The sequence below is a fragment of the Pipistrellus hanaki genome (genome assembly GCF_964339955.1).
Source record: "Pipistrellus hanaki genome assembly, chromosome: 7".
NCBI lineage: Eukaryota > Metazoa > Chordata > Mammalia > Chiroptera > Vespertilionidae > Pipistrellus > Pipistrellus hanaki.
The window spans coordinates 32476296-32548384 of NC_140509.1; the positions used below are offsets into that span (position 1 = coordinate 32476296).

The 72089-nt window shown below is 35.8% G+C and overlaps 1 pseudogene across 1 annotated transcript; it reads left to right on the top strand.

Moving 5' to 3' along the window:
• The first annotated feature begins 4357 nt into the window (after nt 1–4357).
• On the top strand, nt 4358–29189 carry LOC311625846 (eIF5-mimic protein 2-like; annotated as a pseudogene). The gene is made up of 2 exons: nt 4358–4515; nt 27939–29189. The product of its transcript is annotated as an eIF5-mimic protein 2-like (transcript).
• Nucleotides 29190–72089: the final 42900 nt, after the last annotated feature.

A 72089-nucleotide genomic window follows, 5' to 3' on the forward strand; every position in this document is an offset into this window, starting at 1 on the left:
AGAGATGGACTCCCTTAAAACGATCCTTGTGTGGGTATTCCTTAGAAAGATTAGGTATGGTAGGACTACATATAGCTCATGTTGAAGACTTTTAAATAAAATCATATTCTATACCTTTTCATCCTGAATACTAAAAGTTAGAAAGTGCATCTTGATAGATTGAGAGAAGGCCTATTTTATGTATCATTTTCAGAAAAGCTCTGAGTATTTTCATTTCCATCATGTTTTTTATGTGCTTTTATTTTTCTTATTGCCAGTTGGTAATTCTTTGTATCACCAAAATTTCTTTTTTTACACCTTATTCATGTAATGCCATGCAGAAGGCTGATAGATAAAGAAATACTACTTTTTCCTGCTCAACTATCTCCCAACATGTCTGCAGCTCTGACATGGTGCTTGCAGTGAACAGGCCCCTTTGTCAGGAAAGAGCATGACCTTCCTGTGTTACTATAGTAGTGGCTCAGCGGCATCACAGTCTACTCTTAGAGCTGAAATGTCTAGATTCCGAGTTTTAAAATTAAAGTCTGGTTGTTGTTGTTTTGTTTGTTTTAAAATTTAAGAATGATCCATTTAAGTGTGTAATGGAGCACTGACAGATTAGCTTAGGCTCTAATTGACAGGATAAACAATTACTCACATTTTTAGTGTTAAGTAAAGATCATCAAAACATTGTCAGTATCCCACGCATGTGTGTGAGTGTGTGTGATGGAGAGATAGACAACTTCCTTTTAACAATACCAACATGAAATTACTTTTGGTTGAACATTAGAGTACTATATATGTGGAAAGAAAATTTCATACTACTGCCATTTCCTGGAAGTGATGTAGCAATAAATGTAGGAGAAAGTAAAATTTTAAGTAAAGCTAGAAAAGAATATACCATTATACAGCTATCATCTTGAAATACCCAGAAATGAAGATGTAGATAGTAAACTACAAAGGTATGTTACAACTGTATCTTATATGTGATGAAGTAGAATAAGGAAATTGAATTTTTATCTCCCTAAAATGAGGAGATAAATAAGATTTTAAAAAAGACAATGTATTTACTCTTTTCCAAAGTACTATGCATTTGAGAATAATCTATTTTCTTTCCAGTAGAGAGCAGTCAAAGCCCATGATGCTCTCATGAAATCCATGCCTCAGAGCTACAGGCTCATGACTGTTAACACTGGATCATCTCATGCAGGTCCCAGCTGAGGAAGGGCCTTCTGGAACACTGGCCCAGTGTTCTTTCCATATACCACATTCTTTCTCTTTCTTGTCCTTCATATTAAGTAAATATTTACATATAGATTTATATGGAAGTTTATTTGGTCATGCATGAAGACATGTGTCAAGTTTGTGGTCAATTACCATGCTTTAAAAATTTATAGGAACATAAACCATGATATTGGAAGATGTTGTTACTATAGGGACAGACTCACAGCATGAGAGGAGGATAAGTTTAGAATTCTTGGAAAGAATACATTAAGGGCAAGCCTTATAATTACCAGCAGCTAATGTATGACATATTTATGGCAATATTAGTGAAATACAGGGATTTTTTGACTGGGAGACAAACTAAGAAAAAATCAAACTAAGAATAACCACGAGAAGATCAGGTGGTCTAAAGGAATATGCATGTGGGGTTCACCAAACTCAGTCTTTGTTGTCTTCTTCTTGCTTTTCCAGTGTGCCGGTGGAGATTAAAATATGGAGAGGTCCTATCTAGTTATACAGTTAGAAAGCACATCTTACCATTTCTCCCCTCAGATATCTACTTTGTTTGTTATTAAAAAAAATAAATAAAACACAAACCCTTTCCTTTGAGTCCAGATCTACTTTTCAGATGCAATGCATTTCCAGAAAACAGTTCTGCAGGAGAGCTGCCAAGAGGCAGCATCTTGAGAATGTACACACTGTCCTAGTCCCTGTTTAGTCTCATTGACAGACACCAATCTGCAACTGAGTAAATGTGACTGGGAATGAAGAATGAGGTAGGTGTATGAGGTAGTGGCAAAATGAAGAATTTTAGTATATGTACGTTTTGGGGCCCTGGAAAACGTGTTAATCTTTTCTCTTTATAAAATTAATGTGCACAAAGTCTAGATTCACAGAGTATGTTAAAATGTTGTCTTCAGTTATGTATCAATAGTGATTGTATACCAGTAAGGCATAGAGTTTAAGGCTGTGTTTTTCCAGTAGTAATGTGGTCACAAGACAGCTACATTCTTTGATTTGGTCATCCTTACAACCAAAGTCATGCACTTTAATTGGTAGACAAGATTTAAATGTGTAATTTGTGGCCATGAAGCAAACTGGAATTAACTATCCCACATGCGGTGAGCCTGAATGTCGGCCTGATCAGCGCGATTCTTGCCAGCTGAGCTAGTGTATCACAGGGGCCATTGTGAAGGATGATTTAATCACACTATTAACAACCTCTGTATTTGCCTTTAGTATGCATTCACTGAGGTTCAAAGTCTTGCTTACCAAGGAATCAATAATAAATTTAAATTTGGCTGTTAGGGTTTATTTAAAATATCATGATTCCTCAACAAATGGAATAAGGACATTTTTTTAAGTAAGTTGGAAGGTGTTTTTTTCACCTATTATAAAATTAACCAAAAATTTCATTTTCTTGGGCAGTATTTATGAATTTAAACAGTTACTTTTAGAGTTATAATTTAGTCATACTCTAAATTGATTCATAACCACATTGGCTTTATTTTAGAAACAACACAGAGATACAGGCCATCATGTCCCCTCTTCTTTACACTTAAATGAGACAATGTAAATATAGTGACAAGAACTTGAAATTTAGAGTTAGGAGATCTGGTTCTTATCCTAATCTTGTAATCAAAGACGTTTATGCTGTCAACACACCATGCTGTCCACTGCACAAATAAGAAACCATGGTTGGTACGTATAGAAATGGGGCAGATTGGGTCCTGAGTATCAGTGGCAACAAAGGGTGGCTTTGATCATCTTTAGTTTCCATCAACCCCTTAATTGCCATCAGCCCTTCAATCTCTTCTTTGATTTAGATAATGAATACTTCCCCCTGACTTTGTTTAAAACGCTATACACATGCCGTCTCAAAACAAGGCCTCTAGCCCTTCCTTCATATTATATAATTTCCCTAAGCCATTTCTATGGATAAATAATTCTGAAATAATAAAAATGATGGTAGAGTTCACTAGGCAAGGCCATATTCCAAACCTTAGTTGGGGGTTAGAGTTGAATTTGGGGGCAGTCAGCCCATCTCAGGAGAATGAATGTGTAGCTGGATGCGGGATGACACAGATCTAGGCCAGGTGTGGGCTCTGAGACAGATAAAAACTAGAGCCAAGAGGCATTTCAAGGAGGCGGGCCAGGCAGGATTTGGTACATATAAGAACACATGACACAGTGGGAGGAAAACATGAAAGATGATTGCACAGTTTCTGCTCTGTCAAGAGAATCATTTTGAGGCAGAGAAAGATGGATCTAACTATAGCCATGCTGATGCATGAGTGTCCCTATAGAATATAGGATGTTCTTCCGACATGGGTTGAAATGCAGATCAGTGATTCAACTGGAGACGTAGACTTAAGTGTAGATGATGGGTAAATCTTTATCTTTTATTACTATAGTTATAATTCTTTTTGCTCCTTTGACAACAGTGGGGGTTGGGATTTTTGCCATTACCTAGTTCAATCTATTGCAGTCTTTCAACAGTTAACAGTGCTTTCCATAATTTTGGTCCCCTCCACCTGACCTTGCACATGCCATACATGATTCAAGGAGGCATGCTTCTATCACTTTCAAGCAGGTTATGCTATTCTTTCTGTCCTCAGAAGTTCTTTTAAAGCTTCCTGGTAAGTCTGGCTGGCATTGAAAATTTGATGGGAATAAAATCCAAAAATACTAAACAAATCTCTTTTACACATTGTATTGGCAAAGCAACCAGATAAACGGGTTTTTAAGATTTTCCAAAAGCAATTTATGCTGCCATCCAGATGTGATTATATTTAATTTCTTCTGGGAGTCTATATTTTGCATTCAAGTGGTATGAGTAGTTTTGTTTATTTTTTCCAGCGAATATTTGATGAGTTTTACTATGTCCAGGAAGTCTTCTAAGAGGTAGGGAAATAATGGGGAATAAGATATATAAGACCCCAATTTGCATACCAAGCATGTAGACAGGCTAGGTACATGTGAACCAATACATGGGAGATGATTTCAGATAGAAGTAAGGCTATGAGGAGTATACAATGGGGTATCCTAATAGAAAGTTATATGGATGCTGGGTTTAACTTGGATTGGGTAGTCAATAGGAGGTGACTTTTACATTTAGAGCTGAAAGTCAAAGGTGTATTACCAATGTGAGGACATGGCATCAGCATTCAAGGGGAGTGAAGAGAAAGTGCCGAGATTCCAAGACAGAGACAAAGTTGGCTTTCCAGGGAACATCAAGAAGGACAATGTGGCTGAAATGTGGCAGGACAAGGAGAGAGGCAGGAGAAATGGCTGGAATATATCTGGAGACAGGTCAGGAGGGGCCCTGTGGACCATGGGAATCATTTGGATTTTATTCCCAGTGCAGTGGGCATTTATTCAGAAAAGTAGGATGTTGTGGCAATTCTAATTAATCACACTTTTTGTAGTAATACTGTTTTCTCCTCCCTCCCCCCAGCATGTATGTTTCTACATTTCCATTTTAATCAAAAGTTAAACTTGTTCTATTTTCTAGAATTTTTATGTTAGAGTATCCCAACATTCGGGTAATGATATACACATTCTAGTATATTAAGATATGCAGGAAATGTGATTGACCTATTGTCCTCAGAGTCAGGTTTTGTTGATCCAGGGAAATTGTAAGTGAGACAGTTCATCTTTGCCAAGCAGAGCAGTGCTGTTAAGACAGGGAGGTTGAGATAAACATTTTCATTGAATGGAGTATTGTTGACAATATCTCTCAAACATGCAGAGCCATAAAATGGATGTTTTTAAAACTATAATCTGATCCTGAATGTGAATTAAAACATTTTTTAAAGCTTGTTCTTGACACATAGGACTGTTTTAAATGTCAGGAAAATATAACTTCCATGTTTTAATTTGATCTCACTTCATTTGGATGGTTCCTAATGTGATTTGCATAAAATTATAACAATGTATATCCCTTTAAAAATAACAGCAATGACAACATAACACTCTGTCTTTGCAATGCTTTTTTTTTCCTTCTTTTATATTGGCTTGGAGCTGACATCTTACTATTGGGTCGGCAGCTAAGTAATTGCGGATTTTTTAAAGAAAATCAAAGACAATTTTTTCATGGAACTAAATAACTTTATTCTGTAATGTATTGCCCATTTTGATCAATGACCTTTTGCCATCTTTCAGGCAGCATCATAATCCCACGTTCAAAAAACTTCTGGTTTTTATTAGCAAAAAACTGAATCAGGTACGATTTGACATCATCATCATTATTGAAATTTTTACCATTCAAGGAGTTTTGTAAAGATCGAAACAAAAAGTAATCAGATGGTGCAAGGTCAGGACTATATGGTGGATGTGGCAAAACATCCCAACCAAGCTCCATTAATTTTTGCCGAGTGACCAAAGATGTGTGTGGCCTTGCATTGTCATGATGGAATACAACACCTTTTCGATTTGTCAATTCGGGCCACTTTTCTTCAACTGCATTGTTTAATTTCATTAGTTGTTCAATGTAGACATCAGAATTGATCGTTCGGTTGGGTGGTAAGAGTTCAAAGTAGACAATTCCTTTGTAATCCCACCAAACTGATAACAAAACCTTCTTTTGATGAATATCAGCTTTTGATGTTGTTTGAGTTGGTTCACCTGGCCTGCTCCGCGATCTTTTCCGCTTGATATTGTTGTAAACAACCCATTTTTCATCGCCAGTTATCAGTCGTTTTAAAGATGGATCATTTTCATTACGTTTCTTTAGCAAATCGCAGCTGCTAATGCGTTGCGTTAACTGTGATTCTTTCAGTTCGTGAGGAACCCATGTATCGAGTTTTTGAACATAGCCAAGTTGTTTTAAGTGATTTTCAATGCATGTATGTGATACATGAAGCTTCTCTGCAATCTCACGTGTTGTACTGTGACAGTCCGAATTGATTATTGCTTTGATTAGGGCGTCATCAACTTCAACTGGACGACCAGAGCGTCTTTCATCTTTGAGTGAAAAATCACCAGAACGAAATTTGGCAAACCAATTTTGACACTGCCGTTCTTTTAAGGCTTCGTCACCATAAACAGCACATAACTTTTTATGAGCTTGTGATGCGTTTTTCCCTTGCAGAAATAAAAAAGCAAAATATGACGAAAATGTTCCTTTTGATTTTCCATTTTTCAACGAACGCCAAACAAAAACTACAAAACTGATCAAAAAACTTTTTTTACTGATTAACAGCTGAATAGCCAACTATCAAATACAAAATGTGTTTTACATTTGTACTACGTCTGCAAACCTAAAAATTCAACTGAAGCCATATATGTGTGAAACCCGCAATTACTTAGTTGCCGACCCAATATTTGAATTTGGGGGATTATGCTTTTCATTGGGAAACAAACTGTGCTGAGGTCATGTTATCATTTGGAAGCATGGAGAGGATTTTGCATGTCCGTGACTATGATGAGGTATGTTGGGTTCCTGGATCTTGAGTAATCTGGCCAGTAGCCTCCCTGAGTGGGTAGGATGTTAGTGCACGCCATACTCTGAGCTCTAGTGAAACAAGAAGGGGCTCACATCATGGGGAGTGTATTTGTGGAGTGTTCTCTGCTTGAATTCTCAAAAGCCTAGGAGTGAAAAAAACGAAGGAAATAAACTATTTATTATGCTCTGTATTCCTTGTAATGATCTCAGAAGAGCTCTGAATAGAATCCTAAAGGTAGAGTACAGACAGATAAAAATCATGTCATAAACAATGTTTCCTAATATATATCTTCTAAGTTAGAGGTTTTCTTTCATACATGTTTGGTGTGGATGTGTATGCACACTCCTATATATTTATATTCATTTCTCATTATTCTTGGTTGTTATGTTCTATAAAATTGCCACATACACTGAATTAGTGAATACTGAACCATTGTTCCTAGGGGAAATCCAGGGCGAGGTTTCCATGAGCTTCTGCTTACATTTTTGTAAACTGATCAATGCATAACCTTATTTTATGTTTTACTGTTTATAGACCTTATTTATTTGTTATATGCCTTATATGTTATTGGTTTATTAACACTGAACTCAAGACCAATAGCAATTAAAACTCATGCCTTGATTAAAGTTTGCCCAACACATGTATTTTCTACACAACGCACATCAGTATCTTTGAACTTAGAAACATTAGATAGCTCCTCAGCACTATTCGTAGTATTTATTTTAAAAAGCGGAATCACAAAAAAAAAAAAAAAACAACAACACAAAATGCACAAAATGAGGTACCTAAATAGACTGTGGAAAAAGACACTTGTTACAGGAAGCTGAAACAGGAAGGCAGAGACAGTTGTCTTGTTCAACCCAACCCAGGCTTGGAATGGGCACATCAGGCAACTCACATATTTTGCCCCTCTGCTCATAGCTGCCGAGGATGCCCCAAATGCTGGCAGCATGGATTTTGCCATTACAAATAAATTTTGTAGAGGAGGTAGATTCACAAATACAGAGTCCTTAAAAGCCTAGGATTGACTGTATATACATATACACATATAATTTTTTTGCGATGGTATCCAATTTTTCCATTAGTGCTATGTGTGGCAAAATCTTATTGTTTTGGCACTTTCTCTGACTCATGTTCTAAGAGAAACACTGGTAATAATTGTTGTAAACACAGCATGAAGGATGCTCTTCAGTGAAAAGTGTGAAACAATCAGTAAAAGAATCCCTAGAAAGTATCAGTTTCTACCAGCAAATGATCAAAGTTTCCTAGCATGTTTTTTTCTTATAACCTGAGAGAGAAATTTAGAAATATCTCCAATAGATTTTTCTAGGAGGAAGTAGGAGCATATTGATTGTTGAATGCCCACCTATAATACTCAGAATGTAATGCAGCTGAAGACTTATTTTTTAAGTTGGTGGTTATTTTTTTCTCTTTAAGTTCAAACATGATCTCATCTTCTATAAATCAATAAAAGCTTAAGTTGGTCATTTTTTAAAAGCCCTGTAAAAGGAAATTGCATCATAATAGTAGTCTTCAGAAAAATAAGATCTGTTCATTCTTAATGTCAGCATTTAAACCACAAATTGAATATCAAGACCTTAAATTATTGTTTTTGTTTCATTGTAAAGTCATGAAAAACATTCAGAAGGATCCAAACCAAAAAAAAAATAGATAAATAAAAATAAATTTAGAAGACTGCAGACTCAATTGTTTTTACCAAACAACATATGAAAAAATGATCAGGAAGAAATAATTTGGTGGAAATGTAACTTTGACTTGTAAATTTGCAAATTAAAACCAAGGTATGCATAATAACAAGACATAATTCTCTTATGTTGGAAATAACCATCCTTTTGTAGGTCTTGAGCAGAAAGCTTGAACCTGAAACATGTCGTACTGAAAAGAATGCTAACTATTAGGGAGAGTGGATTCTAGGCCCAACTCGGCGACTGATGAGCAGTACGCACTTGTATCCAGAACATTTGGCTCCTTAGGTTTGGGCTTTCTCAGCAGTAAAATAGGGAGTTTTGACTGCATCATATTTACTATCTCTCTCAGTTCTCAAACTCTGTGAGGCTCCAGCACAAAACACTTAGAGGAGGCATTTGTTTATTTGAATCTAGACCATTACTTGAGAGTTTATTGTGAATACAATGGAGTAGCCTAGTAATTATTTAAAAACTATGACTATGGCAATCAGAAACCAGAGCATTTTTGAGAACTATAGCAATTCTTAAAAGCAGTTCTTTACCATTTTGCTTTTTGTATCTGTTTTTGTGCGAAGTGAATGTTGAGCATAGTCAGGCAGAGCAAATGAAACAAATTAGTAACATATTCTTCCAAGACTGATGTAAGAATTGTATTTGTGGGAAATTAGTAGTTTCTTATGACTATCAGGCTTTAAATAAATGTTACTTACCATTAAATCTTTCCACTTGGCTGATTAGTTTTCTTAAATTGTTAGCAATTGATTCATATTCAAATCACAGAGTATTATATTCTAAATATGACACTGTACATATAGCACCATAGATAAGACTAAAATCAACCAGACATGGACTTTATATTCTGGAAGGAGAGATATAACATATGTTTTCTTTTTACACGTGAGCACACATACACTTTAGTACCTTGTTCACTGATGCTCTTTTTATCACTACTCATGTCATCATTCTTGCTGTTGGCTACCTCCTTTCTGCTCTATCTGGTATGTTGGTCTCTCCATACCTGACTTCCTTCACTCCAGTGATTTTTTCTCTCTAACCACCTCAGCCACACACTCCCATGTTCTTTCCTGTGACTCTGAATCAATAATGACTATGTAAACTCCCAAATCTCTCTTTCAGGAATCTGAGTCTCTAGCCACTGCCTTTTATCCATCTGGCTGACTTAGTCTATTACTCCTAAAACCACAATTTCTCAACTTCTCCAGGAATCCTACCCCTTCGGCTCGCTCTCTCTCTCTCTCTCTCTCTCTCTCTCTCTCTTTTTTTTTTTTTTTTTTTTTTTACTACATAACATCCTATTTGTAGTTCCATTTCATCCTTACTCACATTGAAATACTTGATTCCATGATCTATCATGAAATCACTTTCTTGTAAACAGTTTTTCCCCTATTCCATTTTACTGTATTAACCCAGAAAAACCTCAGCCTTAGATTCAACTTGCAGGAGAAAATTACTCTTGTCAGTGGGCTCACATTAAATCAGTACCCACAAATCCTAGATGGTCTCCTGCACTAGCCAGCAGTTCTCCATTCTTTTACTGAATTCTCATTCCTACATTCTAAAAAGGTTATCTTACAACTTCTCTTCTTCATATCACTTTCATCCCTGACATCACCTCAGAGGACACATCACTGATAAGTTGTAAACACACTGACAAAACCCATCTCATCTCACCACCACATCTTCTGACTAAGCTTCGTCTATTCCAAGATACCTTGCTCCACCTTCTGTTAAGATAAGGAGTTTATGATACTACCTTAAGACAAATATCCTACCCTTGTTTACTCAAGAACGTTGCTCATGTCATTATTGTATCTCCCTCTCTTTTTCAATTTCAATTTCTCCCTCTATTGGATGGCTTTAAGAGGATATAAAAATGCCTCATATCTTTTATCTAAGAAAAAAAATAGTACTTATTTTAAATCCTCCCATCATCTCATATCTCCACGCTACACAGAAAATACTTTTCAAAAAGATTGGTTACTATTTTATTTCCCTTTCTTCTCTTCTTACTTGTTCTTTATTTTATTCCAGTCCTCAAAATCAGTCATTTTGAAGATATCCAATGGCTTCCATCTATCCTAGAAAATACACCAGATTTGCTCTGTCCTCTTTTTTTACTTGATTGTTTAGCAACGTTTGGCACAATGGGATAATCTCTCCTTGTTGAAACATTGTTTTGCCTTGACTGACACTAGTCTCCTGTGTTTCCTTCTTTTCCTCTTGCTCCTCTTCATTCTCCTAAGCTGATTTCTTGTTTTCAGTCAAAAGTGCCCATTGAGTTCAATTCTAAGCACTCTTCCTTTTCTTTGTCATGGAGAATTTTTGACCATTCATCAGAATCTCCAGGAGCATTTGTCTGAACACAGAGTGATGGCTCCCAGCCGGAGAGTTTCTGATTTCCTAGGTCTGGGTTGGGGCCCATTTATAACAAATTTCCACGTGATGGCTGATATTGCTGGGTCAGAGAACACTCTTTGAGAACCCCTGTTTTAGAGAACTAATTTGGAATCAACCTGACTTTCAATCATACTTTTGCCTTTTATTATCTGTGCAACACTGGGAACATTATTTAACCTCTGTGTTCCTTAATATGCTCATTTGTAAAATAAAGATAATACAGGTTGCTATCTCACCTTCTGAGAATTAAATAACTAGGGCTACAATATTTTTCTGAAATCCATTCTTTTTGCTTATACTCTTACCTCTCTCAAATTGATTTTCTGAAAGGAAGCAAGGCTGTACTTTAAAAAATATAAATTATATGAGAATCACACTTTATCTTACCATTCAATTATACCCAGAGTACAATGTGTGGGTTCATTCCCGATCATGGTCTCCTTGGTTCATCATGTCCTAACCTACTGGTCTTTTTCTGCTCTAGAAAAGCTTACTTTTTACTGAGTAACAAACTTCTCCAACATTGAGTGGCTTCAAACAACCATCTTATTTCTCACAAGCTTGTGAGTCGGAAATTCCAGTAGAGCTTGGCTGGGCGATTCTTTTGCTTCCATGATGTATTCAACTGGCTGCTGCCTGCAGAGGGGGCGTCAAAAATAGCTCCTTCCACTTGTCTGGAGCCCAGAGGACAAGCAGGGAAGGCCGCACCTAATTGGGCCTCTTTTAATCTGCGTCTATTTGAAGTCTCGGTGCTCTCCCTGTGTTCTCTGCAGGAGGGTTAATAGAGATTACATGTCTGCTAAGGGCTCTGAGATCCAGGTGGAAGCTGCCAGTTTGAGAGACTAGCCTGGAACTGGGACAGACTCACTTCTAGCACTCCTTTGGTCAAAGCAATTGCAAGCCTGCTCAGATTCTTGGGGAGGAAAATGAAATGTCACATTGTAATTTTAAAAAAGTGTCTTAAGAATTTGCTACCTTCTTTAATCCATCAGAGGAGTACTCCACGTATTAAGTACCTTTCACACTTAATTCTTTCTCCAGGAATTCTGCCACCAAATATTCCATGGCTGATTCCTTCAAACCTCAGCTCAGCCATCACCTCCTCATTTCAGAAAAGCTTTTCTGTCTGCCTTATCTAAGTGTACTTCCTCCCACCATCATTATGCACTCATCACCTGTTTTATTTTTTTCTGAAATTACCTTATTAGTGGCCGGCCGCCTCCCACTGGAATGTCAACTGCACGAGAGCAGAAACTATCTTTCTTGTAGGCACTATGATTCCAGAGCTCAGAATGGTGCTTGACACATAGAGTTTTTCCAATAAATATTTTATGAATGGGTGAATTAACTATGAGTATATAATTTGTTCATAGATATATAAAGAAAAATATATAATTATCATAAAACTAGTGTTGGTATTACTATCTGTATTTAAGTTTTCTGAGTATAAATATTTATGTATATAAAAACATTTTTCCCTGAATTGATACCCTTTTAATTATAAATAAAACTGACCTATCATGTGAGAAGATGGTATTTTTGTATAACATATGGTACCTTTTCAGTCATTGAATTTTTGAGATGCATTTATTTGAATGACATTTTACCTAGGATTACTTTTTGGATGGGGGATAAGAGATCTTTGGGGAAAATATACACTTTTACTCTCTTTCCAAAAACAATGTCACAAATTTTAAACTATGTTAAAATTTACATTAAGAGCCTAATAGGTCTTCAAATTTCTTCTTGCTGTGTTAAAGATAATATTAATGTCAGTAAAACAACAACAAATCCCATGGTCTTTTGTTGAAGTAAGTAATTCTTAAAAAGCAGTATAAATTAAATGAAAGAGATTGGAAAATAGTTTCATGTTTTTTTAATATAAACAAGCATTTGATGATTTCTGAGAAAATAAATTTAGATTTTATAAAACCAAAAATGTTTGGAAAACATTTTAAGGAGCTTAGTCCAACATGCATCTGATTTCACCTTTTCTTTAGTACATCCAACATTTTCAAGATTTTCTAAACAACCAAGTAATAATTTTGAGAGTAAATTTATAAATAGGATTTTTTTTTTTATGTTCAAGGCCAAGCATTGGTAAACAGAGGGATAAATCATTTTTTACTTTGTGATATAGCCAAAGTCATGGCAAAACACAAGCCTTTTGTAAGTTTTTCAATAAATAGATCAGGGTTTTTTGTTTTTGTTTTTTGAAAGAGACGGTTAATAGACATACAACAAACTTTCATTCCCACACCATTTCTTTTTTAACAGATGATAACATTTCAGAGTTGGAGGGAAACTAAGGCATCTTATTCTTTAATTTTCTGAATTCATAAAACATTCTCAGCAAATAGATATCTGGTTTTATTAGTTTGCTAGGGCTGCCATATAAACTACCACAGACAGGGTGGCTTCAACAATAGAAACTTATTTTCTCATTCTGGAGGCTAGCAGTTTGAGATCTAGGTATTGGCAGCATTGGTTTTTCTCTAAGGCTTCTCTTCATGGCTTATAGAAGGTCCTTGATGTTTGGAACTTATCTCAGGATATGTACAAATATGAGCAAATTAAAAACACACATACCACACAATGCAGATCCTTCTAGGTCACATGATCTTCTTTTATAGGTGTATGTTAGGTCTTCAAATGACATATTGAATCAGCCTGGATTGAAGTCATAGATATGTTCAGATTAATATTTTTAGAAATTGGATTAATCTCTATTTCTAATTTTGTGAGATAGTTAAGTAGTTCAATATTTAATGAATATTTGACTGTTTAATTTGCTTCTCACTTATTCCACTGTTCTCTTTAGCTCTTTAGTCTACTCATCCTCCCCTCTGTTTTCCCCTTTTTCACATCCTTTATAATTTGTCTTTCTTTAGTAAGTTACCTTGTTGTTTAAGTTTAGGTTTAACATTACTAGTAAATTCTTGTTTGACATTGAGTCCTCCTTTTGGTGAGTCTGAGACAGTTTTGAAACATGACACAAAACACTCCAAACACACACACACACACACACACAACAATAACAACAAAAGATGAGGCCATTAATATTTATTCAAGTATATGCTACATTTAATCAGGCAACAGCTTCTGTTGACATAATGAGAAAAGCCACCTGAGCTATGGTAAAATTTGAAAGATAATATCACCGTATTAGTTGGCTGAGGAAAAGATTGTATGATCTGAAACATTTTTAGATCTCTATTGGCAAAATGCTTTCGCAATTAGGAAGAAATAAATGAACTCATTCTTTCATCATTAATTTGTGAACTAGTGAAACTAAGAATGGTCTCATCTAGTGAAATCATAAGATCCAAATAGAAAACATCACTTTGATGGTGTACTATTCTTACATCCAAGGGAAGGAGAAAGAAAACTAATACTTTTTAGCACATAATATGAGCCATCCCTGAACTATGAAACTTCTAATACATTCATAATATTATATTTTTACAACTTTATTGTGATTAGCAGCCCATATTTCATGTTAAAATATTTCAAGTAACTTGCCTAACTCCCAGAAATAGCAAATGGTCAAGCTTCAGTCTCCCTTGTTCCAAAGCCAGACCTTGTTCCATAAAATTAGTTATCTCTAATTTACTCTATAAACAATAAATCTTTATTATTCTTGTGCATGACTACACAATTATCAGTGGATTGCCATAAACAGACAATTTTCATAAAAAATGAAGGACTGAGATTATTTTAATGAAGATATAACAATTTCTTGAGAACTATTTCTATAATATTCAGATATTAAAGCAACATTTATGATGGTATTAAAGTAGTTGTGTAAAATAATAGTAATTATTCAGGGGAAATGATCAATTTATATGAATATCATTTTATAAAAAGACAAACTGAAATTATTTTCTAAGCTGAATGAAACAATTTCTCTTAATACAGAAACTAACATGTCATGCCTATGTAGCATTTAACTAAATCAAGACTTTGATACAAGATGATTTATGCAAATGAAAGGATTCTGCATTGGCTACTGAAACTAGTTTATTCTTGTAAGAGATTTCTTGAGCCAAAGCTGGATTCCTTCTAAGTGCTGGGCCAGCCAGGTCTTCGTCTTTTCTGTTCTTGAGTTAATTGATATGATGTAATTGATATTTTATAATAGCTAAGATTATTTCCAAAACAGAGGAAAGAATTATGATCACTTTCTTATGAATCATGGTTATAACTTTCTCAACAGACTAGGGATTGGGAGATTTGAGTTTGTATACTAGACTTGTAACTACCTTCACAAATAAACATAAAATACATCTTCCCTGTATCTCAGTATTTTCATTTCTAAAATGGGCATATTTCTATAAGGAAAGGAATGCCTTCTGATCATTAAAACTGTTGAATGCTAAGTTGCTGAGGGAGCCATCTGTAATAAGTGCTTAGAGATGAAATATAGAGAGGGTAATTGGTGGGGAGAGGAATTTATTCATGGAAATAGGGGTTTCAATAAAAAGGGACTTGTACATTTCAAATAAATATTATATTTCTATGAAATTAAAACATTTGCAATTTTCAGCTGCTACCATCAGAACACTAAATAATTGGATAAGTTGGCTTAAAATTCATGGACAATATTATGGGGGATAGGAGGCAGATCGCCTGTAGAGGTCATTTTAGGAATAAAAAATCAGATGAAGAAACACCCCGATATCCTTTAACTCAACTTCACAGAAGGTCCAGGACCATCCTTGCTCTTCTCATTTTTTATCAAACTGAACCTTGACTGTGAGAGCTCCCCAGATCCAGTCTCAGAAAGAAGGGTGCCCCAGGGGCCCTGAAGGTCCCTCTGTAAGCACAAAGGCATGAAGTGCTTGAAGCATCAGAACCAGAAATTACTTGAATCTAATTTTCAGGTGTACAAGAGGCCAATGTAACACGAGCATTACAAGAAATGGAAAAAGTGAGATGTACTGCAGAGTTTTGGATGGACTTTAAGCATGTGATGGATGAATGGAGAAGGGCAGCCAAGGAGCTGTTAAGTGAGGACTGGAGCCCGAGCCAGAACCCTGGCAGCCAACAAGTGAAAGCATCAGCAGATTTTGAAAAGATTAAACAAATTACCATGAAAAGATGACGCTGGTGATAAGGTTTCGCTGATAACGGGTGACAAACTGGACTGCTCAGGTTCTGAATGTCTAAATGAAGAACAGGAAGAAGAACATTTGAAAATCGTTTAATGTTAGTACTTGTTTTTATTTTATACTGGTAGTTTTGTAATGAACAAAGACCTGACCATTTTTCTAAGGATGATTTTTCTTGGCTTTCTTGCCTACTAAATTAAAACAAAATTTTGCATGCAATTATGAGAACTCCGTGATCTGGCGGACTGTGCCCGGCCTTCCCAGTTCTCCATTATCTTCTGCACTACTGCCCCAGTCACTGCTCACTGGAAAGTCTTGTATTGTCCGCCGGTAGGCACTTCTTTGCTCAAAGAGTTTCCTCCATTTTCCGTGTCACGCTGGGTCTTTTTATTTATTTATTTATTTATTTATTTATTTATTTATTTATTTATTTATTTGGTCTAAATCCAAACTTGAGACTTCTTGCATAAACTTTTCCTTGATTCTTCCTCAAAGAAATTAGTTTACCTCCTTTGGCTTCTAATTACAGCATCTTAGAGAAACGATCCCGCCACATTTCCTGCTGACAGACGCTGTGCAGCTGTCAATCTTTTCAAACGGACGGGTACATTTTGCCTAAGGCACAACTTGCCTTGTTTATTTCTCCATTAAGCATGTCTGTCTGATTTTTGCTTCAATTGATGTGGAAGATTTTTGGTTTAGGAGATGACAACTTAAATTGGAAGAATAAGAAGTTATGGTTACTATTATGGCTTTGATTTGTCATGCTCTAATCACTGCATGTGGCAAAATATTAAGCACACATGGTGATATCAATGTTTCCAAACCTTTAGAAGACAGAATGGGGCACATGCATCTGCGTGTGATTTAAAAAATGTACCTTAGCCTTTTTCTTGACATTGTATACAATAAAAAGTGGCCACTTAAAGCATAAAAAGAGCTGGGCAACACAGATGGCCGGTGTTGTCCCTGTGTCCTTTCCGACCCTGACTCCATGAATTCGGGTCAGCTATTAATCTTTTTGAGATTCCGTTTCCTTAGCTGTGGAATAAAAATATTGCAGTAGCGATGATCACATTTATAACGCCATAATTTTATTATATTCTGTACTAATATCAATAGCAATTTAAGATTTATATTCATCCTTTTCGGTTTGCATTTATATTGTATATACACTCATGTCTATTGGGCACACTTGGTTACTGGGGTTTGGTGAGGAGGAGTGATGCCTGGACACGGGGAGAATGACAACCAGGTGCCACCTAATAGTCCATGGGAGAATAAATGTCATTGGCTGAGGGCTCTCCAGGCACTGGCTGAAAGAGACATTCGGGGTGCCCACGCTGGGTGAGAAGAAATGTCCTGGGCTGGCATCGAGGGAAGATTACGATTCTGTGTCTTAGCTCCTACTGCTATAAACACATACAATATATCAAGTGGCTTAAATAACACATTTACTTCTCCTGGAGCTGGAGGCTTTGAAGTCCAAGATCCAGGTGCTGGAATATTCAGTTCCTAGGGAGGACTGCTTTCAGGCGTGCAGACAGCCCCTTCTTCCTGTGTGCTCAGGTAGAGCAAAGAGAAAGAACTCTTATCTTTCCTCCTTGTAAGGCCACTAATCCATCATGGCGGTCCTACTCTTGTGACCTCATCTAAATCTAATAACCTCCCAAACTCCCCATTTCCAAATACCATCAATGGGGGAAGGGCTTTGACATACACAAGCATTCAGTCCATAATATTCTCTGATCACTTCCTTTGGATGATTCTGTCCTAGGGCCAGGGGGCAGGAGTTAAGACAAATAAAAATTAGGTTACTGAAGAAGGTTCATGAGAAGCAAAGAGCCCAGGGTGGAGATACTGCATCGTTAGTACAGACGGCAGTTAAGGACAGCTGCAGCAGGTAGATTCCCAGCAGGGTTAGCCCCTATAATATCGAAATTGGCTGCTTTAGGACAGTGACCAGTGAGTTTAAGGCCCAGTAGGAATGTGAGAGTTGACTCTAGTTCTGAGCCTCACCTTTTCTGTTTTGAGACAGAGACTCAGCAAGAAAGAGGCTCAGTTCTCCAATAATATGCAGCACCAGGGAGCAAAGCAAAGAGAAAAATCAGTTATTTTTGATCAACTTACTTGATTTTCTCTTGCTCAACTATCCATCTGTTCTAGTAGCACTTCAAGATGATTAATAACAAATCATTATAGGGATAATTTTAAGACTGCTTATAGCTTTAATTTTCTATATCTTTAAATACAAATATTCTATATAAAACTCTAATATGCAAATCAACTGAACAGCTGAACAACTGGTCGCTATGATGCACACTGACCACCAGGGGGCAGATGATCAATGCAGGAGCTGCCCCCCAGTGGTCAGTGTGCTCCCACAGGGGGAGCACTGCTCAGCCAGAAGAGGGACTCATGACTGGTGAGCACAACAGTGGTGGTGGGAGCCTCTCACACATCCATGGCAGCACTAAGGACCCCTCTGGGGATGTCCACCTGCTGGCTTAGGCCTGCTCCCCAGGGGGAGGGAAGCAGGCCTAAGTCGGCAGGTGAGAGGACACAGGCTGGGCTGAGGGACACACACACCCCTGTCCAGTGCATGAATGTTATGCACTAGGCCTCTAGTAATGTAATAGAAGAGAAGAGGAACAAGAAGGTAAAGGTTAGGCTTGTGTCAGTATAATTAAGGTTACTATAGCTATGAAATTTTGACTCTGCCAGAGGGACAGAGTAATGAAGGAGGTGAGTTAAAGGAAGACAGTACATAGAGAGTAGCCTTGTAAGTAGCTGATAGTTCTTCATTTCTATTTTCAGCAAAATGTACTTATTTAGAACATGAGTTTTAAAGAATTTTTTTTTTTTTTTTTTTAAAGAAAGCTATGATTTACATCTTGAAAAATAAAAAGACCTCACTTTGGAGGGGGGAAAAACTTATGCAATTCATTATGCCTATGGTGAGTATATTTCTAAAACTTAAAAAATAAATAAATAAGTAAACAGACCTCCAGGAAATTAAAGACTAAGGAAAGACTCACTTTCCCCCATAACAATTCAGTGTCATTGTATTTTTCTTCTTGGTCTCATGGTTGACTTGGTTTGTGACTTACCATTTGTTACAGTCTTTCCATGTCCTTCCTGGACACCCAGAGTTATAGTCAGCATGTGAAATGTTCTTTAAAGCCCACATTTTGCTTTTAAATATTACCTACTGGTTTCAGTTCCACAGAGTCAAATTTCAACTCAACTCTTTGGACTTCCAGGCCTGGAAACCTTTTAGCAAATCCTGTTTCTATTTCCATCTTCTGAAAAAGTTGTCTCTGCAGACAGAGGTTTGGCATCTGTATACCTCCCTCACGTATTATATATTACGTATGAAATGTCAAGAAATCTAAAATGCCACATAGATGGAAAACATAGGAGGTACGAAAATCCCTGGATATCTCCATTCAAATGTTCACTATTTCTCCATTCATGAAGTTAAAAATAGAAATTAGAACTTGAAATCAGATGTTTTACAGGGGGTTAGAACACATACATTTGAATGGCTAGTGAGTTCATTGTGGAAGTTCAGAAGCCATCTTGAAACCTGTGTTACAGCGTATTTTGAAGTATGTTTTCTAAGTGATCAGATTTTGTTTTTTGGTCATTCTAAGTCTCTTCCGATACAATGTGGTCCTATATTTTTGCCAGATTCAGTCAAAACTCAGTTTATTATTGCCATCTTGACTGTCTAGTGACTAAATGCTGGACACAAAACTCACAGGGTCCAAATCGATTCATGGTCGAATATGCATTTCAGTGTGTGATAAATTCTATTCAGTGTATTGTATAGTGAGTGTGGTTTGATGACCTGAAGGTGAGTCCTGAAAAAGCCAATCATGTCAATGATTGGAAATAGAAATAGTATTATTAATTATTTTAAAGGTTATATTCAAAATTTTAAAAAAGACATAATTCTATTTTCATTATTTTTTTAAGTTTTATTACTTATATTTTTCTTTGTCTTCACAATTCTTTCCCTGAGAAAGGATTTCAGGGTTACTATGAGTCTTACTGTAGGAGAAAGAAAGCAATGTACAGATGAGTAATTCAGTGTCTTTTTGTTTCCTTCTCCTCCAGTATATTACTTACCCAAGGGTATTTGAAATATTAAATTTCTACATCTTTGTCTGATTTATTATGGTTACTGTTCCATCCTCATCTTGCACCAACCATTCCTCAAACCCGACCACTGAGTTAGGGTCTTCAATCCTGGCTGTGCATTCCTAAGCCCTGGACAATGCAAACATCAGAGCCTTCTCCCCGACCCACTTCCATAATACAAACAGTCAAGACCAATTCTGATTTAACATCTTCTCTAGGGCCTATCAGTGTTAAAATCATTCTTACACTAGAGGATAGAAAATATGCTAAAAATCTTCATGTAGGCAAACAGCTTTTAAATACCCTTTTCTAGATAACATTTTATTCAACGAAATCATATATTTAGGTCTCTATAAAAACTGTAGGAGAAATTGGCCTAGAACTGATTTTCATGCCAGTTTCTACAATAAACTTATTTACAATAAGTAATATTTGAGTTTATTTTTTGACTTTGAAAAAAAATGTGTCCCAGTGTTTTATTGGAGTAGATTAACAAAGACATCCATTTATTTAAAATGGGAAAGAGAATATTCAATAGAAAGTATCACTATTACAGAATTGTCTGTAGAATATTTGAAATGAGGTATCTGTACTCTGGACAGGTGCATTGTGAAGATTAAGTTTTGTAGTTAATCTTTTGATAGTATTTGAGTTTAAGGCTCAGATTCAACACTTTGTAAGTGAACCGGGGTGAGCATTTAAAATTTCTAAGCCTATCTCCTCATCCTTAGTGAGCATTATATACTATTATTTTGGTGATTTAAATTTGTGCTTAACACATAGTAAGAACTTAGGTCAGCCATATAAAGCCATGATTCTCCTCTTTCTTTTGCCTTCTGAGCAGTTTTGTAACATAACTTTTCCAAGGTTAGTTAGGTATCTATCAGCAACACCCCCACTCCCGACCCCAAATCAGAATTTTTCAGGTTTTTCTAGATTGTAAAAACCATTTTATATTTCTTGTAATAGATATTCTCCCTTAAAAAAATCAAAAGAAAAAACCAAGCAATCATGGACGTATGCATTGAGGAAATCGGAGGTGACACAAAAGACTGAGTCAGCCAACTGCTATTTTTCCTAGAATTGACCCCAGATGTAAATAAAGATTCAGAGTTTCCATCAAAATAGTCCTTTAAATTTAGATGGTGAAACTGTATGCAAAATCACATCAGTTCTGTTGATTTCCTTTTCTATAAATCAAGATAAGAGTATTTCTGATTTTCTATACTTAATTTATTATCTACTAATGGCATTAAGAGACAATATTAATTTTTATTCCATTTTCACAATGATTCCCATTTTTAGATCAGTCCCGTAGTAATGGAATTATTGGCTGATGTAATAAATTGCTTAATCAATTTTATACAATTGTCTTTTATTTTCCATTGCAATATAAGTTAATAAAACAAAAAAGATGCTGCATTTAATACTTTGGCAAAAGTCACTGTCATTATACAGGTTTATATTTGTCTTAATCTTGTTTATAACATATGTATATTATTACAGTCTTCTTACTGAGAGTCTTATTTAATTCACAATCATCAAAGATGAAAAAGATCAAAATTTTAAAATACTTGCTTGATTATTTCTCTGGCTATAAATGTGTAATTTATTTTTGTCATCATTTTTAAATGAAAGCTATGTGTTTTCAATAATAATCACTATTTAAAAAGAATTATTTGGTTCTCATTCATGTATCATAACTTTTTATATTCTGTTAAAAAATTGACTATAGATATACCACTGAAATGATAATTAATTATATCAAACACTTTTAAGGCAAATTTCAATTTTAGATATGCTAAATGTGAAAAATATGTATTTTTAAAATGTGGGAAATATGGTGTATTTTTGCCCGAGGATTTTTAATAACTTTAAGTTGGCAAAACCTTTGGAAATTAAGTTTAATTTTTAACACAGATCTGAGGTGGACATGTATTAAAAAGTATCCTTGCTTTCTGTCTTGATATACCAAGTGAAAAATATAAAAGACTTTTCACAATTCTTTTATAACCACTTTTACTTCTTGATAAATAATGCACAGAGATTTTGCTGCCCCTCTTGTCCTCACCTCCAAGAATATAGTACATTCTCAGAGAAGCATATCTTTATTAGAAAAGGTTTTTGTTAGCTTTACTTTTGCATAATGAATGTTAAATTCTGAATATCACCTCAGACTCAAAGCTTTGTGAAGGTGTTGGTTGTGTTAAAAACTCCCTTGCCAGCCCCTGATGCTGTCCTGACAACAAGTATTTAATAAACAATAATTAATTAATGAATTTAAAAGGACTACTTGTTCTCTTTTGTAATGGTTCATACACATTTGTATTTTCAAAATCAGCATGAAAAGAGCATTAGAAAGAGAGCAGAAATGAGTGGAGATGGGGCAGTGATTTATAAGTCTTGTTTCTTCCAGTGACTTATGCCTTGACATGAATCTCCATTGTTATGTTTAATTCTCTTTAGGTATTGATGTTGTTTAGTATTTGAAGGCATGTTTTAGTTTCCATATGCTTTGCAAATATGTTCCCCTCATCTCATTCCTTTGGACTCTATATAAGAAAGCAATCTCTCAGCAAGTATAGAGATCTGAGTGTTGATGGTACCAGGAAGAACATAAATTAAAATGTGGTTTCTACAAGTTCCCTTCCCTCCAAATCCCTACATTAACAAGTCTTTATTTAAACCAAGTAACTGATATGGCTTCTGTCTCCTGACTGACCCAATGAATGGATTATATATGAACTACAATACTGGTGATAATTCCCACATCACAAAATTTTATTGAAATAATCACCAGGGAGTTCTTAGTTATTTATTTCTATGTTTATAAGAAAGTATTACAAATACATCAAGAAAATGAACAATTATAATGGTTAATTGCTTATTAAGATGTATATAGTGCTTATAATTCTTTTTTTTTTTTTTTTTTGTATCACTCTTCTGGGCCTGAAGAGGTAATTATTTTCCAAAGATGAAAATCATATAAGAAGAGCACAATACCCTCTGAATTAATCATTTTAAAGTGTTTTAAAAGTTTTTGCACATGTTTCTCCTAGCCTCCTCCAATTTAAATACTGTATACCTTGAGTAAAGTGATTTAATTCATTGATGTCTGTGCTTCCCGGGCCCCTGGGCATCGGGCAGATGTGCCCATCAGCAGAGAAGCAGCACATTTGCTGGGGAGTGCAAATTTCCTCTGGGCCCAAAATGTGAAGTGTTTTTTTTTTTTTTTCTCCCCCAAAGTAACATATTATAAATTTTATATACTTATATATTCTCATTTTAGTCATGGTTCATAAATAAATTTATCATTTTTAGGAATTGTAAGTTGCATAACATCTCCATGTTTGTTTGTTTTTCTCATCTGGGCATACATGATTTGATTATTATAGTCAAGATTGTGAAATATTACTATATTCATGGTATGAAAAACTAGTATGCAAATTTCTTTAAAATTTCACTGTATTCATTGTTTTGGAACATTTACCACATTACATGTAATTTTGGGGTGCTTAGGAAGAAAATGTTAAATCATATGTATCTTGCTTAGGAGATTATAAAAAGTTGAGACTATCTGTTCATTTGTACTGCATTATTTGAAGGTTGCTAAGTGATTATATTTGTTTTATTAGGGACATTTTGAGCAAACTTGAAGTTGTTAACTAAACACAGGAGAACATTTTTAAACTGCACAACTGTGAAAGAATGGGTGTTACTGGCTTACTAAGAATTTTCATTTGTAATATACTCAAAGTCTACACATAGAGTAAATTAAGTTTTGCCCCTCTCTGATACTTCTTAAGAAAGAGTAGTCAAAGCCAGAATTTGACAGCATTAGTCTTCTTGGCTGCTATACCAAGTTACCATGAAATTAATGGCTTTAAGCAACACAAATTTCTTCTTTAGGGTTCTGTAAGTCAGTGTCCATGGGTCTGACTGGACTAAAATTTAGATGTCAGCAGGCCTGTGCTCCTGTCTGGAGGCCCTCAGGCAGCATCCATGCCTCATCTGTTTTAGCTTCTAGCAGCTGCCTTCACTCCCTGCCTGTGAACTCCTTCCACTATCTTCAAAGCCAGAAACATTACATGTCTTCACACCCGACCTTTCCTAGAGTGTCAGATCTCTTTTTGGTCACATTAAAAAAAAGATTGTCTGCTTTAGAAAACTTGTGTGAATTGATTAGGCCTACTGGATTGTCTAGAATAATCTCTTTGTCTCAGTGACCTTAACCTTAATCTTATCTGTGACATTCCTTATGCCTGTAAGGTAATATATTTACATTACTGGGGATTAGGATGCAACTATCTTTGGAGGTTATTATTCTGCTTATCACCCATCTAACTGACTTAAAATAAAAATCCTCACCAAAGGATATGTTTATTGGTTTCTTTATAGAAAGAGGGGAAGGGAGAGAGAGAAACATGGATGTAAGATAGAAACATAGGTTGGTTGCCTTCCATACACAACCTGTTTGGGGATTGAAACCACCACGTAAGTATGTGCCCTGACCTTTCAGTGTATGGATGATGCTCCAACCAACTGAGCCACATTGCCAAGGGCTAACTGATTTTTTTATTTAGCTCCAATGCAATAGTGCCATGTCAAAAAGAACAGATGGCACATACTCAAATGTAGAGAGAACAAAGCATTTACTGTTTAACCTCTTTTTAATACTGTGATTCTGATCCAGGTAGGAATGGTTAAGGAGGTGGAGAGGAAAATGGTTCAGATTCACCTGAAAGACTTCTTAAAACTGCCAACATATTGTTGCCAATAACACAAAGAACTTGGCATAAAATGCTACCCCATTATCTCTTCTCTCTTTTTCCTATAGAATGCTGCATTCATGAGCTGCAGGGAAGCACAGGATTTGGTTGGAAAATCTGTTAGGAGAATTATCTGAAAAGTCTGAGGCCTCTTGACCTTGCAGAAGGTGGCAGCCCTGCCTTGACTTTTCCAAACAAATCTGACTCTCTAGTGTTTTACTGGAATCTCTATGTTTAGACTTCAAAACATCCTTGCTTAAAGGATGCATGTGTCTTCTCAAGGATGCTTACCCTGATGATAGTACCTAATAGTTAATGTTAGTTCAAGCTGTTGTTACAATAAAAGCCTCAGGAGTCAGGGGAACGGAGCTACTTGGTAGCTATAGCCAAGTAGTCCCTTAGCCTCTCTTTCACAGAAATATGTATCAGTGTAATCATTCATCTGTTTTTTAGGGTCTGCCAGTCAATCCCTGCAATGAGCCTCTTTTACTCATGGGGTTTTGTTATGCTCATCTGTTTGGGGAATAGAAAAAAAGGGTGAGGACCATTGCTTGAGTTCCTTGGTACTGTTAATTCAGCTTGATTTAGGAAGAATGAAAGAAATCTGACTTAACTAAGGATATAAAGCTTTATTAAGTGCAAGAAATGAATGAAGTGTTAATCTATTAATGTTGAGTGGACAGATGTGAACCTTGTGAAAATATTAACTACCAATTAGTATGTTTACTCTGTGCAAATATAGTTTTAGATGCTTTACATTTAAGCCTCATCACAATTCTATTAGCTATCAATAGATCCTATTATTATCCCCATTTTATTGTTAAGGAAACTGTGGCACAAACAGGGTAAATATCTTGCTCAAGCTTTCATAGCTAATGGATGGTAGAGGCCAGGGTTAGACCCATGCAGAGAGTTTCAGGAATCATGTAATTAAACACCGTGACATACTGAGGTTTGAGAGGAAATTAAGGTTCAATTACACTGTATCATTCCAATAATATGTGGCTCACTAAATTTACTGTACTTTAGATACATCATATTTTCTATGAAGCCAGGCCTTATTTGAATTCCTTTAGCATAAGTCATTACCATCCACAGGATCACTGATGTTATAAAATTATTACTAGTAGTTACTATTATCATTAAGAGAAAGAAAAAAACACACACAGAATTTTAAGTTAGAAAACTTTTGGACTCCACATTTTCAATCAAGAAAAGGACTCAAGTAAATTTCAATCGTTCATCTCATCTAGAAAAGACTGGCAAGCTTTAGCAACCAAAATTAGAGTCCTCCCGGAATTCATAACTTTGGCATTTTGAAGAAAATGCAAATTTTCTGCTGTTTTATCCCATTCCCTTTGGCAAAATGCAGCTTCCATTTTTTAAAATAATCATCTTTGCCAGCATTGCTTGCAAAGAGTATAAATGAATGGAAATGACACACAGACAACATTGTTCACATAACTGAAGTGACTGTGGGATAATCATAATGAATATTAACAAGTATATTTTTAAAAAAATTTGGACAACCGTCAAAACAGCCATATTTTTCAGTTTTATCCTTTTAGGACTTTAAATTTAAACCTAACTTCACAAAAATCTACAAATCAGTGACCAGAATTAGAAATAGTATACTAAATGGAATTTAGTACCATTAAACTATATGTATGTATATATATATATATATATATATATATATATATATATATATATATATGAGTTTTTAAAAACTTTTTATATGTACTATAAATGTAGTGAAATAACATGATTTTGGAAAGCAAATTAATTTAAAAATCTGATTTGTAAGTTGTAATTTTTATACCTTTTGTCCTAAAATATACATTACAGAATAGTTATTTTAACCATATGTATAATACAGTGGCATTAAATATATTCACAAATTTCTATAACCATCACCACTATCTATACCTAAATTTTTTTCATTATCCCCACAAAAAAAACTGCTGTAGCCTTTAAATAATAATTATTCTTTCCCTTTCTCACCAGTCCCTGGAATCTCTATTCTACTTTTTGTCTTTCTGAATTTGTATTATAGGTGCCTCATACAAATGGAATTATAGAATACTTGTCCTTTCGTGTGTGGCTTATTTCACTAAGCATAATGTTTCAAGGTCTATTCATATTCTGTATTCCAGTGTGTGTGTGTGTGTGTATGTGTGTGTGTGTGATTTTGTTTTTCCATTTTTTTCTGTTAATGGACACATGGATTTTTCCCACCTTTGGCTTTTGTAAACAATGTTGCTATTGGAGTTCTATTGATCTCAAGAAGAATATACTTGTCAAAAAAGGACTACTTGTAGTTAGTTGGGCTCGAATTCATAACCAGAGTCTAGAAGCCATTCTTGTTCCTCACACACACTGTATTTCAAGGAAAAGCCACATGCTGGGTGCTAAGCCTCCTACACTGTGTTCTTACCCTCTGAGTTGACGTTATAAGAGAATTCCTAGAATCAAAATTTGACCAGTGGGACTGAGTCATTTGCATCTTCACCAATCAATCAGAATGGCTTCATTCCAACCAATCAGGATGGTTCTATTTGGACCAATCAAACTGTAAGGATTTGAAATACTCATTTGCATAGAAGTAAACTCATCAGAACTTGGGGATGGGCACTCTTCTGTATATAACTGTCTTGGTGGAGTGAACTTTAGTTTCCATCAAAGACTGTGTTTTCCCAGGTGGGCCAGCAATATTGGCTGAAGCTGCACAGAGCAAAGCTGTCTCAAGGGAGTAAAGCACAGCTGTATCTCCAGACCAGAGCTGTAACACTGGAGCGGTAACACCTGGGCTGCCTCTCCTGAGCTGTTTTACAGATGTGCCGGTCTGCAGTCATGCTGAATCACAATTGACCTTTTTTGCACTGAATAGTGTCCCTCTTCACTGCACCCCAAACTGGGGACTCCGGTTGGCATTGAATTGGTGGTGACAACCTTTGATTCACAGTCCTTTCAATTTCTTAAGATTTATTGCTGGAGAGACTGCCCCAGTTGCCACATCTGAAATTTCTAGACCTTTTCTCTTCGCCTTAAACTTGGGTATCTTTTGTGAACAATTAAAAGCAGGGAAAGGCAACACTTTTTTTAAGGCCAGCATTTAAAAAAAAAAAAAAAAAGAAAGAAAGAAAGAAAGAAAGAAAGAAAGAAAGAAAGAAAGAAAAGAAAAGAGAGAGAGATGTTTGACCCTACTCAGTTTCAAAACTATTATTCAAGGCTTAAGTGAAACTGGGACTGATTTGGAAGCAGTAGCAAAGTTTCTTGGTGCTTCTGGGGAAAAACTTGATTGCAGCCCATATGCAGGAACACTCTTTGACCTTCTGCTGGCCTGGGAATTCTGGCAGATGACACAGTGCACTCAGATGTCTATGTGCTCACAGCATAGTGAGACCTAGAGGCCATGCAAGCATTCTCTTAGGTTTTGAACAAGTTAACCAGGTGCTACAAATACCTGGAGAAGGGTTTGAAGATGAAATAAAAAAAGCTGCTGTAGAGGGTTTTTTGGAGTCGAAGAGGAACAAGCTGGCTATGTTGAGTGTTTTTCTGGCGAATGGAACACTTAATGCTTCCATTCTTAATGGCCTTTATCATGACACTTTGGTTTAATAAGAGGTTTCAGCAGCTATTGCTGTAAAGCTGTTTAAGTCACAAATAAATGAAAAAGACATCAATGCAGTAGCCGCAAGTATTCGGAAAGTCAGCATGGGTAACAGACTGAGGGAACTTTTTCCTGTGAATAAACAAAGCCTCGAACATTTCACAGAGTCTTTCACCGAGGCAGGCTTAAAAGAACTTTCAGAGTATGTTCGGAATCAGCAAACCAGAGGAGCTCATAAAGGACTCCAAAAAGATCTTTAAGAACAGATGTCCTGTGGTGATTCATTTAAGGATATCATTTTGTATGTCAAGGAGGAGATGAAAAAAAGCAACAACAGCATCCCAGAACACGTTTGTCACTGGATGAACCTGGTCCAGTGTAATGAGCACCGTGGAATGCAACAAAAAAGAGGAGCTGGTAGCAGAGCAAGCCATCAAGCACTTGAAACAAACCAGCCCTCTCCTTGCTGCCTTCACTACTCAAGGTCAGGCTGAGCTGACTCAGTTCCTGAAACCTGGGAATATTGCTCTGATAACATTCATTCCATGAAAGCCTTCCAGAAAAACCAGAGTGCTGTTTTTTCGGCTGAAGTCCTGAGGGAGGAACCCGTTCTGAAGTGGTACAAAGATGCACATGTTGCAGAGGGGAAGAGTGTCTTCCTTGAACAAATGAAAAAGTTTGGGGAGTGGCTCAAAAATGCTGAAGGAGAATCTGAGTCTGAAGCTGAAGAGGGTGACTGACGTTGGAAACTACACCCTCAGTAAAGCAAACAAGAGTTGTAGATGAAAAGGCATGTCTCGTGTGTCCTGGTTCTTACATCTTCCTATCTCCCTAGATCAAGCATGATCGAGGGGCTTTCATGGCAAGTTTTTTTTTTTTTTTTAACTGTGTCTTTGGTTGCTGGAGATGTTGAGTTTCGTTTCTACAACCATGTTTTAAATACCTAGCTACAGGAGCTACAGATTTGAATCTAATGTTGCATTAGTCTTTTCAGTTACCGTCTACCTCCTGTATTTTCATATTTTGAGTTTTGTAGATTCTTTAATAGGCAATCACTTCATCTGCAAGGGTTGCTTGGAATCTTTTCAGGATTAATACACACAAATTTAAAACAACCCTTTCTTCAGTTTTCTCTGTAGTTAGTTGGGGGTACCATTTCATGCTCTTGTGTGAGGAAAAATATTCTTAAGAGTAGCAGTGTCAGGGTGGGAATTTCTTAGTTATTTTAGGTTATTTATTGGGTAATTGTTATCAGTTGCCAATGTCAGTTAAAAAAAGTGAACACAAAGGTATTTTTTTTAAATAAAGTAATTTGTAAATAAAAAATAAATTGCAAATTGATAAAAAGAACAAATGTTCAGGAAGGAACCGCACAGACCAATAATATAAGCCTAAAGTAATTGAATAAAAGAGACAAAGGCACAATTTTTTTATTACAGAAATTAACAAAAAGGCTCTGTTTGCTAATGATGAGAGAGCATGATATTCAATGTTAAATGTCATAGCCTTTGTTTCTTCTTCCTGTTCTGGTTTCAGTTGGTACAGCATGTAATCTGTAGGAAGTACAAACGCATTTGATTAAAATTAGGACTCTGCAAAATGTTTTCTCTTGAATATACATTTAAAAATAGCCAATCATTTAGGAAAGAGAAAGAAGGTCTTCAGGCAGAATTTACCTGCATTTGAATTTCCTACACAATTTCTTGGAACAAAATCCTAATTTTTAAATTATTTGTGATTGTTGCAAAAACAGTGAGTCTCTCTGAAGAAGAAAGTGGCAGAGTTGGCATGGCCAGCCAAGCCATCTGATTCCAGAGCCCAAGCATTTGATGCTGCCTCCAAATAATGTGAAGTGCTGTTTCCATGAATAGAAGAAAAACGAATATGAAAGTATTTTTAAAATGATGACGCACTACACAAAAGTTAGAGAACAAGATGATGACAGTTGTGGGCTCTACTAAATTTGAGGTGACTGTGATGGTCAGAGTCCTAAAAGGACATACAATCAAGGGGGTTTAATCTGGTCTGACATCAGACATTCAAACTGAGACCTGAAAGATCAGTATCAAGTAACCAGGTAAAGTGTGTGTGTGTGTGTGTGTGTGTGTATGTGATTTCTGACAAAGCAAATCACTTCAATTGCAAGTCACTGCTGTTAGGGGTAGTGGTAGATAGAGGCAAAGTGTGTATAAACTAGGAATATTTTTATTTACCCATATAATGATTTAGTTGATCCAAGATACTAGTACATAGTCTCTCTTTGTACTCAAACACTATTGGTTGTTTTTCATATTAGAGGTGAACAAGCTCAATGACTCTGGGTGCATGAATCTTGTTGCCTTTTTATTTCTAAACCAAGTACCTAAGACATTCTGCATGCCCTATAATCTACAAGTGTTTGGGGAACAAAATTACCAGTGAAATGGAATAGATAATGCATGAGTCTCAAAAAGGAAAAATGGATTTAGCTCATACCACTGAAAACTAGCTGAATGGTTTTGTTTGACCCCTTTTCCTGGATCTATACTTCTCAAATTGTGGTACTTATATCCCCCAGGAGAGTGTAATTCTATTCAGGACACAAAAAAGTTTAGAAAAATAAATTCTAAGTTTTCATTCATTTAAAATGTTACATTAACTTCATTCAGAAGTCCTATGAACACAAAAGGAGAATTAGAAGAATTCAGCTATTTCATATTAATCAATCTCACCTTTATTTGTAAATGACCAGGTAAATAATTTTTATGTTCAATGAGCAATTAGGAGATTTACTATTTTGTTAGTGGGGAACCTACTTATAGCTTTAGTCCAGCACTCAACTTGTTTACAATTATTACCATTGTCAACCCATCTACCGTTGCATTAATAAAAGATCACCCTTGCAGTATCAGAACTCCATATAAGGCTTTCCCATGAGAGCAGACAATAGCTATGAGTGTGAGTTCAGGGAGGAGTAAACAGCCACATTACTGAAAAACAAACTTGTTACTCAATGAGTCAGATTATTTTTTTACTTTGATTACATGAACATATTTTTTCCCCTACAAATTGATGCAATGTCTAGCCACAATTTTCCTCATCGGCATGTTTAAAGCATGCTTAAGGCTGGGAGTTTCCTGATGAGATAGATGTAAATAAAAATTCTGAGTACTTTCTGCATGTGATTTAGGGATGTTGTTCACTGATAGTTTAAAGATGTAGTTTTTATGAATTTATGGTTTCAATTGGGACTGTGTCTCAGTAGCTAAAAACAGGAAGTTTGTACATAACTTTGAAATCAGTGAAATATGCAACTTAGAAAAGGATTAACTGAATCATGGAGGTCTGTGGCAGGCATGGTATACTATGATGGTGAACTTCTCAGAGACAACTTGAGTTCTGGGCAACTCCAACCATAATTGAATTGGTAGTAAGCAACAAAAAATCAATGTAAAAGTATAAAGTATATGTGAATTTTTATTTGATTGTTTATTTTGTGTTATTATAGAGATGCAAGTATATATTAATTTTGGTTCCTTCCTTGAGGAAACATGAGTGATCATATATAAAACCATCATTCTTCAATTATTCCTAAATAACAAGCCATGCAAATTTGAAAGAAACTTAGCAAGAATTAAAGAAAAAAAGAGTAGTAGTGAGTAGTAAGAAATAATATTAAAAGTAAAATTGAATAAGAAAATAAAAATATTTAAACCTTCCTTTGAACTTATTTTAATACATAATTATCTTGGACGGTGAGATCAAGAAAGAATAAAGAAATTGCAAGGCCAGTGTTGTTCAGTGGTTGATTATCGACCCATGAACCAGGAGATGATGGTTCAATTCCCAGTCAGGGAATGCCGAGGTTGTGGGCTCCTTCCCCAGTAGGGGATGTGCAGGAGGTAGCCAATCAATGATTCTCTCTCATCATTGATGTTTCTATCTCTCTCTCCTTCTCCCTCTCTGAATTCAATAAAAATATATTTTAAAAATAAAGAAAAAATAAAGAAATTAGCAAAGCCATGAATTATAAATGTGAATAACTTTAATTTTGATCAATAATATATTTAATATATTTAAAAGGCATGATTAATACTACGTGGAATTAAATCTTTTGAGTATAAACCTTTAATTATTTTTATTAAAAATTATAGTACTCAACATAAAACTAAAAACAATACTGAGCAAAACTTACAAACAGATGAGCAATAAACAATGTTATTTTATCTTCATCTTCTAACTTAACTTTCTGAACTATATTCACTAATAGAAAGATACATCTGCAAATATATAATATACTACATCTGATAGATACACAGAACTATAATTTTTACTTAAGCAAATTAAATTACATGTAGTAGAGTTTAATAGATAAAAAAAGCACCAAAAGATCTGAAAAAATTTTAATATTTGTCCTGGTAAGATTTCTCTAATGTTAAGTAAAATAATAATAATATGTTGTTTATTTTAATTTTTCTTAAATAAACATTTAAATGAAAGTTGAAACCACACATAGAAAAGTAAACAACTCACAAGAGGACAGCTCAATGCATTTTTATACATGACCACATCCAGATCAACTCTTCCCAGAAAGATACACAATAAATGTCCAGTGTCTCAGATGACTCCCTTATGCTGCCTCATAGGAACACTCTCTTTTTTTCCAGAGGCAATATGATTTTCACTTCTTAATACCATTGAACCCAAACCAGAGGCTAGTTTTTCTTCGTAAGAGCTTTAACAATGAAATCATGTTGTATATACTTTTGTGTTTGATTTTTGTTTAACATCATTTTTGAGAAATGAAGCCATGTTACTAGAAGAGCATTGATTTTATTGGTCTATAACATTCCATTATATGAATATACCATATTTTTAAAAACTCCAGTCTTTCCTCTTATAAAAATTGCTACTATATATCTGCATATGTCTTTAGATAAACCCATTTCTGTGTTTCAGTTAAATATAGATGTTATATGTTTGTTATCCACTTGTTCACCTTTAGGAGAGTCTGCCAAATAGTTTCCCAAGGTGTCTGCGGTACCAATTTATACATCTGCCAGGAGTGTACAAATGTTCCATTGCTTCACATCATCATTGGTGCTTAAAGTTAATCTTTTTTACTTTAGGCCCTTTTGTAGATGTTTGATAAAATCCTATTATTGTAATAATTTACATTTAATGATTAAATTTATATTTAATGATTAGTAAATGTAATAATTTATATTTAATAATAAATGTAATAATTTACATTTAATTAATAATTTACATTTAATGTTTATTGGCCATTTTGATATTCTGTTTCATAAAGTTCCTATTCATGTCCCTTCCTCATTTTTGAAATTAGTTGTCTATGTTTTTCTTATTGGTTTGTAAAAAGTTTTAGATATTCTGTACATGAGGCCTGTCTTAGTTTGTTTGAGCTGCTATAACAAAAACATACACACTGAGAACCTTATAAACAACAGAAAGTTGTTTCTCACAGTTCTTGAAGCTGGGAGGGCCAAGATCACAGTACTAGAGTAGTTGTATGAAGACCGTCTTCCTAGGTCAATGCTCTACTACTGAGCCACACCAGCCAGGCCAATTGTGTTTTCTATGATCAGTTTTTAACAGAGATTAATTTTATTGTTTATCGACAAACCAATTTTATTTATTTTTTGTTTATTCTTTTTAATGTACATTTCTTTTCTATTTCATTAATTTTGGTTCTTATTTTTAAAGAAATAATTTTCTACCTTCTGCTTTCTTTGTGTTTAATTTGTTGCTTCTTTCTAAAATGTTAATATAAAAATTTAGATCCATTCAATTCACTCTTCTCTATGTCAAGGTTTACTATCTTATTAAAACCATGTAATGAGCCTTAATTTTATTATTTTGTTTTTAAGTCTAGGATTTACACATTGAATAATAATACATTAATATATTGATACTCGAGGCCTGATGCACAAAATTCCGTGCAAGAGTAGGTCTTCCTTCCCCTGGCTGCTGACACTGGCTTCCCTTTAGCACCTGGGACCTGGGCTGGCTTCCCCCCAGCTGCCTGCGGACACCTGGGACCTGGCTGGCTTCCCTCTGGCCTGAGCTTCATTAGGAAGAATGTCTGGAATGACATCTGGAAGACCTTTGGTCTAGTTAACATATTACCCTTTTATTATTAAAGACTAGAGGCCCGGTGCACGAATTCATGCACGGGTGGGGTCGGCTAGCCTGCCCCGATTGGGGTATTGGAGCCAATCTGAGGCAGGGCTAATCTGGGTCTGGGGGAGGGGTCGTGGGTGCTTGGTGGGCTGGCTCACCCCCTAGTTGAACTCCCAGTTGAGGGGATAATTTGCATATTAGCCTTTTGTTATGTAGGATATTCATATGTATAATCAATTCTTTCTTAAATTTTTTATTTTGTTTTCTATTTTCTTGAACATGGGATTACAACTCTTTTATAGATGTTGTCTGATAATTTTAATACCTACATCTTTTGTAAGGCTATTTCATTATTTTCTGATATATATATATATATATATATATATATATATATATATATATATTTATATATTAGTAATTTGCTCAAACCACCTAATGTTCCAAGTAATAGTATATTAAATGCCAAATAATGTGATTAAAAATTACAGAAATTATTTAAACTCTAGATAATGTTAATCCTCCAGAGTCCTTTATTTTGATTCTAGAAGGCAGCTAAGGAAAGAAAAAAATAATCTTAATCCAACCTGGTATTGAACTAATTTTAAAAGAAACCTAAGTCATTAAAAGGCATGGCTATTTCTACTTCACCATTGCTCCCATATTGCAGTTCTTTAGTTCTCAATTGTAATTCTGAAGGTTCTCCTTGGGAAGCCATAAACTTAATTTTGTTCCTTACATTTCTAGTAAACAACCTGAAACTCTTCTCAACATCTTAAACTCACAAAGGTGATTGGTAGCACTGAATATTGAACTCATTTCTGTACGTCTCTTCTTTCTAGGATGTTGCCACCTTAAGTTCTTATTGCCTAATGGTCTCTAATGTTGTCACACAAATTTTTTAAAACATAGGTAGTTTTCTAATCATTCTCAGAAGGAGGTTTGAAGGTAGAAGCAACTCTACCTAACATAAACAAAGGCAGTGTTTTATTTGAACACAATACCTGCAACTTTTCCTTTGTGGTATACCTTATTTTTAATTTTTTTCTCTATGAAAGACAAAAAGGAAAAATTAAAAGCAAACAGAGTGATGATATAGAGTATATAAAAAGGAATGGGACTAAAAAATTTTTCTTTATTGATTAAGGCATTACATGTGTGTCCTTATCCCTCCCATTGCCCCTTCTACCCCCCTACTCATGCCCTCACCCCCCTGGTGTCTGTGTCCATGGGTTAGACTTACATGCATGCATACAAGTTCTTTGGTTGATGCCTCATCCTCACCCCCACCCTCCCCTATCTTCCCTCTGAGGTTTGCCGGTCTCATCCATGCTCCTCTGTCTCTGGATCTGTTTTTGTCCATCAGCTTATGTTGTTCATGATATTCCATAAATAAATGAGATCATGTGATATTTATCTTTCTCTGACTGGCTTATTTCACTTAGCATAATGCTCTCCAGTTCCACCCATGCTGTTGCAAATAGTAATAATTCCTTCCTTTTTACAGTATTCCATTGTGTGGATGTACTACAGTTGTTTTATGGGTGTGTGTGTTGTTTTTTTCACTCACCTGCTGATGAGCACATAGGCTGTTTCCAGATCTTAGCTATGGTAAATTGTGCTGCTAGGAACATAGGGGTGCGTATATCCTTTCTGATTGGTGTTTCTAGTCTCTTGGGATATATTCCTAGAAGAGACTAAAAAGCCTTTAAACAATAAAAATAGATCAAAAGACTATCCATCAGTGTTCTAGTTACTATGGTTGCGTAACCAATTACCATAAAACTTAATGTTTTAAAAGAACCCTTTATTGTGCTCAGTCTGTGGGCTGGGAGTTTGAACTGTGCAGAGAGAAAATGGCTTGTTTCAGCTCCAAGATGTCTGGATAAGCTCGTATAAGACAGCTAGGGCTATTCCACAGCTGGGGACTGGTGTCATTTAGAGGTGTCTTCATGCATGTGTGAGTTGGATGATTCTGGCTGTTAACTGTAACCTCACTTGAGACTGTGGCCAGTGCATGTGGTCTCTCTTTATAGCCTATATTTTCTCAGGTGGCCTCAGGATACTTAGACTTCTTTATTAGTCACTCAGAGTTCAAAAGTGACTATCATTGAACAAGATACAATATATATAAAAGGCTAAGCAACCAGCCCACTGGCCAGCTGGCTGGTAGCTATGACGTGCAATGACCACCAGGGGGCAGATACTTAATGCAGGAGCTGCCAACTGTTAGCAACTTTGCAGAGTGCCCTTTTGCACTCCAGGATCCCTCCAGGGATGTCTGACTGCAGGTTTCAGCCCAATTCCCACAGGCCAGGCCAAGAGACCCATCTGCCAGAGGTATCCCACTCACTCTGCCAATGCCCTTTGAGCCCTGGCACTGACCTAGGTACGGCTGGCTGGGGAGGGATCATGGGAGGTTGGCTCCAGGGTGTGTCTGGCCCATCTCACCCAGTCACACCCTGCCAGCCACCTTCTAATCAATTTACTTTCAATGTGAATGAATCTGCTCTGGGCCTCTAGTAACTGCAATAACTAACGGGAGAGGGCAAAACCAATGTGAAACTAAGATTTTGGTAGCAATAAGTTGAGAGAGAGTTGTTCAGAGTTACATGTTCTTATTATTTATTAGGAGATAATTAATTTCACCAGTTAAAAAACAAAATTTAAATACAAAGTAAAATTTATTAGGGACATTATCTAAAAGTTAATGACATTAAAGGATACAGAAAGAAAGGGTAGAAAAGATAAACTAGGTAAATACTAGCCAAAAGAAAAGGTTTAGTTACTTTATTATTGGAAAAAGTTGATAAGATTGATGACAGGAATGATTCTCCACGAAAGTAAAGCAATTCTGAACCTTTAAATATTTAATGATATAACTTCAAAATACATTAAAGAGAAATTGACTGAACTATAAGAAAAACAAAAAAAATTCACAGTCATAGAGATAAATTTTGCACATATTTTTGGGAGGGAAAGGACGAAGAAAGGTTGATGGATTGAGAAATCCAAAAATAAGTTAGAACTTGAAGTATGTAGTTAATTTGTTATAATGTTGATTTATGGGGAACAAATAGCATGGATATTTAAAAAGTGTTGAGTGAAAAATGCTAGCAGCAATAGGCTATAAACAGTATAATTTGAATTGTTTTTGAGAATAAAAGAGGTGCAATTTATATTTATGCTAGAACAATGAGTGTAAACTAGACTATCCTGAGTAAGCACAAAATATTATACTATTATTGGAAAATTTAAAATACATAAAACAATAGTGTAGAATAGTATGTTTCAGGAATATCTTGAAAAAGCCTAAAAGTATTCTGGTAGTGATAAGAAGAGCAGATGAGAGAATTGGATTAAGAAAATAAATAACAAAAAAATATTTATATAATATATAATGATAGCTATTTGTTATTTGATAATTTTTATTTTCTCTAATTGGGTACACCTCCTGCTTAACACTTAAAAACTTAAAAAATAATTATTTTCAATAGTCCAAGCAAGGTGATTATTTTCCTTGCAACAAATGGAATGCCCCTGTTATATCAACAATAACTGAAGTTACTGTAACCAATGTGTGGAAGTGGGAATGGAGTGAATTTCTTTAAGGACTTGCTGAAGTCAGTCCAATTTTATAGATATTTGATCTCATCATTATGATTCAAAAGTTTGTAAAGCATCAGCACACAGAAGAAACAAGGAGCAATGAGTCACAAAAACTTATAATTCTAACTGGATTGAGAATTGGCTGGATATGTCTTGGATTTATCTAGAAGAATGAATAACAATTTCTATCTTCCAACCAACGAAATAAGCTTTTAAAGGAAAACTTCTGATAATAGTTCATTCTTTTGCAATTAAAACATGTTACCACCTCACCTCATACCCTCTTTGTAGGAATATTCTTGGATAAATCTTGTTCTAATTTTCTTTTGGGTCTTATATTTTTTATTAGTTCCTGCTCTTAGGCATGGACATGGCAATGAAGATTCAGGGCATTGCTTCTGAATCATGCAGGGAAAGTTTAGCCTCTTTCTAGGAAAGCTGTTGTCTTTGACTCCAACCACTCTAAATAAATCCGATTTCATCATGTGTGGTTTGCAAACATTCAATCGGCCAACAATATTTTAATTTTTTTCTAATTGCTGCTGACAAGTATGCACTTTCCAGTTCTTTTGCCACACAACATTTATGCAAATAGTGATCTTTACCACATTGCGATCTTCTCAGTAATATTTTTAAACGTTAGCACTAAATACTTGCAGCTTAAAATCATTTGTGTTCTTTGACTAGGCTTTCTTTTCTCTAGCATGCTTATTATCATTTTTAATCTTTTTTTTCTCATCAACAGTGTTTTTCTTCTTTATTATCTTCAGTTTAAACAATATTTTTAAATGCATATTCATTTTTAATGTGATTATTTAAATATGCATGTATATTTAAAAGTCATAAAGTAAAATTCAATGAAAGTTAAGCATCCCACCAACCCCAACCACTAGTTGGTCTATTTAATCCCGACTCATAGGCAAACTATATTGTCATTTCTGATGTTTCCTTCCAGAGATATTATTTAAGTTTATAAGTACATATACTGTGTATGCACTTGATATGAACTTATAAATTATACTGGCAGGTTATATAGTTTATATATTGTTATAAAATATAGATATTTTAAATAATAAATCTCAATGAATAGCCCATATTATCCAAATAGAGTTGCCTTGTACTTTTTAAGTACAGCATAGCTTTGTCTTGTCCTATCTGCATAGCTCTATATTGATGGACATTTGAGTTAATATTTTGCCATTGTAAATAATGCTGCAGTAAATATCTTTGTTCATAAATCTTTGCAAAATCATTGAAATACAGTTGCAAAATAAATTCCTAAATACAGAATTTCAGGATACTAGAACCGGCGTATTTGTGAGAGATTAAATAGGTTGATAAATGATCGATAAAAATTGCCAAATTTGCTCTATAGTGATTGATGTAAATATTTTTCCTTAGGGACCAAAGAACTAAATATTAACCATATACCATGCTCAAGAATATTAATATACCTCAATGGAAATTGAACTACCTTATACTTTTAAAGTTACTGTGTAATTGTAACCAAGATGGTTTAATTTTAGAATTCTACTTTGGGTGAATTGAGGAGAAGGCAAAAAGTTCCTTGTGGCATTTTGTGTTTTTTTGGGGTTTGTTTTTCTTAGGGCTTTTTGGTAAGGTAATTTAGAAATTAAATCAAAATAAAGTGTGTAACCAATGCAAGTTTGGTTTGCTTTAAAAGAACCTAATTTATATAGATGAGGGAGAAAAGGAGTTTGTGGCTAGACTTTCCATAGTAGTTTGCTTATATTTAGTTAGGACTTGCATGATATGCAGAACATCACCGCAGCCTGACTCATACAGCCATTTGAACTTTAAATCTAAGTTAAAGGACATGTTTATTTTATGTACTTTCTAATAGTGGAAACGAGAGAGTGAGAGACACATTCTATCTTGTGTTTGGAAATTGGGTATTTTCCAGCTTCACGCCTCATCTGCTTTTCTTGTCTAACTTTCCGGAAAAATAAATTCTCATCTATTTCCTCAATCTTTTCTTAATACCCCAATGTCTTCAAGCACATTTAAATGTTTACTGGAATATTTAAGGGGTGGAAACACTCATTGATGAATGTTTTCATATATTAAATAAATATCATAAACTCTGACTGCCTACAGCACAATAGGGTTATTAACTCCTCTTTTTAAAAGGAAGAATTCCTTAGGAAATGTTTCAGAATTCTAAGACTTCTGTAAAAATTCACAGTGATTTTCCATTTCATGACAATGTCTTTCTAAGTACTTTTGAAACATTTTTTTTCCTTTTAGCTTCTCCCAGGACTTTGGCTCTTCCAATGTATTTTCATCATTTTCCAATTTTCAGTAGACCCCAAAATACCACAAAATTCTTGGTGCATATCTTCAGAAAACAACAAATTCCCAGATGTATATGAGGAAGTTAATAAATTTAAATTCCAGAAAGGCAAAATCAGACCATAGGAACAAGTCAGAGTAACTAATCACTTGTTTCTTATGCCATGAAAGAGCCAAAATTACTAATTGGAAAGGAACACACACAAATGTGCATGGGCGCATGGACACACACACACACACACACACACACACACCCTGTTTTCAATTAACTACTTTTTTTTCTTTTTGTCAAACAACTGGTGAATTAAACATTTTACATAATTAGTTAAACCTCCATTTTGAACAGCTTTGATTGTTATACTAAGTCTCACATCCACTATACACTCAATTTTCAAGGTTCTAACACATGTAAACATATAAATATAGCATATGCATTGTATGACTATGATAGATAAAAACTTTGTATCTTTGGTAGAACATTATACATATTTTTTTCTTTACACCAGTACTGGAAGTAGGAGAAAATAGAAATTCTGTCCCTCATTTGACTGATGGTGAAATATTAGTATCCTGCCCAAAGTCAAACATTTGTCTCAAGCGCCTTTCATGTGCAGCTTCCATAGAATAGGTCAGTAGCACTGAATTTGTAAAATGGAGTTAGTAATACTGGTGTGATACAACAACAAAGTTCTTTCTTTATAAAAACTTTAAAACTTTTTGGTTTTATTATTGGCATATGTACATTTTTGTAGAACCATTTGTTGAAGAGACTGTATTTTCCTCCATTGAACTTTGTTACTCCTTTATTAAAAATCAATTGACTATATCTGTATAGACTATTTCTGTACTTTTATTTCTTTTCTGTTGATCTATGTCTAATACTATGACAATACCACATTTTAAAAATATATTTCTTAATCCTCACCCGAGGATATTTTTCCATTTACTTTTTAGAAAGCGTAGAAGAAGAGGGAAAGACAGAGAGAAATATCAATGTGAGAAAAACACATCAATTGGTTGCCTCTTGCACACACCCTAACCATGGCCCAGGCCAGGGAGGAGCCTGCAACTGAGGTAAGTGCCCTTGACCATAAGAAAACCTGGGACTCTTTGGTCTGTAGGACAACACTCTACCAACTGAACCAAACTGGCTAGGGCAATATCATTTTGTTTTGAATATTATAGCTCAACTGGAGACCCGGTGCATGAAAATTCATGCACTGGAGGGTGTTCCCTCAGCCCAGCTTGCCCCCTCTCACAGTCCAGGCGACCTGGCGATCAGGGGAAGGTGGTGTCCCCATCACACCTCTGCTGCTGCCACTGTCGGCAGCACAAGCCTTGGTTGGCCCTGGTTACCTGAGCCTCAGGTGTCCTGGGTGGCTGGACAGCCACCAACTGAGGCTTGCCTGCACCTTGGCCATCCATGGGCAGCTAGGCAGCTGCCTTCCAAGGCTTGCCTATGCCTCAGTCTGCCCTGGGCGGTTGGGGGACTGAGGGAACTGGGGGACTCCAGAGGCAGGTGCTGGCCTGGCTGTGCAGTGCGCCTGCCACCCTGGTGGGGCTGAGGGGACTGGGCAGCGCCATCTTGTGGCTGTGGATGCTGCCATCTTTGAGGGTGTAGCAGTCAATTAGCATATTCCTTCCTTACTGGTTGTGGGTGCCGCCATATTTGTGAGTCAATTAGCATATTCCCTCTTTATTAGATAGGATAATAAGTCTTGAAGTCAGTAATTTAAGTCTTTGAAATTTTTTCTGCTTTGCCAAAATTGTTTCAGCTATTCTAGGTCTTCTAAATGTCCATATAAACTCTTAGAATTAGCTTATAAATTTCAATGACACACTCCTGGAATATTTATAAAGACTTGATGATTCTATAAGCAATTTAGGGCAAATATGACTTTTTATAATTTTTAGTCTTCCAATCTATAAGCATAAAATATCTCTTAATTTACTTAGGTCTTCTTTAATTTCTCAGCAATATTTTGTCATATTCAAGGTTTAGATTTTCCATGTGTTTTATCAAATTTATAATTAGTTCATATTTTATGCAATTATAATCTTTTTAAACATAAATTTTTATTACTAGTACATAGAAATAATGTTGATTTTTTACATTGATTTTTTTTTTGCTGTGGCCTTGATAAACAATTATTTATTCTCACTGCATAGGTAAACTCTCATTTGCCTTTGTGCAGAGACAGTTCTGGTCACACAAAGTAAGAACAACAATAAAGTCGAAGTGATAGTCCTGCTTTCATAGCTTCTCTCAGTTTCTCTAGTTGCTGTTAACATTTTGACATCAAGAAAGTTTGAGCTGCTTCCTATCTTGATTAGACATGGAGGTCTTGGGATTCACCTTGGCATGCTCCCCACAGGTCAACTCCACACATGACCAAGCCCCAGTGGGCCTCTGATGCGACCAGAACTGTGAGCTTTTTAATATAACTCTCAACTTACAGGGTAAAGAAAAATGAACCACACACAGTGACAGACACTAAAGCAGTAAATTCTTTTATAGGAAAAAAAAAAAGAAAAGTAATGCACATTTATATAGTCAGAATACAAATGTTGGGAGGTAACTGATGTTTGGAAGGAAAGGGCATCCTATCTAATAAAGAGAGAATATGCTAATTGACCATCATGCCCTCACAAAGATGGAGGCACCCACCATCAATAGCTAACTCACTGTCACTCCTTCAAAGATGGTGGCACCCACAGCCACAAGATGGCAGTGCACAGTCCCCTCAGCCCTGCCAGGTGGGTCTAGCCGCTCTGTGTGTCTGCCTCTGGAGTCCCCAAGTCTCTTCAACCCCCTAGCCACCCAGGGCCAGCCTGAGGCACAGGCAAGCCTGGGATGGTGGCTGGCCAGCTGCCCAGGGCCACCCTAGGCTCAGGAAACCAGGGCTGGCTGAGGTTTGCACTGCCGACAGTGGCAGCAGCAGAGGTGTGATGGAGGTGTCGCCTTCGCCTTCCCCTGATCACCAGGTCTCCTCCCACCCCTGAGGGCTCCTGTGAGAGGGGGCAGGCAGGGCTGAGGGACACCCCCCTCCTCCAGAGCATGAATTTTCTTGCACTGGGCCTCTAGTTTTTAAATAATAACAGATAACAAGCTGGAATATTTTTACTCATCACCATTAGAAAAAAAATATTTATTAGACATATATATGTATGTGTATTATTCAATAAAATCTAATTAATGGAAATTTTGGACATCAGATATCTAAAAGTGATATGAAAGCTAGTATGTATGGGAAAAAGTGAGTGTTCTACAAGTGTATGTTTATATTTTAAACCCTGAAGATTTAAAATATGTTTCACTCTCTCCCACCAACCATTCAGTAAAACTGAGAGGTAATAATCATGTATTTGGGTTTTCCTTATAGCTGAGCAATACACCCCACTGGATGTGGGTTAATTTCTTCATCTCAAGGGCCGAGCACCATCGCACATTCCCAAGCTCCCTGGAGTTCAGAGTTCCCGCTACATAAACAGGAGGCTCAGCCAGAGTGGCACTTGTGGCCTTGTATCCTCAAAGGGACAGTGTTTAGCAAAACTCTATAATTTTAGCTTTCAAAGACCCAAGCCCCCAATTTTGTAATCTTTCATAGCTTTTAACTCAAATTTACTCACGAAGGGAGGGAAGGAAGGAGGAGAGAGTTTCCCACTTCACTGTCAGGTTTCCCAGCATGTCATCAGTGTGATCCACGACTCTCTGGAGACTCCACCGAGGCCAGCCACACGAGACTACTGGTGGAATGCTACTGGTGAATTTATTGTTTCTGAGAAGAAAAAAAAACAACTTGTTTAACTTGCAAGCATTTTGCATTGTTGGGCCCATTTTTCAGGATCCCCTTTATAATCATATTTTTTAGTGATTTGAGTGTTTCTGGACAGAGCTCTGTCTTGTCTCCCTTATTTCTTTTGGGATGAGGTTATTGAGTGATTGCAACATTGTACAGTTTCATTAGCTTGTTATGTGTAATTGGAATTGGATAAGCCTGATTCATACTAAGTGCTCTATGGATGTTGGATGAACTGAATTGCATTAGGTACTAGAAGCGTTTTTATAAACAGAGAGGGCTTTAGCCCTGTATGATCTTGGTAAAGATTCTTTATCACTTTGGGCCATTTTTTCTTTTAAATATTATGAGTGAAACAAACATTCTCTATCATTCTGCTCATTTCTAAAATTAAATTTTATTTTGTGTTGGTAAAATAGAAAACTTAGTTTGAAATATGTAGCCTTTATTTACATGAATATAAATAATGCAATGCATTTTAAATTGTGACTGTGTTAGTTTTTATTTATGCTGTATAAATAAAACCTATGATTTTGTTTTTTTTCTTACTCCCAACATGATGCAGAAATTAGTTAAAAATGAAGATTCTATTACAACCATTTGTTTAGTCTACAGCACTCAACTCACTTGTTATATGTTTTGCTATGTTTAAAAATTGACTAGTGCTGAGGTCACATATGTGAAACATATTCAAAGATTAAAAAGAAGAATTAAATTAAAATATGATTACAGAAAATGTCATGCTTAATTGAAAAATATTTGCCAAAATGAAAAGATAAAGCTCAAGTATTTGCCCCTCTTACGGAGGCACAACTTGCTGAGTATCTTTATCTGAATGTGTGTAAACAATTATATTCAAAAGATGTTTAAGACCACTCCTATTCTCTTCAAGAAGTTGTTTTCTTGGTTAGAAGGCATTTCCCTAACCCTAGCCTGTTTGGTTCAGTGGATAGAGCATTGGCCTGCGGACTCAAGGGTCCCAAGTTCGATTCCAGTCAAATGCATGTACCTTGGTTGCTGGAACATACCCAGTAGGGCGTGTGCAGGAGGCAGCTGATTGATGTTTCTATCTCATCAATGTTTCTAACTCTCTATCCCTTTATCTTCCTCTCTGTAAAAAAAACTCAATAAAATATATATAAAAAAGGCATTTCCCCATGAAATTATGTTTTCAAATTTGTCTACTGCAGTGTTTTCCAGAGCGTGTTCTATGTGAGAAAATAGATATATATGTATATTTTTAAATTAAAGAAGTCTGTAGTAAGATAAGTTTGAGAAATACTGAAGTAAATATTAAACACATTTTGAAGGACTGCTTAGAGACTTTAAAAGACTAATGTACATTTTGAATCTCCAATGTAGGGAAAAGGGCAAGTGGAGATTGCCAGACGTACTTGACCCTGGACCTCTTTTGAGAGAGAAATGCACCCTGTAGAAAAAATGCCATTTAGAGGATTTTTTTATCTGCAGAATTGTAAGTTGCCAGGAAATCTTCTCACTATTTAAAAATACATTATTTTTTCTTCCATAGCATACATATGTTTGTGCAAAATACGAAGTGTAATGTCTAATGGCTTCTTAGCATTAGTGAAGATTAAGATATAATTCCCCCTTCTGATAGAAATAAAATTTTCAAGTAAACTTAAAATCTTTAGTATTTGGAAGTTATATGATCTTTCTTTATGATCTCTTACAATCTTATTCATGAAGTTTGTTCCAGCAGTTACATCTATGATTCTGGCACTTAAATTGTTTCTGTTTAACCAGTGTTAATTTAAAACCAGTTCTGAGGCTCCTTTGTAAGTTTTCTTTGACTATCATCTTGGCATGTTTCTATATGTGCATCTTTGCACATCTGGACACCACATATTTCATTTTACAATATTCAAATTTTTATTTAAGCCTAAGCTAAATTGAAAGATTCATTAACAGTTCTTCCAAGAAATTGTTTTGATGTTTTGAAAATGTATTTTACAGCCTCTTTAAGAGCTTTTCCAAAATTTGATTTATTTAATGTCTGACACCAAGTTAATGTAGGACTGGCGGATGATCATTGGCTCACAAACCTAAAACATATGAATTACTAAAGGAGATCTTAAAAGTGGAAATTTCTGGTATATTTCCTTCAGACATTTTGATGTATTTTATTTTGGGTGTTACATGTTCCTGATTTGATTCTGATGCATTGTACATTAGATAATCCATACTTTAAGTGATCGTTAAGGCAGTGATCCAGTGGAACATGTAAGATGAACTTCAGAATTTTAAATTGTTATAAACTCATTTGTATTATCTCATCAGAAATTAAAACTTCTGTTTTTTTAAAATGTATCTTGATTGTTGAAAGTATTACAGATGTCCCCCTTCCCCCCGCATTGATCTCCCCCTATCCTGTGCCCATTTACACCCTCCACTCTCCCCCCCCCCCCAAAAAAAAGCAAGGCCTTCACCACACTATTGTCTATGTCTATGGTTTATGCTTATAAATTATTTGACTTGGTTAATATCTTCCCATAAACACACCTTCCTTCTGAGATTCAGCAGTTTATTCCATGCTTCTATGTATCTGGATATATTTTGTTCTTCAGTTTATTTTGTTCATTAAATTCCTCATATGAGTAAGATCATGTGATACTTTTTTCTCTGACTGGCTTATTTCACTTACCATAATACTCTCCAGGTTTCTCCATGCTGTTGCTGGCATATTTGCATCTTATTCAGAATTTTTCATATTTAATAGCTTATGGCAATTACATGATTAGAAGAATAGAAATTCTGTATGATTGAGAATGTTAGGTCAGCATTACACTTGACTCATTTTAACTAAGCATCAGCAAATAATACTCTGGTTATTTTCCTAAACCTCTAAAGGAAACTAGAAACTAAACTTCTTACTAGGCAAAAAACTTTATTTGTAGATTAGATTAGGATATCCTATTTTTAATCATTCCATAACTATTCTGTATTTCAGTATCTTCTATAAATTGAAGATAATAATACCTAATCCCTTAGGATTATGACTTACATGAATCAATGTGAAACATTGCTTGGGTATAATGTGAGTGCGGGTCTAGAGTAATTTGAAAATGTTTAGTGAGCTACACGAGGGCATGTTATGTTCTGTCCTACAAATTTATGTTTTAGTTTTTGTTCATAAGTTTAATATGTATACTATTGCCATCCAAATTTCCAGCTACCTTTGCCTTTAGTAAGCTGAATCCTGCTTCTAAGGGGAGAGTATTATATTTTTAAAATATATATTTTTTATTGATTTCAAAGAAAAAGGGAGGAGAGAAACATCAATGATGAGAGAAAATCATTGATTGGCTGCCTCATGTATGCCCCCTACTGGTGATTAAGCTTACAACCTAGGCATATGCCCTTGACTGTAAACAAACCTGGGACCCTTCAGTCCACAGGCCAATGCTCTATTCACTGGGCCAAACCAGGTAGGGGAGGGAGAGTATTATCTTAAAAAAATATTTATAACCTTATGTGCTCTTTTCTCCTTCAAAGTGTGTTCACAGAATTAATTAAATATTAACATTAGGTGATAGTAAGCTACTCAAGATTTAAGGTATATATTCAGTGAGAACTGTGCTCTTTCACTCTTCTTTCAAAAAAATTCAATATGCAAGTTAATGGGCTAAATTCATTCATTTGGAATGCTGAGGTTGAGTAAATTTTTAGTCATTTTCCCTAATAAGGTAAAGCATTCATATTAGGTCATTTAAACCAAACTTACCAACTGATCCCATATTAGATTCATATTGCCAGAGCAAGTCTCAAACCACAAGCAAAGGCTTGTAATCATCAATAATATGTTACAAATCTAAGATGAAATGTGATCAGGATGTGTTTCTCACTCCATAAGGAAAATGGGTAATACAGACTTCTGAAATTGCAGTGTTTCATCAGAACTATCAACTGCCAAAGACTACATAAACCATTTCTGTGAGAAGATGATGACTTAATTGCTCTTATGGTCAACTAATTATAGGTGTACAATTATATATATTCAATTGCCTTTTGGGGGATGAAGGTGGAATTTGAACACAGTTTTAAGAATAACCTCTGAATTTATCTTTTCCTCAGCAGAAAGTCCCATTCTCAGGGATTTCTGTCTTTTGACACTTTCTGGGATACACCACATTTTAAACACTATTTTATTTCAAAATATTTTAAACAGACGTGACTAAGTTGTATATTTTAGTGAGTTACATCTTTCGACCAGTTGATCTTTTACTGGTGATAAAATCCTGCTGCAAGTTCCCACGACAATTTGGCTATGCTTACTTTATAGCCACACCATAGACATGGGGATGATTAAAATAACTTTCCTTTTCAACTCTGCATACTATGAAATATGTAATTCTCTGGAGTAATTATGTGAGACCCCCGATAGTCCAATCATAAGTAGGGCAAGAAATAAAAATAGGGTAAAGAAGAAATCTCACTTAACTGATGGGTCTAAATGTTCCCAAAAGATAGAGTGATAACACATAATGAGGTGATCACCTGATTATGATGAATACTTTGTAAGTAAGTTCTACAAGAAACAATGAGTATATTTAGCTACACAGAGAATATATTTAACAGCTGCCCTGGTATTGAAAAATTTTTAACTAAATATTGTCTATCAAGTTCTGTTCTAGAGTTTTCCATGACCTATGAATGGGCTCAGTTTGTAGGTAGAATCATGGTCTCTAAAAATATTTATTCTATTTTTCTGAGAATCTGTTCAGCAACTTTCACTTGAAAGAACCATTGACAAGAGACCTACTTGGGATAAATCAAATGATTCTTGTCAATGTAATTTAAAGAGGCACATTCCTTAAATATTATTTTCATCATTAAGATATAAACTACCTCTCCTACATGTCATATAAGTGTATATTACCATAAAACTTATCATTCTGGTGCTTTTAATATTTTTCATGAAATATCTTTGGTGAGAATCCTTTGAAGTACAGCCTATATCATTACAACTTTTAACTAAATATCTTTTATTTATTATAAACATCAGAAATAGCATTTGAATTTTGGCAGAGAGATACTATAATATTCTGGGTAGACAGAGTGTCACTGCATGCTTATGAACACAGGGTTGCTAAAAACCTTCTTGTGAAACCCATATCCTGCCCAAAAAGTTTGCAGTTCCTTCTCTTTTGAAATTCTGGGGGAGTCAGCAGCTAGATTTAAATGACACCTTTCAATAAGGTTATTCCTCAGTGACAGAATTCAAACACACAGGTATGTTCTTGAGTATGAATTTAACTTTAATTAACCCTTTAATTAAAGGGTTGGGCCTAGCATATTTTGGTCACACATCATTTGATAAATAATATTTTTTAAATGTTCAGAACAAAGTTTCTAGAGGCTTATTAAATTCCTGAGGTAAATCCTCCACACTTCACCTGCATAGAAAGAAGAGATGTCTTCCATTCAATGAAAATTACTGAGTAAACCTTATAATCTTCATAGTCACATGCTAAATCCTATTTTTTAATAGGATAAGGACATTCTCAGTCTCAGTTCCTATCAGAAAATGCAGCTTTGAACCACTGCTATCCAGATATAACCTCAGCAAAAAGAGATTTTTTTCAGATCTGATAATCTAATGAAATTGTTATTTGTGGTTGCTTATGATTATTTGTGAGGTGCTGTAGAAATAGAAAATTATAAATCTTAAATACTTTAAATTAATCTTAGATAAAATTTTAAAAACCCATAAATGACAATCATATCTAATATAAAAATATAAGAGTGAAACTTCTGTATCAAAGTTCTATGCCAATTATTACTGTTTGTGCAAAGGAGAGGGAGAAATTTGAAGAATATTTTTACTTCAATGTTCATAAGAGTATCAACCAGATGAGGCAAAAGTGTTATTTTTTACTTAACTTTTGTTTTAAAATAGTTTTATATATAGGAAGTTGAGCCGAAACCGGTTTGGCTCAGCGGTAGAGCGTCGGTCTGTGGACTGAAAGGTCCCAGGTTCGATTCCAGTCAAGCGCATGTACCTTGGTTGCGGGCACATCCCCAGTAGGGGGTGTGCAAGAGGCAGCTGGTCGATGTTTCTCTCTCATCGACATTTCTAGCTCTCTTCTCTCTCCCTTCCTCTCTGTAAAAAATCAATAAAATATATTAAAAAAAAAAAAAAAGAAAATTGAAAAGATAGTTCAGAGTGTGCCCTCATACATATACCCTTCAATCACCCAGTTTCCCCCATTATTAACATGTTACATTACTATGGTTCATTTGTCACAACTGAGGAGCCAACATTGATATATTACTATTATCTAAACTGCACATTTTATTCAGATTTCACTAGTTTTTATGTTATAGGATCTAAGCCAGAATATCAGTTGTCATGTCTCTTTAGCCTGCTCTGCTTTATGATAAATGCTTAGTCTCCACTTTTATAACTGACTATTTGGATGAGTGCTGATCAGATATTTTGTTTCTTAATTTGGGCTTGTCTGATGCTTTTCTCATGGTTTGACTGGAATTATGCACTTTTGGGGAAGGTGACCACAGAGGTGAACTTTCATTCTCATCACATCTTACTGGTGTGTGATGGTGGTACATGGTCTCAACATGACATCACTGTGGTCAGCTTGATCTTCATGACCTTGCTGAGGCATTGTTTGCCAGGATTCTCTATTGCTAAGTTAAAGTGTCTCATTTTATATGTTAAATCTATCCATGTTCTGTATGACAGATATTTGTCATACTTTTTGGATGTCCCATTCTTTGAACCCTTTTCCTATAATCACAAATCTTACCGTGTGAGTTCTTGTTTTCCTCGAGTCCAAGGCTAAAATGCCGTTGCAGACTCCTTGCATTGAGTGAGGAGCTCGCACTGCTACAATCAGGGGCATCACATCTCTAAACAATGAGGTGGGTGTCATGTGGACCCCACTCTGGTGAAGAGAAGGCAGAGACATCTAGCTTTAGATGTAGCATGATGTTAATTTGCTTATTTTTATTATTTTTATTTTATTACTATTTTAAACTAGAGGCCCAGTGCACAAAATTTGCACACTGACATGGGGAGTGAGGTCCCTCAGCCCAGCTTGCCCCCTCTCACAATCCAGGAGCCCCATGATCAATCGCCCAGCAGAGGGAGGCCCCACCCATCCACCCCCAGCACTGCCATGGGGTAACCCGAACCTCTCTCTTTGGGGCGATCATGGAGCTTCCCAATTGATTGCCCCACCAGCCAGTGGTTTGGGCCTCTCTCTGCAGGGCGATCACCAGGTGATGGCGGGACCCCCGACCAATCACATCATACCTGCCTTGGCTGGCCTGGCGCCAGTGGGTGTCATAGCATGGTCTTCCAGATGGTCCTTTCACTGTTTGGCTATTTGGTCCATTTGCATATTATGCTTTTATTATTATAAATATTTTTATTTAGTTCAGAGAAGAAGGGAGAAGGAGAGGGAGATAGAAACATTAATGATTAGAAGACTCATTGATCAGCTGCCCCCTGCAAACTCCACACAGGGGATTGAGCCCGCAACAGGGCAATTGTTATTATTTTTTAAATCTTTTTTGTTGAAAGTATTCATGTCCCCCATTTTTCCCCAATGGCCACTTCTAGCCCACCCTATCCCCAACCCCAGACCTCCACCCTATTGTCCATGTACATGCATTATGCATACACTCATATAAGTTCTTTGGTTGAACTTATATACGCGTACACCCGCCTTCCCTTCAAATTTGCGTGTTTTAAAAAAGCGTTCAGATACTGATTTCATTTTCCTCTGACAGACCAGGGAACTCATTCTCACTGGTGTTTTCTAACCACAGCAAAAAGAAGAGCTCCTCCACAGAATACTACTACTTACTTTCTAACAATAGGAAGATCCTGAAGTTGACGAATAATTTGTTAAAAGTGAATCAGAGCAAAATCAAGATTAACTTAATGAGCACATTATCCTTATGCCCTTGTATCTCTTTATCTTTCTTGAGCAGTAAAGTTGTAGCTGATAACGTATGGGAGTGTGTTGTGCATGTGAGTGTTTTCTGGTATGAATCAAAATGAAAATTTTTTGAAAATTGCTGGTCTGTTATCCACCCTCTTTTATTTGTTTAAAATCTAGTCTTCATGAAGCTGACCAAATAGAAGTTTATACTTTTGGACTATATCAGATTAGATCATCGTCAAATCTTTACCAAATAATTCTTTAACTTTTGTTGTCTTCCAGCTTTTATGAAAAGTAACTATAAAAATTAGACATGATTTTCATTTTGGCATTTTCTAGGTTGTACACATTTTTTCCATCATATAATTACATAATTTTTAGCTTTACAGTGAAGAATTAAGTATAATTTTCTGCAAATTTGACATAATTATTATTCTTTAATCAAAGAAAAATTTAAAACTTATTATTTAAAGTAATTATAGCTATACAGGAAGTTGCAAATAAGTTCACAAGAACATTTGTTACTTCAATCTTTCCCTAATATCTCCTAAAGTTAATATCTTGTATAACTATAGTATGATAAGGACATTAAGAATTGCCATTGCCATTGGTAAAATCCCCAGAGCTTTCTCCAGTTTGCATGCTGTCGTTTGTGAGTGTGTGTGTGTGTGTGTGTGTGTGTGTGTGTGTGTGTGTGTTGAAGTAAAATTCTTAACTTTTAAAATTTCTCTTTGCTTTATTGAATTAGTTATGGCAAGTAACGCCAGCTGTTGTGATAAACAAACTCCAAAATCTCATTGGCCTAACACAATAAGAATTATTTCTCACTCATGCAAAAGCTGGCATGGGTGTTTCCATCTGTGGGTCACCTTTCATGTGGTCATTTGAAAACCTAGACTCCTTCTAGCTTGCTGATCCCCCTCCCTTAAGTCCTAGAGTGGGTGTCATTCAATTGACAGATGGGGAAAGGCCCGGCAGGGAAGTGTTGCATATCTCTGTGGCCCACATTTCATTGGCCAGGACTCAGTCACGTGACTTCTTTAGGTGCAAGCGTGAGTGGAAAATATATTCTAGCTATGTGATCAAGAGGAAAAGAAAATAGGTGTTGGTTTCTGGTGCATCTGAGGTTAAGTCAGATTGTATGTCTTATCATGTCTTGTTTAAAGTACAGTTTGCCATTTTTAGTATCTTTTTCTCTTAAACTATTTTCAATTTCCCCCCCTTCAATTTAGTTATCTTAAATTCTATGTACTTACTTATTATCTCTTTTTGGTAAAGGAATGGAGAATGAAAAAATGCAGTAAGCTCTAAAGAAATTAAATAATTGATGTAACATTTCAATGGCAAAAGTTGATTTATTTTATTTTTCAAAATCTTTTCTTCCTTATTCTTCAATGTGCTAATAATTACACAGTGACTATAAAATTATTTGGAATAAAAATGAAAAGTTTGTTCAATAATTCACATGTGAATTTTTGTAAAAGCCAAAAATAACAACACTTAAAAATATAAAAAGTAATTTTCTTTTGTTTCATAAGCATAGAATTTGTCAAAGTAGTTTATTTTTGAAATATGGTTCTTAATAAAATAATTTTCTATTTTAAGAGTAATTTTGTTGCAAATGATGAGAATTCCTTTTTTTATGGCAACATAATATTCCATTGTGTAGATGTACCATAGCTTTTGGATCCAATCATCTGCGTATGGGCACCTAGGCTGTTTCCAAATCTTAGCTATTGTAAATTGTGCTGCTATGAACATAGGGGTGCATATATCCTTTCTGATAATTGGAGAACATCATGCTGAGTGAAATAAGCCAGTCAATGAAAGAGAAACACCACATGACCTCACTCATTTATGGATAATAAAGAACATTATAAATTGATGTACCAAAAGATAGATATAGAGACAGTAAAGCAACAAGCAGACTGACAAATTACAGCTGGGAGGGTAGGGAGATCTGGGGTAGATAAGAGATCAACCAAAGGACTTGTATACATGCATATAAGTACAACCAATTGACACAAAACTCTGGGGAGAGAGGGCATGTATGGGGATGGGGGCAATGGTATATGTACACAGATAATAATTTAATAATAAAAAAGAGTAATTTTGTTTACATAATTTCCTGAAAGTTTTTTAGCCTTTCTCTTAATGTAATATTGAAAATAGGATGTGTTATTGCTTGTAATAGTATTTCAATAATATTATTCCATTGAACTCTGCATTTGTATGGGTTCAGTGAGTCTATCTTTTGTCTGTAGACACATAAACTCTGATGGAGATCATGTAATTTACCTTCTTTGCAAATCTGCAAAGGGGATTTTTACCAGCCTCAGTGATGGCAGCATGCTGCAGTGCAAGACTGACTTTAATCAGAAGGAAGAGTCCACTTTCCCAACTGCAATTTCCCTATGAAAATTTTATAATGGGGGAGATAAGAACTTAATTTTAAAATCCTTGTTCCATGGAAAGTCCTTAAATAAACATAAAAATCCGTTCTGCTCTTTGGTAATTTTTGACTCTCAAATCATTATTTCCACTGTGAAGTATTGTGGTCTTTGTTGTTTGAGCTATTATTAGAAAATAAAGGCACAAGTCTAAGTAGGTAAAAATCAGTGAATAGAAGGAAAATGTGGCATTTCTTTTAGAAACATTTCCAACTGAATTTTATATCATTTGTGGATTTGTCAAACATACTGAATGGATACTAAAAAGAAATCCTAAATTTAATTCTTTGAGTCTTTCCACAGCAGTGTATATACATGTAATTAAGGGGAAGACCGGTGATCTATCTTTGGTGTGAGTCAACGTCTTGAATATGTATGATGTAAAACCCAAATCCCTGAAGCACATCAAACCTTCCCCAGCCACGGACATTCCTTTCCTTCCTCCCTTTCATCCTTTTCTGGCATGAAAAATATAGACGTGAATATGGAAATCATCTATGGAGTTTTAAGGAACAAGCACTTCAAGCTGTTTTCCAGAGCAAAAAGATTTTTCCCATGCAATTTTTTTCTCTAACACTTTTTCCGGTTCAAATTAATATTCTCTAACTTATTTTTCTTGTTCTTGCCAGAACTTGTTCTCAAGGATGCTTTAAAAAATTAAGTGAGTTTTCTTCCAGACATGTGATATGAATTTGCTATGAGTTAATTTTTAATTGTTATGTGACAGGGGTTATTATGCTGTGAATTTTTTTTGATCATTTGTTTTATCTTCAGCTAGAAGATATATCAATATTAAAGAATGAGAGTCCTTATCTTGCCATTTAAGCAAATGACTGAAGTTGCAGAATAAAGAGATGGCATTTAACTTTTCACGTGGACATTTTTAGTTTTGTGAACTAACTGGGGCTAATTTAACCTTCCTGTTGTGATTCCTGACTGCACAGCCAACTTCTGCTTCCCATATTAGCCAACATGTTTCAGTAGTTCCAGACTGCTGTTCATTTTAGCCCAAGGAAACAGTAATTACAAGGGAAATCTCTTGCTTTAAAAACATGTACAATAAAATAAAAAACTACAAAATTTCTTAGGAAGATTTTAAAAGACTTTGTATATGAATTGTGTATTATAGACCTGGACAGGAGGACTAACCATCAGAAATATGTTCTTTCCTCTCAACTTAAATCAAAGATTTCTTTTTTTTGGGGGGGGGGGCGGGGGGGCATAGTTAACATAGTATAGAAGATATTAAAAATGTGTTTATAGACAAAAGGGCTGGAAAATGAAAACAAGAGAATGGGATATATTATCTCAGATACTACAGGACAAGAAGGTTAGAATAATTGCTATCATGAGAACATGTAAAAGTATAGATAAACTGAAGAATGAAACATGATAACCAGGAAACAAACCTTAGGACATATATCAGTATTTTATTTTTAAAATATATTTTATTGATTTTTTACAGAGGGAAATAGAGTTAGAAACATTAATGAGAGAGAAATATCCATTAGCTGCCTCCTGCACACCCCCTACCGGAAATGTGCCCACAACCAAGGCACATGCATTTGACCGAAATCAAACCTGGGACCTTTCAGTCCACAGGCCAACACTCTATCCACTGAGCCAAACTGGTTAGGGCAAATCAGTATGTATTTTAAGACAAACATAAAATTATGAATCATGAGTCAGATAGTTTTCTGGTAAAAGTTTTCATACATACATCAAAATAAACTGTACTTATATTAAAGAGATAAATATTTAAAAGTTAAACCTACACAGTTATTCTATTTAGCATGAAGAAAAATTTTCTGAGTAAATTCCAGGACTTTAAAAGGGAAGAAATAGCTATATTTAACTGTAGGGAAAACTTTAAAATTCTGTACCTATTCAAAAACAAACATAATTAATAAATAGTTATGCTTCAGAGAAAAATTTTAAATGCTTTATATATGTAGTTATAAAATTAGGTTGATCTTAGAGAAAATTTTCAAAATTTGTATGTATTAAAAAGTATAAGATACAAAGACCAAAGGGTAAAATGAGCTGTAACAAATGTAACTATTCTTAATATGTAAATAGCTCTAATGAATCACTGAGAGATAAACTTTTCAATAGAAAAATGAAGTCAATTATATAAATAGGCAATTTACAAAATAAAACTACAATGTTGAGTAACCATGAAAATGTTTTCACCCTTACCAACAATTACATAAATAAAAATTAAAAATTAAATTGAGAAATACCATTTACCTCTTACCAGATTTATATATATATATATATATATATATATATATATATATATATATATATATATATATATTGTAATTTATATATTACAAAGAGTAAGGGAGAGGGAGAAAGATAGAAACATCAATGATGAGAGAGAATCATTAATCAGCTGCCTCCTCCTCATGCCATACTGGGGACTAAACCTGTAACTTGGGCTTTGGTCAGAAATTGAACTGTGACCTCCTAGTGACTGAGTGACAGGTCGACATTCAGTCACTGGGCCACACTGGCTGGGCTCATTAATTTAAAAAAAAACACCACATTAATATCTAATATGGGAGATACGTCCAAACAAGTGCTGGCATATTCAGAGGTGATAATTAAAATATTTACAGCCAGTATACCATGGCTCTGATCAATCAAAATAGACATCCAACCAATCAGCTCTGTTCTAATTGAAATATAAACTCTTACAAACTTTCTGGTGATTAATATGTCAAAATCGATTAGATTCTTCCATTCATATATTAAATATTTTGAAAAATTTCCAAATTACTTTCCAGACCATTTTTATCGTTACACTTTTATCAACAGTTAACGAGAATCTTCTCCCCCATATCCTAGACAATGCTGGATATTTTTAATTATTTTAAATTATTTGCTATTACAATCTGAAAATACTATACTATTATTGGTTTGATTTTCATTTCTTTGGGTATTAATATAACTGCTTTTTGTATTTTTTTCCTATATGCTAGCTGTTCTTATCTTGTTATTTTCTTATACTACATATTTGAACAATTAGTGTATGAGCAGAAGAAAAGAGATTTATATATTTTTTCTTTCATTTACATTGTCATACCAGTACTTTTCAGGGTGAAAACTAGTCTTTTTTAGAACACAATGTTCTGAATGGAAAGCAAGAATGACAGAACATACTTTGTGGCATTTCGGTGAAAACCAAGTCACTAAATTTAAAAAGATCATGCATTACAACACAAAGTGATGGATATTGGCTGATGTGTTGGTGTCATAGCTGCATTTAGTTCTGGAGGCTTGTCTTCTGTGTCTCATATATTGCTTCACTTTTCCTCTAGCCCCTGCCAATATGGGACCACCCAAGGTCCTGAATGCAGTCCTTTCTGCAGGACCTTAAGGAAAGCCCAAATTGCAGGGTAGAAGGTCTTCACTTCACTGTTTGAGGCATGAATAATCTCTCTGCAATCTCTTTTACCCCACTTAAGTTACCATGTGGAATAGCATTTTGGGTAGCTTGGAAATGGTTCTATACTCATATCATAAAAAGACCCAGTTAGTTTTTGTGTACTTTGTGAAAGCAGAGAGAAAATAAGGAAAGGATTCAGGGTTTGATCTAGAAATCCCATCCAAGTTGGTTGGGGTTTGGGGTTTCCTGAGTTGTTGTAATGTCTGGGGGAACCTTGCAAATAGGTTGGTAATGAGGCATTTTGAGGGCTGCTGATTCAGAAAATAGATCAAGTTGTCTTGGGTATGAGGCATCCCATCTGCTTTTACACTCCATCTTGCGTTTAAAGGATAAACCTGGCATTGTGAGGTTATTGACATTTAGGTATATAATTGGTTGTCACAGAACAGGATCTAGGAGAAATTTTAGAGCCACAGTTTAATCATGAAATATTAGATAATTATTATGATTCCCAGAGGAGAATCATTTTTTTTTTTACTCAGTTTTGCCCACAAGGTTTTCATTTGTTTGATTCCTTGTTTGCCAATGACTGGTGCTTCAGAAGGCTTTAAAATGAAGTATTCATAACAATAAAAGGCAGCTATTATGTTAAAAGAGTTGTCAAAGAGGCATCAGAAACTGACTTACTGTGTATTCTCTACGGTCTGGGGACAGTTACTTATCTTCTCCAAATCAATAAATAAAGGGAAGGCATGTTACCTACAACATCTAACTCACAGGGCTATGATCAAATTCAAATGGACGACTGAATGTTAAAGTACTGGAAATATAAAATATTATATGATGGCAGGTTACTATTATCAACTGATAAATAATGCCATGCTATGAGTTACAATGACTTTTATAGATATTTCTTGAATAACTGTTTTGACAAAAGTTATGGGAGACACCAAAAGATCAAGTGATTCCTATAATTCTTGAGAAGTTGAACTCACATGAAAATATGTACATACTCTTAGCTTGTGTGTGTGTGTGTGTGTGTGTGTGTGTGTGTGTAAATTATATATTTTCTCTCTTGGATTATTTTGTCCATTATTTACTCCTACAAAAAATATTTTCAACTTTTTAAAAACATTGGTAAGTTTTAACTTTTATTAAGGTAACAAAACCACTGATTTAAATTCAATGAATGCTCAGAATAATCTATTTTCCTAATGTGAAAAAAAAATAAAGTTGAAAATAAAATATATTTATATTTCAATGTGGGTATGTGTATATCTACATCTATATTCATGCACATGTACAAAAGTTGCATTTCCAAATATGGCAATAAATCTAAATACTGGCATAAAAACTACATTTTTTCAGCCTTAAAACTGTGGTCACAAACATCCAGTCTTAATGTCTCTGTCTTATCCAGTGTTCCATTTGAGGGAATTACTTTTTGTTCTGGTCTGGCACAACTTGTTCAGATTCTAAATGAAGGATTAGACTAAAATTAGGAGGAAATGTCTATGTTTCAATTTCTCCATAAAGGTGTCAAATGGCTTAATACTAGTGTTACAATCCTGTCTGTTTTATTCAAGCTTTCCTTTGTAGAAATTGTTCCACAATATACTAACTAATACTGAAATTTCTTCTAGAATCTGAAAACCAGCTTTTGTGCAAACTAATGCACCACATGTAACTGAGAAACACAGTGCTTCATGTTTTATAGATTGAGAAAACAGTACACAGATGAACGTTAAAATAAGCTAGGAGGAGATTAGTGTTACTGATTTTGCAAATTTAAAGCTGAGATCATCAGTAAGCTAAAAGAAAAAAAAGCTGATGTACCCAGATGATACCAAAATAGTCAGATAATATGGTAACACAGGCAAAAACAACAACAGCAACAACAAAAACCACCTAATCAATTCAGTAAATAAAGAATTTGTACCATTTGATTGTATTTTAATCAAAAGGGGATAGCCTCAGCCCTAGTGCTCATAGTTTTCTAATGTGTGTAATAGCTCTGAATTTTTAAATGTGAGAATTTGCCTTATAGATAACATGGATAATTGACTATTTCCTTAAATCTTCACAGGTTTATGAAATTGCTCCTTCCAACTGAAATACCCTTTCCTACAATTTCCAGTTGAAAATCATTAATTCTAAATCCTTCAAACTATATCATACTGATATTGCATATGTTGTTTGGTATACATACATTAACTTGTACCGAAATATGAAGAATTTGCATCTCAGGTGTTTCCCCTAAACTCCAAATTCATATTCAAATGTGCGTTATTTAATTCATGCTCTAAGAGATTAAGAAAGAAGAAGGGACAAATCCCAAAAGTTACATTTGCAGCTAGATATAGCCCTAAAAAGAGCTTATCCTGATTCCATTTTACATCTAATTGGTCACATCAATCTGCCACTGAGGTTGGGAAATTTATATTTCTATCCAGGTACATTGGTGACTTTGACAATATAGGGTGGGAATAGAGAGTGAATTTTGAACAAGCAATTAGTAGACTCTAGTAGAAAAACAAAACAAACAAACAAAAAATAACCTACAGGAAGCCTACTTAGGTAGTCCAAGGTCAATGCAAGCTCAACCTGTCCCAAAACCAGCTTCCTCTCCTATACCTGCTCCTTTTGCCATGGTTCCATCTCCCTAAATATTATTAGCACCATTCTCAGCAGTCTCCCAAACCAGAAATTCCAGAAGCATTCCAGATTCCAAGCTCTCTCTTAAACTCTGAGTTAATCCATTTAATGCAGCTTCAGTTACTTGCCTATTGCTTATACCTGTCCCTACTCACAATTTCCATTGCCAGTAGGCTAGAGAGATTTTTTGATGGTTGGATAGTAGTCATTTTTTCATTATCTTCTCAGTTTTCATATCCACCCCATCTCTACCCCAAAACTTCTTACCCACCTCCACCTAATTCCTGGCCATTCCTTCCCAGCACCTCTCTTTTTCATTTGAATGATAGAGAATCTGGCCCCAACCTTGATTTTTAAAGATGAAGTGCATGATTAAGGCCAATCCAATCAGCATCTTTCATCCTCCTAAATGCAGAGACTAGTTCAGAGATGGTCATATAACCTTGGCTAGTATAAACACTGTAAATCTACGAACTTTTCTGTGAATGTTGAAACACCAACACTCTTGCCTACGTGAAGCGAATGCAGAAGCATGTAGAACCGACAAATGATGGAAGCATCTGGGGCTCACAAGGCATACGTGGCTGTGATGAAGGTTGCACCAAGTGTAGAATGAAGAGACAGGACAAAACCAGGTTCTTGGTGTCATTGTTGAGCTATAAGATAAAGTCTTTACCTGGGTCAGCTCTCTCTTTGGACCTTTAAGAATGTAAAATATTAAATCCCATTTATTTGATAAACTAGTTTGAATTGAATCTTCTGTTTCTTGCAACCAAAAGCTTCCTATTGACTCCACCTGTCAATTTCTTGTTTAATTGAAAGAGGAAAGTAGTTCATATGGAAAATAATACAATAAACTCTGTGTTTCCCATAGTGACAACTATAAACCTGCTTTTGCCCAACCCTGTGTGGTTACCTATTTGAGGATTTTTAAAACAAAAGTCAGAATTTTGAAATAATTATTATACTGGATAATTTAAAACAAAAATGGCAGCATCCACAGAGATGGAGATGGAGAGAGTATCAAGAGAGTACCAATGGTCTGAGTATCAAGAGACTGCCTCATAAAAAAGTGACCATTAGTCTTTGTTGATCTAGGCTAGTCTCCAGTTCATGTCTCCTGAAGCAGCACAATTAGTAATAGCTGCCCATTTCTTTATCCAGTGTCCCAGTTTAGATAATCCTATATAATAAAAGCATAGTATGTAAATTGTCCCCTTGACCTCGAGTTCTTATGGAGTTTGATCAGGGGCGGGGCTGGCCAGGGAAAGGGTGGGAGTACCCAGCCAACAGCTGGCAGTCCCACTAAGGACCCTACCAGTGCATGAAATTCATGCACTGGGTCTCTAGTAAATTAAATGATCACTGTACTAAGTATCCAAGGTTTGCATAATTGTTTAGCTTTGGTACAAATTATCTAACATGTAACAATATTCATCTCTTAATGTCCAGATTGAAAATATCTTTATCCTAAAGAAGTGGGTATGAGCCTTAGAGCAGTGTTTCTGGCTTCCTGAGTTGTCTCAGTATTCAGACCATTTACCCAGTTGACAACCTCAGTAACATAAAGGAGAAACACATGTGATTTGGAAGTATCACTACATCCCCAGGAAAGTAGTTCAGTGGGTTGGAAGTAACTTGTCATCTTCCTGCCAATAAACATTAGTATAGTGGTTTTGAAGCATGCTAAGATGTTTTTGTTTGTTTACTTTTTTTGTCTTAGAATGTTAGCTTTTCATATGATTCCATACTGGGTTGAATCTAGGTCATATAATTTTGCTGTCTTCTTTTTAGCAAGTCTCTATAAAACCCAATAAAGCCTGTGATGAAAAGTGGAAACCATAGTTGATTAAAGTCTTTTTTAAGAGATATTTTGCCAAAGTAAAGAGTCCATGTGGCCTAATTAACTGGGATAAGAGTTAAGAGACATAGGTGTGGATTTTTATCTTGTTTATTGCCCTATCCCATTATTTAGGAGAGTGACAGGAACATAGTGGAAACAGTGACTACTTATGGAATGAATGAATGAATTAATAGTGCCAGGGAGCATGATTTACCTCAATCCAAAGCCTCTCCTATTTTAGTTCCCTAATCTGCAAATGGAATTAAACTACCTACCCAATCTATTTCACAAATTTGTTAGGAGGATTAAATAAGCTAAAGGTTGAAAGCTATTCAATCTATAAAAGAGTAATATACAAATTAATGATCACTCTGCTACACCCACAAGCCAAGCTCACCAGCCAATCAGGAGCAAGTATGCAAAGTAACCCAACCAAGATGGCTATAGCCACGGAGCAAACAGGAGGCTTGGGTTTCCCTGGAAATGGAGGAAGCCAAGCTTTATACACACACACTGTTTGGCCCAGGCCTCCACTCAAGGCTACAAAGCTTTAATTATAGAAGATAAATAAATCCCAACAAAAATGGCAGCAACCACAGAGATGGAGATGGAGAGAGCAAGAGGCTTGAGTTTCCCCTGGCGATGGAGGAAGCCAAGCTTCTGCAGCCTTGGCCTGCCTTGGCCTCCACTCAAGGCTACAAAGTTTCAATTATGGAAGATAAATAAATCCCAGATACCAGGGCCTCTGCTTGCATCCCCCGGGTATGTGTAGCTGGCCTGCAAACAACCACAGGCCCCTTGCCCAGGCTGCCACATGCCCCAAGGGAATTCCCACCCTAATCTGGGACACCCTCAAGGCAAACCAACTGGCCCCCACCCATGTACTAGGCCTCTATCCTATCTAATAAAAGAGTAATATGCAAGTTGACTATTACTCCAACACACAAGATGGCTGCTCCCATGTGCTCAAAGATTCCTGCCCCTATGTGGACAGAAGATGGCTACCACAAGATGACCAATAGGGGAAGGCAATTGGGAGGGACCAGGCCTGCAGGGAAGGGCAGTTGCAGGGGACCTAGGCCTGCAGGGGAGAGCAGTTTTTTTTTGTTTGTTTGTTTTTTTGTTTGCGGGGTGTCCAGGCCTGCAGGGGAGGGCAGTTAGGGGCAAACAGGCTGGCAGGGGAGCAGTTTGGCATCAATCAGGCTGGCAGGGGAGTGGTTAGGGTGTGATCAGGCTGGCAGGCAGAAGCCATTACGGGCAATCAGGAAAGCAGGCAGGCGAGCAGTTGGGAGCCAGTAGTCCTGGATTGTTGGAGGGATGTCCCAGATTGGAGAGGATTCAGGCTAGGTGGAAGGACACCCACCCCCCATGCAGAAATTTTGTGCACTGGGCCTTTAGTAAAAAATATAAAATTATATATAAATGCAAAGTTTAGTCATATACAAAATGTAACAAAATTTTTCATCTCTTATCCAAGGAATAAATATAACTAAATTTGAATTATGCACTGCAGTGTTGCTACAATATATATTATTATAATTTATTTATTTTTTCCAATTTTAAAGCACATTGAAAAGGATCAAATCATTGAATAGATAAATTAGCATATAGAAAATTTCCATCAAATAGAATCATTAATGTAACTCAAATTAAAATTCTATGAATTCTCAAATGGGGAAAGAATGAGGAGAGTTCTATTTTCCTTAGGTATTAGAAATAGAAAATATTGATTTGTCATTAACTCTAGAATGTAATCAAATGTTAGGAAGAGAACTAATAAATTATTTCACAAACTTGAATACACAGGAAGCACAAACACAAAAACAAATGACACCCTTTCTGCATATGTTTTTAGATAAAAAGTAAACACAAGATTTCTAGTGGTAGAATATTTCACTTAAAATTCCCTTTTTGGGGCCCTAAATTTTAAAATAAAAATTCAAACAAAAATAACATAGTATATTTATAGAACCAGAACATATGTTCCATTGAATAAAAAAAAAATACTGTTGGCAGTCCAGCCCTGCCCAATTTCAGCGGCCTTGTATACGCATGCCAACTTCTCACATAGTGACTTACTTGTGGTTACCTTTTTTTACTCCATGCCTAACCACGCTCTTAGAGACGTGTTTGAACCTCTTGCTAGCAAACATCCTAGAGGAATTGGTTTAGCAACAGACAAAGAGTCTCTTTGGAGCACCAGGTCCCAGTCAAAGCAGTATAGGCAGTCAGGCGTTTTCCTCAGGCTTGGGAAAACAAACACCCCATACGCTGGAGCTGGGAAGGGAGTGTCCAGCAGCTGGGATTTGTGGAGTTTGGGCAAACCGAAAAGTGAGACAGAGTCCTTGAGGAAGTGGAGCATCTCGGGAAGGGCTGGGGACTTGATGTCTCTGCTGTGCCACTGTCCCCAGCCATGGGTCACCTTATAATAGAGAGGAAGGGGAAGTAAAAGAATGTGTGAAGTTAAGAGAGGTTGAATGCTTGTCAGGGCTTGAATAGAAGCAGAAATAAAGCTCTTAGTTGTAGAAAGATTAGTCATTATGGAAATGTAAAGGTATTTTTATTAAGTGCTTAGGCAGAGAACTGGCCTGGAAACAAACTAAATAATAATTTTATTATTTTTTTGTTCATTTGTTCCAATGATCCATGTGCATAGTTTTTACAAAAACAATTTCACCTCGCCTTAAATTGGGAAGAGTTTATCTCATGTGCCATTACAATGGTAGACAGTGTTAATGCTCCATAAAAATCCTCCATGTCTAAGGATAGCTTTGTTCATTCAGTCATTGGATAGTGAGGGCCAGAGGCTAGACTGAAGCTCACCCTTGCATGTTAAGACTGGAGCCTAGGTTGTGGTTTAAATTTCCAGGGGGCGGGGGGGCATCGGTACCACTGTCTGTAGCCAGAGAGACCACAGGTTCCACACCAGGAATACAACCCACTGAAGAATCTGTGGCTTCACACAGCAAGGCTGTGTAACAAGGGGGCGTAGTAAATAACCTCCCCATCACAAACAGGAAGAGAGAAGGATTGTGGTGCCCATCAGAAAGTATAGCTGGGCAGGTCTCTGGGGACCTGGAAGAAGGATGCCTGGCAGGAAGAAGGGGGCAAGCAGCGAGGACAGCAGGAAATCTTGGTCAGAAATGGATACGGAACTAGAATACTTTTCATTTCACTATTCCCAGGGGTTTGACTATTTCAAGTTGGCTTTGTGGTCATTAGAGATGCAGACTGGTGAAACAAGTGGGCCCTGTGGGATGCTGGTTATTTTACTAGTCAAGAAAATGTATTCTGTGAACAAAGGTATCATTTGATGTTAAAATGTAATTGTTAGGTACCAATATAAGAATTCTGTGGCTCTTTATTGACTAGTATTTTTGTAACAAGTTTGACTGTTTTATAGCGTTAGAGTATGTAATATTAAGTTTGGAGAACAAACTAAGCAAGCTTGCCCATTTTACCTATAAAAAAAGTAAAAGGCAAAGGATCTGGAGGAACTTGAGGAATCTGTTATCCCCCTTAATCTCCTGAGAGTAAGGTTTTAACAGGCTCTTAGACATTGATTAGAACCACCTGACCATGGTTGGGGTTTGATTCTTAGCCCTCTTCCTAAATTCACTGTCTGTTCACACAATAGAGTATGTCAGGGCATAAGCCTATTAAGAAGCTCATTTTTGGTTTCTCTAAAGGCAATTACACATGTGCATCAATGGGAGAACAGTTAGGCCTTTAATATAAGGATCCACTTCACACAGAATCAATAATGTAGGCATTGATTGTGCTCACTCAAAGCAGTTATATTGAGCAAGATTCTCTTCCCCTTCTATGAAGTGTGTTATTATATATCACTTGATATTTTAACTACTTCTTCTGACTACTATTCAGGGATTTTTCTGGTGTTTTATTTAGAAATACTAGATGTTAGACATAGGAAATTATGGAAGATTGCAGATGATTATTAAAGTCATCCTCCATTGACAAAAGTACAATTATTTTGTTCAGGGAAAGGAATAGGCACTCTGTCAATAAAATGAGATAATCAAAAGCAGAAAGACTTTAAAACCTCAGTAGAATGCAAATAATATCATGCAAGAGAAATTGTTTATTTGGTTAGTACATAAAGTTCTAAGTAAAAATAGGCTAGCTATAATCTTTCCATGTCCATTTTAGTCCTTTTTAGTGAGAGCAAATGATCACTAGATGATTTCTGGCCCAATAAAAATAGTAGATTTGTTCCACTTTAGATTTTTTTTTAAAGAATAATATATCTGAAGGATGGTAAATATGTATTATTTTAAATAACTACTAATATTAGACTATATAGGGATATAACTTTTTTCCCTAGGTATTTTAAAAATAGTCTTTGGACTCTCTCTGACATGCACTTATAATCCAGTTCCTTCCACTGTGTAAATCTATGTAATATTTTGAATCAGAAGTAAACAGAATAATGAAAACACCATTGCTGCCAGTGTAAAAAAGCTTTCAAATCGCATACTGCCAAGTAATATGGAATGCTATTCACAAGTCTTAAAATCCAGGCAATTTCTGATTTCAGAATTTGCATTACCCATAAGGTAGCATCACTTGGGCTATAAACAGGGTTAATACAGTGACTAGAACCTGAACTTGGAGTCAAAGATGTCAGAGAAGATTACCAATGAAGTCATTGCCAGTTGCTTACTGGCCATTTGGGCTAGCTGCTTATCCTCCCAGTCTTATTTTCTTGGATCATTGTTGTAAGCCGTAAGAAAAATAAGCTGCCTAGAACATATAGGCTATTTAATAAATATTATTTCCTTACGCATTTTCTATAATGTTTAGCTACCATAAAATGTTTTCTTAGTTAACTCTAGCTGCAAAGAGCAAAAGAGATAAAATTTAAAAAAACACACAAAACATTTGGTGAGGTACTATTCCTAAATACTGCCAAAGTAATGTTATTTTTTCATCATCTTTCATATAAGTACATTATCTTCAAGTTACAATAGAAATACAGGCAGTAATAAGTATTCATAAAATGGTAGAAAACAAAGTCAGATGTATCATTCTCATAGAGTTAGCTTGTAACTTTAACTCAGTTGTTTAAAATGTAGTGTTAAACAAATTGAGGCTGATTATGAGAAATCAAATGACCTTGGCTCCTTAATAGGTATTGAGTTTAAAACCATAAATCTGGCCAGTATGGCAGAGAGAGTCCTAAGGGAGACTCCTTTAGTTATCTTAGGTCTTTCTACTTTTCTATTCAAACATTTTTTTTTACCACAGTTTTATGTAAATATTGCCTAGGCCCTAGGATATTGGATCTTTGTTCTTGTTTATTTATGTGTCAAAGTTATAAAGTATGAATTTATCTTAGTTAGAATGCATGAAACTATGTATATCAATACAGATATTAATCATATGTTTATTTCTATTAATTGACTAAGAGCAAGGTTTTAGCTAAATATATTAAGCATTGTTTGGGGGGGGGTGTCAGAGAGGAGTAGGGTAACAAGACAATGGATTGTCCAATATTCATTTTAAATTCTATCACTTTGTATGTCTAATTACACCAGATGAGGAGACACAAGCCTTCTCAAGGCAGAGCAGTCTCATGGATCAGGCTCATGCTGCTCTTCTCCAAGAAACATGCCCACCAATCTGTTCATCTTTCTCAGAGTCCAGGAAAATAATTCACATTTGAACAATCATACATGGAGGACTTCCTTCTTCTACCCTAAAAACCAGTATGAGCACCAGATCAAAGTTGGAATCAATTCTGGCCCACTCCTTGTCTCCTTCTCTGTGTCTTCAGGCAAATAATATTGGGGGAATAAGAAGTCTTTCAAGTCACTGAGACACCTGTGCTGTGTTTGTTTTTCTTTCTGGTTACTGTGCCTTTACCCCAGACATACTTGTAGGAATTTTACCATACATGCTAGCTCATGTGGTCATCCCATCAGCCCTATACAAGGCAGATCTTTTACTATGACCATTTTACAGATGAAAAAATTAAAGGCTAAGATTACTTGTTTTAGTAAAGGCCATATAGCCTATAAATGGTGCTACTGGAGTTTCAGTCTAGGTCTCTGGATGAAGGGCTATACTTTTAACCACTAAGTAAATGATTGAATTTCTTAATTAGAGGTTTTCTATTAAAAAAAATAGTACATACTCTAGCTCTCAAACAATTAGGCCTTGTTCTTGAGCTACACCAGATGTAAGGATGACTCAGGGCGGGTCAATTTCTCTATAGAAAAGTGCAATTCAGTTTATTTAGCTGTGCATAATTTGATTCTTATGTTTGGCAGAATATTAGCCTCCCAAACATGGACAATTAATAATTCCTGGAACCTGTGACTATGTTAGGTTATAAGAGAAAAGGGAATAAAGGTTGCAGATGAAATCAAAGGTGCTAGTCAGCTGACATTAAAATAGGAAGATTATTTTAGATTATGCATGTGGGCCCAAAGTAACCACGAGGGTCCTTAAAAGTGGGAGAGGGAGGCAGAAGAGGAGGTCAGATTGGTGTGATGTGAGAATAACTTCAACCTCTATTGATGACTTTGAAGATGGAAGAAGGTGGCCACAACCAAGGAACTCAATACTGTCTGGAAACTAGAAAAGACAAAGAAACAGGAATTCCCCATGGGGTCAACAGAAGTAACACAGCCCTACTAATACCTTCATTTTAGCCTAAATAAGACTCATTTCAGACTTCTGACCTCTGGAACTATAAGAAAATAAAGTTTTGTTGTTTTAAGCATTAAATTATAACAATATATTACATCAACTATAGAAAACTAATGCAATTAAAAGACAACAACCAACAAACCCTAAAGTAGTTTCATTAATGGGATTGTCTAAACAAATTTATAATGGTCATCCTTTAGTATTGGAGTTCATATAATATACTTATTTCTTTTTTATAATATTCTTTATTTTCAGAAATTTATGCATTTCAGTATTGTATGTGTATACTTTAAAAGTATAATTTGAAAAATAATTTGGATGAATTATAGTGTCATAATGAGGCTTCCCTGAGTCAGATATTGTCGCAGATGAAATTTGATCCTTATGATTAATGATGACCATATGTAATAGATGTTTTAAGCCTCTATTTCTATAAGAAACTAGAAGCCTGGTACATGGGATTCATGCAGCCAGGGGAGGGAGTTCCCCAGTTTGGCCTGTGCCCTCTCACAGTGTGGGAGCCCTGTGGTCCATCCCCTCAAAGAGGTAGGCCCCGCCCACCCATCCAGGGCTTCTTGATATATTGCCCCAAAGAGGTAGCCAGGAGCCAGGGGGTCCCACCTCCACACCACCCAGAGCTGCAGGACCCACCTTCATGCCAGGTAGAGCCACCAGGACCCACCTCCCTGCCACACATGCAGACTCAAGTCCTCGCTCACCCACACATCTCGTTGCACATGCAACCCTGCCCACATGTGTACACCCGCTGCACACACAACCTCATTGTGATGGATTGTGATGGCACGAGGGCATGATGGCATGAGGGCATGACAACCACATAGGCTTCTATTAGTTTGGATATTTTACCTAAGATCATAGGTTATGAGCAGTTGAATGGAACAGAAAGCCAAGTAGTCTAAAACCTATGTTCTTTCCATTAAACCACAATGTCTAATAAATGAATGAGATTAGAGCTACAAATGATTTTCTGTTACCGTTTTAATTGTACATGTTGATTTTCTTCATTTTATATGTCTATGCCATACCATAAATTTCACAATATGTAATTATTGCTGACTGTGTTGATTAACTGATTGGATGTTAATTTATATACATTTCTCATATGATGATAAATTATATGGTTACCAACTTTTTAAAGGCTATTCCTGTTCTCAGTATACACAATTGTTTAGGAAACGATTAGTCCTTCAGTTATCACTGGTCTTCGCTATATTAAGGGAGTGTACCTGGGGCCAATTTCTACCTAAGGGTCACTGGTGACCAAAATAGAGTTGCTTTTTAAGAGAAAAATTGGGAAACATGGAGATGTTGTCATAAAGTGTTTAGCTTGGTTTTTCTGGATGAATGCTTTGAAAAATACCACATTTCCTTAAAACGTTGGGGTAAAAAATCTCACTTTGAAATGCTGAATTAAGTTTGTAAACCAGAAGACAGAAAGTGTTATGTTCAACAGCCAAACCTCCTGGTGACCCAAAGCTAGCTCTGGCCCAGGGCTGCACTTTTAACACAGGGAATAAATGTCTCTTTAGACACCTCAATGCTCATCATGAAATGTTCATGCTGATCATCTACCAAGTGTGTTGAGTAAACATTACACAGAAACATAATTTATAAGAACATTATGAAACTTTCTGAACTTTTTTTTCCTTGAGAAAAAAGAATGCTAAAATGATTGTAAATAAATATATTTTGAAGTATATTATAGCTAAATTAGAAATGAATAGCCTTATTAAGTTCATAGTTTGATAATGGGTACAAATTAATTGGGACATATACCTACCTCTGGTAATTTAGTATATCTGGCATTATAGCTGGCCTTTAAAATTGTGCCTGGATTCTCTGCTGGCTATTTCTCTCCCCTCATCTCTTAGCCAAACTGAGGAAAGTACTTGGAGATATATTATGATATTTATGAGATATCCATGTAGAAGGAGCTTGGGTCTCTGAACCAACTGGTTGGTCACCTGCAAAACAATTGACATGAATAAGAAACAAACTTGATTGTGTTGGTAAATAAAAGTATATACTGTATTTATAATATTTTAAAAAATCTACACCAATAAAAGAGAAATATGCAAATTGACTATCACTCCATTACACCCGCCAGCCAATCAGAGCAAGTATGCAAATTAACCCAACAAAGATGGCAGCAGCCACGAAGCTGCTTGGTTTGGTTTGCCCCAGGTGATGGAGGAAGCCAAGCTTTCCACTGCCCTGGCCAGCCCTGGCCTCTGCTCAAGGCTACAAAGTTTCAATTATAGAAGATAAATAAATCCCAGATACCTGCTTCCAGCCAACCCTGGCCTCTGCTCAAGGAGGTGCTAGGGGGAAAAAAAGAAAAGAAAAGAAGAAAAGGAGGGGCTGGGAGCTTGGGTCACCAGGGCACGTGGCCAGCCAGAAACAGCCATCAGCCCTTCACCCAGGCTGGCCACATCCCCATGGCCTGATCCCTGTAAATGAGCAGTCAAACATCCCTTGAGAGGTCCCAGATTGGAGAGGGTGCAGGCTGGGCTGAGGGATACCCCCCTCCCCTGTGCATGAATTTTATGCACCGGGCCTCTAGTTTATAATAAACTATAGAACTCTACAAATGTCATAAGAAGCAGTGCCCTGTGGTCTTGAGTAAAGAAGAAAATCTATCTACAGTGGATATAACTCAGGTGAGGCATTTTTCTCTAGGAAGCATTGTCTGACAACTCAGACTTACTTGATTAGAGCCTCATTTGACCTTGTGGGAAGTCCACAAAGCTTACTAGCCTGATCCCCATCTGTACAGTCAGTTCACTAACGGGGCTATATTTTATGTATCTTTGAATTCCTAGTGCTTGCTTAGGGAGGGTCTTAGCAGTCTTTCAGTAAATGTCT